This window comes from Maniola jurtina, chromosome 20 (assembly GCF_905333055.1).
Source record: "Maniola jurtina chromosome 20, ilManJurt1.1, whole genome shotgun sequence".
Lineage (NCBI taxonomy): Eukaryota > Metazoa > Arthropoda > Insecta > Lepidoptera > Nymphalidae > Maniola > Maniola jurtina.
In genome coordinates this window covers 12,117,981-12,190,069 of record NC_060048.1, presented here as the reverse complement: position 1 = coordinate 12,190,069, position 72,089 = coordinate 12,117,981, and the positions used below count along the sequence as shown (strand labels likewise).

General features: G+C 38.0%; 3 protein-coding genes and 3 non-coding genes across 6 annotated transcripts in view; all 6 read left to right on the top strand.

Annotated features, from left to right (window-relative positions):
- The window catches only part of LOC123875881, an 18,681-nt gene extending 4,980 nt beyond the window's left edge, over positions 1 to 13,701 (top strand). Inside the window, exon 2 of the mRNA XM_045921946.1 lies at positions 12,954 to 13,701. Coding sequence (XP_045777902.1) covers positions 12,954 to 13,412 — 459 coding nt within the window. The 3' untranslated portion in view covers positions 13,413 to 13,701. The remainder of the gene's footprint in view (positions 1 to 12,953) is intronic.
- Trnae-uuc lies at positions 4,842 to 4,913 on the top strand. The gene has a single exon. It is a non-coding gene; the product is annotated as a tRNA-Glu (tRNA).
- Positions 13,702 to 15,847: 2,146 nt separating the features above from the next.
- LOC123875616 lies at positions 15,848 to 17,345 on the top strand. Its single transcript, XM_045921541.1, has 2 exons — positions 15,848 to 15,867; positions 16,304 to 17,345. Exon 2 carries the CDS (start codon positions 16,308 to 16,310, stop codon positions 17,343 to 17,345), a length of 1,038 nt encoding a protein of 345 aa, XP_045777497.1. The 5' UTR covers positions 15,848 to 15,867; positions 16,304 to 16,307.
- A 10,577-nt stretch (positions 17,346 to 27,922) lies between these two features.
- On the top strand, positions 27,923 to 58,058 carry LOC123875880. The gene is made up of 2 exons (XM_045921945.1): positions 27,923 to 27,959; positions 55,681 to 58,058. The coding sequence occupies exon 2, from the start codon at positions 55,761 to 55,763 to the stop codon at positions 58,056 to 58,058; it is 2,298 nt and encodes a 765-aa protein (XP_045777901.1). The 5' UTR covers positions 27,923 to 27,959; positions 55,681 to 55,760.
- Trnae-uuc lies at positions 32,794 to 32,865 on the top strand. Its single transcript has one exon. It is a non-coding gene; the product is annotated as a tRNA-Glu (tRNA).
- Trnae-uuc lies at positions 34,252 to 34,323 on the top strand. Its single transcript has one exon. It is a non-coding gene; the product is annotated as a tRNA-Glu (tRNA).
- Positions 58,059 to 72,089: the final 14,031 nt, after the last annotated feature.

Here is a 72,089-nt window from a genome sequence, read left to right as displayed (position 1 = left end):
ATTCAAACCCCACCTGTTGCACTATAATTATTGGCGTGCCTAAGAACCTACGTACTCTGCAGCTTTTTGCTTTGTCATAGATGAATATAGGTACCTCACTTCTTCTTCATTTCTGAGTGTCGTTTTCGCACTTACACTTAGCCGTCCGTTGGACGGTCGAACACAGAATTCGAGTAGCAATTCCGCAAAACTATTGCATCAAAAATCTGTCGCACTTATGACCTTTTTCTATAAACACGCCACACACATTTAACGCATGCGCATAACGCGATCATTGTGGTGCTAACTTTCTTTCTTGTCTCTGGGCTGGTTTCCGCACTTAAACATTTCCGTCTGTTGTGCGTGCGTTGCCCCTCCACCAGCCATCCAAGCTTGCTCCAGAAGCCGAGTAGACCGCCCAGATTGCCGAGGGCTTCATGGAGTGAGGTTGGGGATTCCAAATGGCGCTCTCGTTGTTCTGCCTTTTTGGATTGTCCTCACTCTGGTCCAGTCCTAATGCAGCAACTTCAAGGCCTCATTAAAACATGTTCAGTCCAGTTCGTCGACACAAACAAGTCGTGACCTGCGCCGGCGCTCCGAGCTGTCTGCTTGTCGTGCTCCTATTTTTATTATTTCTATACTCCACTCACGGCTCAAGGATAGAGAGGTGTCATATACTAGAGGTACAGATACTGATACGAGCCGCTAAGGTGTGGAATACCCTCCCGGCGACCGTGTTTACGGCCACGTATAACCTAAATATCAATCACACTAATATTATAAAGGCGAAAGTTTGTATGTGTGTGTGTGTGTGTGTGTGTGTGTGTATGTTTGTTACTCCTTCACGCAAAAACTACTGGACGGATTAGGCTGAAATTTAGAATGGGGATAGATTATACCCTGGATTAGCACATAGGCTACTTTTTATCCCGGAAAATCAAAGAGTTCCCACGGGAATTTTAAAAAACCTACATCCACGCGAGCGTAGTCGCGGGTATCAGCTAGTGTTAAATAAATTCAATACAAAAGTGAATATGCACCTTCTTGGCAAGCGCGTTAAAAGCTAGACTTCATTTGCTTTTATACAAACAACATCAAGTGTAAGCGATCATTTATTCGTCCAAGGTGCAAGCCTATCTCGCAATAAGAATAAGTGGCATTGATATAGGTAGGTAAATAGGTATTAAAGAAAGAAAGCTAAATGCACGAAAGAAACAGACATATCAATGAATAAATTATTGTCTAAGAAAAACATGACCGCATTGCCAAAAACGTAACTTTAAAAAAAAAGTTATAACCTGGTCTGGGATGACGTAAGGATTCTAACGATATACATCTAAATTTGTTCAGGCCTTTAGAAGTTATGGTGGAACAAATAAACTCAATAACATGAATTTTTTAACTTACTTTTGTAACTCTTGAGTTGACCTACCTATGATGTAGGTATGCTCTACGGTCTGTATAGCTCAATGCTCAAGGGCTTCTCTCTGACATTTTGAGTGAAGGCCGAGATTATTATGGGGCTATTGAAGAATATTTGCAACAGAACCTAGAATGTAAGGTATATAAATAGAACCACGTCAGTATTCACACATCCATGATTCAGCTTAAAGGTAAGATTTTTGTCCATAGTTAACTAACCCTGATTAATCTGCAACCCATTTTGATTTTGATGATGTGTTGATGATAGTCAAAGTTATACTTTACCTAACTTAATCGTGAGGAAACATGCATGCCTGAGAATCCATACTAATATTCTAAATCCGAAAGTGTGACTGTCAGACACACTTTCGACTGTCTGACTTTCTGTCTGTCTGTCTGTCTGTCTGCTACCTTTTCACGGCCCAACAGTTTAACCGATTCTACGGTGAAATTTGGTACAGCGTTAGCTTATATCCCGGGGACGGACATAGGCTACTTTTTATCCCGGAAAATCAAAGAATTCCCACGGGATTCCTAAAAACCCATCCGCGTATCCGAATTGTATGAAAGGTACCGAGGTAGCTTGCGTCCCTGTAATTGACATTGGCATTTTATCCCGGAAAATCAAACAGTTCCCACGGGATCTTTAAAAAACTAAATCCACGCGGACGAAGGCGCGGGCATCCTCTAATCCTCCATAATGTTCTCAAAGGTGTGTGAAGTCTGCCGATCTGCACATGGTCAGCGTGGTAGCCTATGGCCAAACCTTTCTCATTCTGAGAGGAGTGCTTAGTAGTAGACCGGCGATGGGTTGATCATGATGATGATGATGTGGCTCAAAATACAACAGTAATAAGTAAGTACGGTCTATAGGTAAGTAAAAACGAATTAAATGAGTGCATAAATGCGAAAGTGTGTCTGTCTGTCTGTCTTTCTGTCTGTCTGTCTGTCTGCTACGTTTTCACGGGCCAACCACTGAACCGATTTTAATGAAATTTGGTACAGACTTGGGATACATCCCGGGGAAGGACATAGGCTACTTTTTATCCTGGAAAATTGAAGAGTTCCTACGGGATCAAAAAAAACCGAACTCCACGCGGGTGAAGCCGCGGGCATCCTCTAGTATTTTATATGACAGTCACATTGAATCGTATTTTTATTACGAATACGAATGAATGCACAAAAGCTCTAAGGGCGATTGTGCACTCATTTGTAAAAATACATATCAAAGTGGCCGCCATACAAAACGTACGTACGCGTGTATTCGTATTTGACGGATTTTTGACGTAAGAATACGGATCGTATTTTTATGAAAACGAATACGAATTACTTATTTTTATAAAAATTACTTAAGTAAATTTATTTAATAACAATAAGTTCAGAAGAAAAAGAAAACAATGACGTATCTATGGAACACACTAAAGAATAATTTGAAAAAATATTTAAAACATTGAGTGACAGGATGATCCGTTAAAAAAGTTTTGACAGAATTAAATAATATGAATGAGTGCACAAACGCCCTAACCCTACAAAGTTACAAATCAACACATCACTGCCTCTGAATGTAAATGCTACCATATTTATTTTATTAAATAAATAAAATAAAATTTTATTACATAAAATAATAGCGAATATATTTTACACGTCGTTATTTCAGAAAATACTGATAGCTAGCTTCCCGTCGCTTATCATTTGATCTCAGCCAATAAAATCATTAAACCTAAAGTTCAACACTCGATCCTAAAGCTACGACCACACATGCGCGTCAAGAACGCGAGATGCGGGACACGATGAGTCCACGACGCAAATCTATACTTCGCCGCTGCGCATGAAAACACCGCTGTGTGAAAAATCTTAAGTTTTCAGGTTACTTTTACATCAAAAACACGTCATAGCTTTAAAGATTATCTCTCGAACTAGCAACTTTCTATGTAGGAACCTGTTCTTCAGGTTAGGTGTGTGTACATGTGTAGGTACACACGCCTTTTAAAACCAAACAAACTGACATCAAAAACTAAAATCCTACAAAATATAACTAAATATCCAAAATTTTGCATGCGCAGTGATGACGTACAGAGGTGTAGTGATCGCGTAGGTGTGCATGGCGGGTGTTGGAAGGCTACCGCCGCGCTTCCCGTTCCCGGTTCGTAGTCGCGCAGGTCTGGATGATGCTTTATACGTCGGGGTGAGGTATTGACCCCACGTCTCTGATTTGCATAAAAATGTATAATTGTATCTCTTTTGTTTTATTGCATAATTGCATTTGTTATTTTTTAACGGTTAACCGCAGTGCCGTTTGATTTTATTATGTCCTGATTTATAAAATTGGCTTTTTCTTATACTGGATGGATGGTAATCTCGGTAATCTCCCATTTAAACACAGCGCCGCCAGATCGCCACTTAGGTTGAAATCCATAGAGCGCACTTAAGTTTCAGTAAAACGAGACAGATTTATGCCAGCGTTGTAACGCTGTCTCGTTTTAACAGTGTCTAAAGTCTGAGCAAACTAAAAGTGCACTCTATAGATTTCAGCCTTAATGGACAGACGACAATGCGACAAACGAGTGGCATGGAGCCGGGAGATGCAGTTGACTCCACAGTTTGCATGCAATGCCGTTCTTACCGAAATGAACCAGCAAGAAACTCGGCGGTTGCTCTTTTCAAATATTCAATTTACAATAATGTGCCATACTGTACTATTCAAGCAATTGCAGCCCTATGTATTGCTGGAGCGAGTCAAATCCAAGCTTTTATCTTAAATCTTAAATCCCAAAGTACATTCCACCTAGGTACAAAGAAAAATCTGAGTAAAATCTGACTTAGACTGGTCACCACTGTGCCAGGTCGTCTGAGCTACTGCTATAGGTATCTATTAAATCTTGAAGTAGTAGATATATCATGTGCCTAATCCAGGTCCATATTTCACATTAGTCCGTCCACATTTTAAAGCCGCTGCGCCTTGCACCCAAGGGATATTGATACCATAAATCTTTATGAAGTGTTTTATATACCCTCTAAAAGATTTTACCTTGGCCGCTACACTTTACTGGCTTTACGGTCTGCTTGCATAGAAAATTCCAACTTAATTTTATACAAAGAACTAACCTGCCCCAGCTTCGTTCGAGTGGAATCTAAATATATACAAGTGTAAATCAAAAATTTATAACACCCCCGACAAGTGAAGGTTACAGTAACTAGAAAAGACCTGATAACTTTCAAACGGCTGAACTGATTTTCTTGGATTATAGCTAAGAACACTCTCGATCAAGCCACCTTTCAAACAAAAAAAAATAAAAACTAGATTATAATCAGGTCATTAGTTTAGGAGCTACGATGCCACAGACAGATACACAGATACACACGTCAAACTTATAACACCCTCTTTTTGGGTCGAATATATTATATGTATAAAATCTACCTATTACATAAAAGCTCCTATCTCCCGTATGGTCTAGTGGCTAGGATACCTGGCTTTCACCCAGGAGGCTCGGGTTCGATTCCCGGTACGGGAAACACATTTTGCTTTATAACTTCATTTTTTTAATTCTTCTAAGTTTAGAAAAAATGATTCCCTATTCGCTTTTATTCTTTTTAACCCCCGACCCAAAAAGAGGGGTGTTATAAGTTTGACGTGTGTATCTGTGTATCTGTGTGTCTGTGTATCTGTGTATCTGTGTATCTGTGTATCTGTGTATCTGTCTGTGGCATCGTAGCGCCTAAACGAATGAACCGATTTTAATTTAGTTTTTTTGTTTGAAAGGTGGCTTGATGGAGAGTGTTCTTAGCTATAATCTAAAAAAATTGGTTCAGCCGTTTAAGAGTTATCAGCTCTTTTCTAGTTTTCTTGTGATAAAGAAGGCGAGATAACCGTTAGGTTCATAATATTATGTCAATAGACAAATGTCAAGCTGTCAAGATGGACGTTGCCTAAATACATAATTATTTATTTGAAAATGATGTTTTGGAAAACTCAAATACTTTGGATCGTCGGGGGTGTTATAAATTTTTAATTTACACTTGTTATTTTAAGTTTTTGTTACAGAGTAAATAACACTAATATTATAAAGGCGAAAGTTTGTGTGTGTGTGTGTGTGTGTGTGTGTGTGTGTGTGTGTGTGTGTGTGTGTGTGTGTGTGTGTGTGTGTGTGTGTGTGTGTGTGTGTGTGTGTGTGTGTGTGTGTGTGTGTGTGTGTGTGTGTGTATGTTTGTTACTCCTTCACGCAAAAACTACTGGACGGATTTGGCTGAAATTCGGAATGGAGATAAATTATATCCTGGATTAGCACATAGGCTACTTTTATCCCGGAAAACCAAAGAGTTCCCACGGGATTTCGAAAAACCTAAATCCACGTGGACGAAGTCGCGGGCGTCAGCTAGTATTTGACATAAAAAATCGGTTAAGAGTGAGTTGGACTCGCACACGATTGTTCCGTACCATCGCACAAGAAATAACACTTTTAATATTTTTTTATTGTCATGGCGGTCATTTTGAATTTTTTATTGTTTGTAGATAAAGCGGAAATAGTAATGTAAATTCTGTGAAAATTTCAACGCTCTACCTATTACGGTTCACGAGATACATCTTGCTGAGAGACAGACGGACGGATAAACGGAACCAAATATAGGAGCTTGAATTGTCTAAGACATCCACCGTACTCCTCGGACCTTGCTCCAACAGATTACCATTTTTTTCGAAATTTGGAGAACTTCTTGCAAGGGAAAAAACCCTCAATGGGTCCAAAGCGCCTTCAAAGATTTTATCGATTCCCGTCCGACCGTTTTTTTAGTAAAGGGATCAATGAACTACCCATGAGATAAAAAAAGTGCATAAATAGCCATGGTACATACTTTGATTAAATAAATATGTTGAGTATATTTAAATAATCAACTTTATGTTCCTCCCTTACAAAACGCCAATTTTATAATATGTAAGGAGTATGGAGCTAATATTATTACTATTTTTAACCCCCGACCCAAAAATAGGGGTGTTATAAGTTTGACGTGTGTATCTGTCTGTGGCATCGTAGCTCCTAAACTATTGAACCGATTTTAATTTAGTTTTTTTTGTTCAAAAGGTGGCTTGATCGAGAGTGTTCTTAGCTATAATCCAAGAAAATCGGTTCAGCCGTTTAAAAGTTATCAGCTCTTTTCTAGTTACTGTAACCTTCACTTGTCGGGGGTGTTATAAATTTTTAATTTACACTTGTTATACACTAGATATTTTAAATAGGTAAAGTGTTTATATCCTTTTCAGATCCGCATCTTACTCATTTGCGGTAAACACAAGTAGGTATCAAGTAGACATGTCCATGTCATAATTTATTTTTATTCGTAATTATTTCGTAATGCTTCCGTGAGTAAATACAATATGTAATCTAATAAGGCAACACAGCGCATTATAACGAAGGTTATACGCTTAGGAACTCATTACAGGCATGTTTTATATGACTCCGCGTTCAATAAAAGCGATTTAGTAGCTTTTTATTCTGCAAGTTTATTAGGATTATCATTTGTTTTTATCTAGGTAGTTATTTACTAAATAACAGGTTTTATTGTTATACCTAATATAATATGTATAAAACTGGATTAGAAAATTATTCGCTTACATATAAGTACCAACCTACCTATTTAATTATTCTAATTTATAATTATTTATAATAGAAATGTCAAACAAGTGTGAATTAAAAATTTGTGACACCCCCGACAAGTGAAGGTTACAGTAACTTGAAAAGAGCTGATAACTCTCAAATGGCTGAATCGATTTTCTTCAATTATAGCTAAGAACACTCTCGACCACCTTTCAAACAAAAAAAAAAAACTAAATTAAAATCGGTTCATTAGTTTACGAGTTACGATGCCACAGACAGATACACAGATACACACGTCAAATTTATAACACCCCTCTTTTTGAGTCGGGGGTTAAAAACTTTTCGATAATGATGACAGTACTACTGCATGACACGCCGAACAGATACATGAAGCCCATTCGACTGTAAAAGGCTGCGTTTGTAAGAAAATACTTACACCGGAAATAAAGGGCGGGGAGTATATTATAGTAGTTACACTAGTAATAATTGTGGGGGAGCAGAGTGTAATAGTGAGAAAATACAACCAAAAACAACATTTTTAGGGTTCCGTTCCTCAAAAGGGAAAACGGAACCCTTATAGGATCACTTTTTTGTCTGTCTGTCTGTCTGTCCGTCCGTCCGTCCGTTGTGTCTGTCAAGAAAAGCTATAGGGTACTTCCCGTTAACCTAGAATCATGAAATTTAAATAAGTCTTATAGCACAAGTAAAGAAATAAATCCGAAAACCGTGAATTTGTGTTTACATCATTAAAAAACACCAAATGGTGTATGATATCATGAAAGAGCTTTACATATACATTTTAAAACAGATTTTTATTTATTTTTATGCATAATAGTTTTAGATTTATCGTGCAAAATGTCGAAAAAAAATACCCGAATACAGAACCCTCGGTGCGCAAGTCCAACTCGCACTTTTGACCGGTTTTTTTTTATTTAGAATATTGTCCATTTTGTTTAACGGGGACTGCGGACCCTGTACAGCCACAGGGCTTTGGATGGCAGTCCGTAAAGCCCTTAAATATGGATCCCATGGTCATAAAGCTCATAAATAAACATCAAAGTTGTTGATAATTGCTAAACAGTATCTTTTATAAATTGGGTCGCCTTAAAACCTTGGATCTGCTAAAAATGAGTCAGTCAACGATTGTATACAAAATTATTAAGATAATAAGCGGATACGTACGTTTTGGTCACGATCCAATTGACAATGATCGGTGCCGCGCGATCCCAGTGATGTCGCATCATCGAGCTTTTGGAAATCGATAAAAGATTAAGTTTTTTTTAATAAAGCCAAATATTGGCCTAGTTTATCATGCTGACTTATATTCCCCTTTCCCCTCCAACTAAGCGTAAAGCTTGTGCTAGGAGTAGGTACGATAATAGTGCAACGGATGGGGTTTGAACCGCCGACCTTTCGGTTTTCAGTCCTCTCCTTTAACCATTGAGCTATTGAAGCTATAATAAGCAAAACCCTGAAAGACAGGTAACCTGCATAGAAGTAAAGTAAAAACTAGCTTATTCGTTATTGGAAATCAGGATCCTTTTAGCTGCAATTGATGAAGTCACTGTAATTTTTTTTTGCAAAAATCTATGTCATAATAGCTATCTGCATGCCAAATTTCAGCCCGATCCGGTAGTTTGAGCTGTGCGTTGAAAGATCAGTCAGTCAGCTTTTCCATTTTTAAATTTAGAAAATAGCGATACTTAGCTATTTTCCCATGCATTAAAATTTAAAATTCTTTATTGTCCGTTTTGTTTTTAATTGAGGCTTTCTTAGAGTTTAAAACCACAAAAATCACCCTAATTTTCGGAAAACTATTAAGTGATCTGAAGCATGAAGAAAAATTGATTCAGTCCGATTAATTTAAATTTGGTCTGATGCAGCCTGTTTTTTCATAAATTTATATGACAAGATCTTTATGAGATTGTTTAAAAACAGCGATAAATCCATCTAATCCCTTCACTATTGCCGACTAACCTTTACTCGGCTGTATTTTGCTTTTGCAAGTTTAATCATGCTTCGCGGCCGCTCGTGACGCAACATTTCGCAAGCCTAATCATTACTTTATCGTACAAATTGTATTCGTGTTGGTACTGACGACTGCCGATATCTTTAGTTGTTATCGAGCGTGTCCCTTATCGATAACTGGAGTAATCACTACCCATATCATAAATGCGAAAGTGGTTGATAGCGTGTCGGTTTGTTCTTCAATCACGCTTTTTTGTATTCAGATACAAGTTAGCCCTTGACTGCAATCTCACATGGTGGTAAGTGATGATGCAGCCTAAGATATAAGTGGGCTAACCTGGAAGGGGTATGTCAGTATTATTAAAGCCATACCCCATTGGTTTCTGCGGCATCGTACCGGAACGCTAAATTGTTTGTCGGCACGGCTTTGCCGGTAGAGTGTAACTAGCCACGGCCGAAGCCTCCTACCAGACCAGACCAGAGATTTAGAAATTATAAATTTCGAATCGAACCCGCAATCTCCATCTTATAAGATTACAACGCTTAGCATTGCGCCAAGGAGGTCGTAAAAAACCCTTACTTATTGATAACTGGCTGGAGTAATCACTACCCATGTCATAAATGCGAAAGTGTGTTCATATTGTTGGTTGTTGGTTTGTCCTTCAATCACGCTGCAACGGAGCAACGGATTGACTTGATTCTGTACCATATTGAAGACCTGGAGAGTGACATAGGCTACTTTGTGTCCCGGATTTCTCACGAGATTTTTCGAAATTCCATTGGACCTACTCCATGCACAAGCTTTCGATTTCGCTGTGCTTTCACTGAGTTGGACGGAAAGGGATGTACAGTTTGCGACAGATCAAGATGGCAATCGAGGCATGAGGTGGGGGCACGCGCCGCACACCCGCACGTCATCCGCGCTATCCCGCACCGGGTTAGGACGGGGGCTGTGCGGGTGTGCGGGGCGTCCCCACCCCGATTGCCGTCTCGACCTGTCGCGTACTACACTTATACTTTAAGTACTTTAGGTCTATGCTTAGCTGCATAGAACATAAAAAAGTATGAAGGGTCCTGACAAAAAAACTATATATTAGTATCTACCTATATAATATCCTTTCACAATAAAATATACCTATTGAAATCAATAAAGCGAATTACGCAACCATTACTCAGAGGAGAAACGACGCGTACATATCATGCGATTATTGTTATTTTTATTTGTATGCCTACTGCCAACTAAGATAATTATTGCAACTCCTCAAACTTCAACATCCACTGAAGATTTCGTGTCAACCCACACAGATTTGTCCTTAATAAAACAAGCAATGTATACAAAATAGTAGGAACTGAAATAAAGTGCAGATATGGAAATGATATCATAGTACAAGACGTAGTTAACTTGTCGCGACTTGTTAAAGGTATAAGAGCTGTGGGTTTAGTATGAGATTTTACATCTGACCGACGACGATAGAGTTCGACCGTCGTAACACTTGAGCATTAAATTAAAATGGAGTTTAACGGCTTTGTTTTAAAGCACAAGTTCGTCCATAGTATACATCAACAGCCAACGCTCCAAGCTGAAATGTTTGAAATTAGAATAGATCAGGACTATTCCTGTTGTATCTATGTAGAGATTTTTTTTTAGAATATTATAGATTTAATTTAAACTTTTTAGCTTACTAATTCACTTCTCAATTCTTGCACCATCCCGCACTCTGGAGAATTTAATCCTTTCACTAAATGTTGCCTGTAAATGATTGCTTTAGCAATAAGGCCACACATGCACCTATTTGTATAGTTTCTTTTGTATCTTGTATTGTTTTTCTGTACGTATTTCAAATGTGCATGTAATAAAGATGTCTAAGTAAAACAATAAATTTAATTTTTTATTCAAATAAAGCTTTCAAATCGTCAACATAATTACAACTGGTTTGGAATGCCGTTAATTAAAATTGGTGGTACTGAATTTTCGATTCTAATTCAAAGAACCATTTATAATATTATGATGTTTTTTCTTTGACGTTTCGATTTCGAATTCTGTCATCGTTTGATCATTTGTGAATTCTCATACTAAGCTCGCTGACACGTGTGATGACCAATAGGTGAAGATTTATTCGCATGAAGGGGTTAAAAATAGTTAATTAGGCAATTTAAAAGCTGACTAACACATCGGTTTATTGGCAGACATTGTGAAACAGCTTTGTAAGAATCGTAGATAGTTTCTTAAGGCTCCATATCTCAAAAGGAAAAACGGAGCCTATATCACTTTATTGTCTGTCTGTCTGTTCGTCTATCCGTCTGTCTGACCTAGAATCAGGTTTGGCAGGTAGCTAGATCTTATAGCACAAGAGGTAACAATCCGAAAACTGTGAATTTGTGGTTACCAAAAAAATTAAAATGTTGAACAAAATATGAGTAGTATTTTCAATTTTCAAAGTAAGACAATTTAATACCAAGCGGAGCATTATAACACTAATATTATAAAGGAGAAAGTTTGTATGTGTGTGTGTGTGTGTGTGTGTATGTGTATATGTTTGTTACTCCTTTACGCAAAAACTACTGGACGGATTGGGCTGAAATTTAGAATGGAGATAGATTATACCCTGGATTAGCACATAGGCTACTTTTTATCCCGGAAAATTAAAGAGTTCCCACGGAAATTTTAAAAAACCTACATCCACGCGAACGAAGTCGCGGGTATCAGCTAGTATCTTACATAATTCAACAATTGGTTAACAAAAAGTGTAGGTAAAGTGATGTTTTTTCAATAAATGGCTTTGACTTTGACTTATTTTTTAAAGCAGTCGTTATCCACTAAGTAAAGGAAAGATAAATGTGGTTTTAAATCGCATCCAGCCATGCACGAGACAGCGATTCTTAATTAATGAATCACCATTTGTTTTGATTCGCACTAATGTATTTACTCTGCCTTAATGTATAGAGTTTCTTGCTGAATCTTTTAGATTGAAACAACATTCGCTACCAATAACAAATTCAACACTAACGGACAGAGTTTAAAATAGTTTTATTAGAGTTAAGTAGAGAGTTTTATTAGAGAACGCATTCGCCATATTTGCTCCATGTGTCAACTATCATGTCAAAAGCATGTCAAAAATTATATTTAAGTCCTTAATCTAAGGACAACCCGTACTTTTAACATGACAATTGACACAATAGTATGGAGGATTAAAAAACCTAAGTAAGTAATTAAAAACCACGAACTTTCTAGAATTACCTAGCTACTTATGAAGAACGAAGTAGCACTACGAACGAAAAAGTAAAAAAGTAATCGGTAATTTGGTTAAAGTCAAACAAAACCGCGAAACATTTCCGTAAAACTGATTTCCCCGTATCCAATCAGGGGGCACGGCAGTGCTCCCGCCAAGACGAGCCAAACGGCGGCCGGGGCGCTACGTACCTTTTTCTCGAAGTGTTTCGCCGTATTTTCGACCCGTCATAACTTCGGTCTGGATGACGCTAAAAAGCTGAAATTTTCAGTATAAGGTGTCCTCAGCAAATTTACCAAATATACTAAGTATCAAATATCTAGCTTTTATGGTTACAGATTTATTGATACCTAAAATACGCCGTTTTCGTCCCTCACTGATGATCATCACAATTCATAGTCTGTAATTCTAGGGTACTTCCAGAAGTCCTAGAAGGCTGAAATTTGGTATGTAGACTAGAAATTGCATACAAACTACAGGAAAATTGAGAAATTGGAATTTCCCCCCCTCTACGCCTCTTATGAGAAAAGCAAATCTGTAAATTCTGTCGCTAGAATGCTGATATTTTCAGAATAAGATGTCCTTGGCAGATTTATTAAACGTATTGAGTATCGATTGTCTAGCTTTTATAGTTTCAGATTTATTGACAGTCAAAACTTCTAGTCTGTAATTCTAGGGTACTTCCCAAAGTCCTAGAAGACTGAAATTTGGTATGTAGACTAGAAATTGACTAGCCTTAGTAAATTGGCGTATACGCTTGGAAGAGGATAGGAACGCACGTCAACGCGTTGTCGGAGCTATTTTACCAAACTTCGAAGCCTGGCTGGGGAGAAAACATGGCAGCTTAACTTTCAGGCTGACACAGGTACTTACCGGACATGGTTGTTTCGGCGAGTACCTGTGTCGGATCGGTCGCGAGGTGACACCGCGGTGTCATCACTGTGGGGAGGTCCGGGACTCCGCTCAGCACACGCTCGAAGAGTGCCCTGCCTGGGAACCTGAGCGGCACATCCTGGTCAGCTACGTTGGGAGAGACCTGTCACCACCTGCTGTCATAGCGGCAATGCTGGAGGACAGTGAAGCATGGAGGGCAGTGGTCTCCTTCTGTGAAGTAGTAATGTGCAAGAAGGAGGCCGCTGAGCGGGACCGCGAGCGAGCCGATCCTTCTCGGAGGCGGAGACATCAGGGCGGCGCTGATCAACGCTCTGATCGTTCCATTCAGTAGTCCCAGGCGCTGGGACCGGGCCGCTGTAGTAGCTGGAGCGGAGCTCTGGCTGGCGACCCTGGAAGGACGACCGCTTGCTGTGGCGCAAGCTGTCGTGGCTACATGCAAAGTGCACGAGGCCAGGGGAGTGCATCTTTCAGGATGAGCCCACTGGGCGTCGCGCAGGGGAGGCACCGGCGCACGTTCGTAAGAGTTCCCGGAGCCTCTTAATATGCGCTGAGGATGGCCATCGAGGGGGTTTTAGTGGGTACAAATCCCACATAACCCGATCTCTCCTCAAAGAGGTAGGGTATCTTGTGAAGATTTCCCCCCCGTCAACAAAAAAAAAAAAAAAAGACTAGAAATTGTATACAAACTACAGGAAAATTAAGAAATTGGAATTTCCCCCCTCTACGCCTCTTATGAGAAAAGAAAATCTGTAAATTCTGTCGCTAGAATGCTGATATTTTCAGGATAAGATGTCCTTGGCAGATTGATTAAACGCATTGAGTATCAATTGTCTAGCTTTTATAGTTTCAGATTAATTGACAGTCAAAACTTCTAGTCTGTAATTCTAGGGTACTTCCCGAAGTCCTAGAAGACTGAAATTTGGTTTGTAGACTAGAAATTGCATACAAACTACAGGAAAATTAAGAAATTGGAAATTTCACCCCTCTACGCCTCTGTATGGGGGAAGCAAATCTGTAAATTCTATCGCTAGAATGCTGATATTTTCAGGATAAGATGTCCTTGGCAGATTCATTAAACGCACTGAGTATCAATTATCTAGCTTTTATAGATTCAGATTTATCGACATTCAAAACCTCTAGTCACAAATTCTAGGGTACTTTCTGAAGTCCTAGAAGACTGAAATTTGGCATTAAGTAGTAATTTCAAGAATTATGAACAACAGATACTCGTAAATTAAGAAATCGGGTCCCCCTTCATCCTCTCATATATGAGATGCATATCTGTAAAATCTGTTGCTCGAATTCTAAAGTTTTCAGGATAAGATGTCCGTGGCAGATTTATCAAACGTACCAAGTATCTGTGTTTCCTGAAGTCCTAAAAGACTGAAATTTGGTATATCTGCTTCAAAATTGAGTTGCAAGATTCCACCCGAACAAACATATTTACATACGAGTACATTGCAAGTTGAATAAAAGCTTTTAAAAAAAGAGGTAACGATAGAGAGTGGGCCATGAAAATGATGTACCTACAAAAAATAGATCCAAAAAAATCTAGGGCACCTGCCAAAAAGAAATGAAATCCCACCAAAAACATTTCATGTAAAAAGGTAGCCAAGTTCATAATGTTTTCACTGTTAAAAAGTTATGAGATCTCTAATAGAGCCAAGCCCTTAGCTGAGCTTAGATTTGTGTTGGCCATGGGACCTATCCGAAGTCCAAAGTAATATAGCTCTTAAATGTTCTTGAGTGTATCACATTTATAACAATAAATAACAAATCACTCTACTTACAAGCTCTGATTCTACAAACCCTAAATCTTGGTAAAAAAAGTACGGCTTGGCCGTTTACAGTTCGTGGATTTTTTATCTGAAATGACATTTAAGCCCGGAATAGCTTCTGCGACCATCACGAAGTACAATACAAATTAGTAATTGTCGAACAAACTATTCCTTAAGGCCTTAAAATATGTTATGTCATGTAATAGTTTTACGAACATTAAACGGCCAAGCCGTCTTTTTTTACCAAGATGTAGGGTTTGTAGAATCAGAGCTTGTAAGTAGAGTGATTTGTTATTTATTGTTATAAATGTGATACACTCAAGAACATTTAAGAGCTATATTACTTTGGACTTCGGATAGGTCCCATGGCCAGCACAAATCTAAGCTCAGCTAAGGGCTTGGCTCTATTAGAGATCTCATAACTTTTTAACAGTGAAAACATTATGAACTTGTGAGTCTTGGCTACCTTTTTACATGAAATGTTTTTGGTGGGATAACATTTTACCATTATACCTTAAATAGAATAAAGCCTGGAACACACGAAACGTGCAATCGCAGCGCGACGCGACGGTACTTAACTAGGGTTGAAATCTAGAAAGCGCATTTTGTCTTTGCTTAAACTTAAGTTTTAGTTAAAACGAGACGGATTTACGCCAGCGGTAAAACCATCGATGTATATGGATAGGCCCTTCGAAGATAAAAAACGCGCTCAACAAGTCAATAGAATTTACAAAAGTCTATTGAATTTGTCACTAGTGACTTTGATTTGACTTTGGCTAATATTCTTATTTAGGTGTTCGAGCCTACGCTTGAACCACAAGTGAGATTACCCTTCCAATATCCGTCGTCAACATCTTCTATCTCTTTCGCACACTAGCTAAATTTGTGATGTCTCAACTATACCTGTTCTTGTCTGTCATGAATGAAGGGAGTGTCTAGGCAGGCAGCGCCCGGTGGCCATCTTCTTCAGTACGCTTTCGATATTCGTGAAGTCAACACGTCACTCAAGTAAGTATTATTATTGCGCACTATCCGATCGGCGCTTTCAAGCCCATTGTTGATAATATTTTACCGCTCGGCGCCATAAGGCCCAGCGACGAACGAGTCACATAATACTCGTAAATTAATTATACCTTAAAATGGCGCGACGGCCGACACCTCATTCGGGACGGCGAGTGTCGCCTAGAATGAGACGACTGTCGCATCGGCGGTACGACGGGCGTCCCAATTCGGGTGACGCATCACGCTGATCGCATCAAACGGGACGGCGGCGTCGTCTCGACTGAAACATCGGCCGTAGTATCGACTGAAGCGACGGCTATCGTATTGACTGCGACGTCATTCCTTTTGATGTGACGACCATTGTCTCACAAACATGCAGCACTGATAAACTAGAACTGTTCTATCAAGTGGCGAGATCACTGAATTGCGCATTTAATTCCAGAATCATGGGCGAACTAACATCAATGGGAGCCCTTGCTGCAGTACCTTGCGTAGAAGATAAAGAAGAAAGTTGTTTGTCAGCGGTTGTTGCTTCGTTAGACGAAAACTTCCCAAGCGATTGGAGGGATTGGAAGGTGTACAGTTATACTTTCGAAGATCTGTTTGGGGGCAACCAAGTCCCGCCAGCAATAGAAGCAAAACTTAGGTTCGCCATCCCTACAGTAGATCTGGCACGAGCTTTCAACCCATCTACAACATCTCTGTCTGAGCGATCATATAGAGCAATAAGGATGACCATTCTAAAATGGCCTCTGGCAAGAGCCCTTCTCTACGCACCACACAACTTAATGGAGAAAATACATTCCCCTTCCTATGATTCCTTTATGAACACTGTCAGGGAGCTAAAACCGAAACTCACAAAAAGGCGGGAAGCTTCCTTGGAGTTGGAGCATCTCAGTCCGCAAACGGAAGTGAGGGGCCCTTCTACGGCCATGAAAAGATCAATGGAGATTCCTGTCGAAGTGCATCATAGCGAAGCAAAGCGTAAAGCTTATGCAAACGTCTTAAACTCACCTGATCGTTCACAGTCCCATGTCGCACCAACGCAAGGTAGTAGCGAACACCTACTCGCTTCTGTGCTGAGTCAACAAATGTCACTGTTTAACAAAATGCTCAGCTTGCAGACGGAGCAAAATAAAAATATCAAAACTATCATACAAAACCAGCAGCAGAGAGTTGCGTCGGACAAACCCCAGTCCTCTGAAGACGAACTTGATAAGTCATATGACTCTCTGCCGGATAGTACACAATCTGTAGAGGAGAAAGACGACCAGCTCCACGGAAGTGAAACCTCTCCCCATTGGTCCGACACAAGCAAAACTAAAGAAGATAATCTAAGAAGAAAGATTGCCGAAGCGCAGAGAGAACTAGCGAGTTTAACGGGAGACAAGAACATTGGTCCTACCGCTTTTGATTTTACGCCATCCACTATGGAGCAAGAACCTAAAGTTGCGCGAGCAGATCCTATGGATATTTCGGATTAGCGAGTGCCCCTTCAGCGTTTGCAAAAATTACGAACTGGGTGGCACAGCAGCTTCGTCAAAAAGGCCTCCGGTTGGTAGTGTATCTCGACGATTTTCTGTTTATGCACGAAGATCCGATAATCCTGGAACAAAAAGTAACAATGGCTACGGAATATTTAAAGAGTCTGGGATGGCAGATCAACCAAATGAAATTTTCAACCAAGGCTTCGACCAGCACAGAATACCTGGGTATTACCTGGAACACTCGTCAAAACACGAAGGGTTTGTCGGCAGTAAAAATTCAACAGTTGCAGAAGTGTATTCAGGATCTCCAGAGGAAAGCTCGATGGAGTTGGCACGATCCCAAAGTAACTCTGGGCAAACTAAATTTCGCATCATTCACAGTCCCTCTAGGTCGGCTTCATTGCCGCCCAATTCAAAAATTATCTCGCTCGCTAGAACAAACTCGACCGTATCAGAAGCATCCGATCCCAGATGCTGTGCAAGAGCATCTGGAGTGGTGGCTAAAACATCTGCACAAAATATCACCGATCCATTATGCAGACCCATCAATCTTCATCACTACAGATGCAGCAGAGAAAGGCTGGGGTGCCATAGCAAACAGTCGTCACCTATGGGGAAAGTGGTCACCCTCTCAAAGAGAATGGCACAGCAACCTAAAGGAACTATGGACCGTATACGAAGTTCTTCAAACACTAGGACCCGAAATTTCCCACAAAACTATAATGGTGCAGTCGGACAATCGAACGAGCGTGGCTTATATAAACAAACAGGGTGGCACCAAATCGACAAAGTTATTGAATGCTGCGATACAAATTCTAGAATTATGCGATATGATGAATTGTCACCTCATAGCTCGTTATATACCGGGCTTGTACAACGGAATAGCGGACGGGCTGTCCCGAGAGAAGGCTTTACCAGAATGGCATCTCAAGAAAAGAGTTCTTGCGTGGATATTCCAGGAATATGGAACGCCAGAGATAGACCTCTTTGCCTCGAGAAGGTCAGCAGTTGTTCCGAAGTACGTCAGCGAAGATTTGACCGACACAGAGAGCCAATTCTGCGATGCATTCAGCAGGAAGTGGAAGTACAACTTGGGGTGGATATTTCCTCCGCCAGCGTTAATTCCACGAATACTACACCACTTAAGAAGGTCGGAGGGACAGTATATACTAGTAGCATCCAGCTGGAACAGAGTCTTCTGGAAACCAGAACTAGACCAAATGAAGGAGAAACCACCCCTGTTGATTCCGAATCTGCGCGAGAACCTAATAGATCTCCGCACAAATTGTCCCCCTCAGGGAGTGGAACACTTGGAGTTGGCGGCTTGGTTGGTACAGGCTGGTCCAAACAGATAGCAAACTGGTCAGCGGAGGAAGTAAAGCTATTGGAATCATCTTGGAGGTCATCGTTTCTGAAAACCTATAAGCCAATCTGGTTAAGATGGTGCAGATGGGCTCAAGCGAGGGGCATCCACGCAGATGACCCTAGTCCGCAAGATCTGGCTAGGTACCTGTGCTACCTTTATGAAGTTATAAAGCTGGCCCCCAGGACCATAGCAGTTCACAAGTCGGTTGTGGCAAATTTCGGAAACCCTGTAAAATCCTCCGAGCTCGGCTCTCACCCCCTAGTTAAGCAAATACTAAAAGGTATCTTTGCCAAAAATCCTCCAGCTAAAAAATCTGCGTCATGGTCAGTAGAGGACTTATTGATATTTTTACAGTCATACCAATTCGATCACAACAGCCTTTTTGCAGTATCAAGACACACTTCCGTACTCCTTCTGTTAGCTACGGGTAGAAGAGTCCACGATTTAACTCTTCTATCAATAGGAAAGGACGACTTTGAAGACAAGGGGAATGAAATAATATTCTGGCCCAAATTCGGTTCTAAAACTGATTCGGCATCCTATAGACAGTCAGGCTGACTGCTGAAAAAGGACGAAACTAGTTCGGATAATCGATTAGATCCAGTCTTTTGGATCAGGAAAACCATTTCTATTTCAAAGATACGACGTAATACAAAATGTATGAATAGCCTGTTCATCACTACAAGGGGTAGAGTCAAGAATGCCTCCCGAACTGTGATCGCAGGATGGATCAGAACATTATTTAAAGAAGCTGGCATATCTGCAACTGCAGGCAGCTTTAGGGCAGTAGTTGCGACTAACAACTGGGTTGGTAATCATTGTAATATTGACGAAATTCTGAAAAGGGGCAATTGGCGATCCAAAAACACTTTCTTTCGCCATTATTTCAAAGAGATATTACCAACCCGTAGTGTCAATCCAAATATTGTGAGTAGAAACTTTTCGCCGATTGCGTAGCTAGTAATGGTACCTATGTTAAGGCTATTGAATGCGTCAATTACGTATATATATTTAAGGTAATTGCTATTTGACAAATCGCAAAAATGCTGTACTTTGAACTAAATTGTTTATTTTCCTAAAGCATTAACAGCTATTAAATACATGCAATTAAAAACTTCAGTTTGTGAAGATTATAAGGGCCTTTTTTAATTTAGTATACATTATCCCAATAATAAAAAAAAACCAAGTTGAAAACATTGCTGTTCGCAACTTGTTCTGTAAAAGTTTTCTTTAACATCTTGATACTTTGAAGCCAACCTCCAGAAAATGATATGTTTAGGTTTAGCAATCAATTTTAACTGTTAGTTTTATACTAAATGTTTTTCGTTTCTTAAATAATCTAAAACTAACCAAAAAACTTCCTGTGCTATTTATTTTCTTGCAGGCGCTCTATGGAATTCAGTGTCCACTGGACTGTCATGGCGGAAGGACTGTGCGCGTCATTTCGTCGCAAAATATTATTTAAAATGAATATAAGCTTATTATTTTTGAATGAAAGTTGTGTTTATAATCGTTGAAAAATAAAATAGGGATTTTTTCATTTCTAAATGAAGCCTGCTTATATACTAAATTTTATTCTAAAGTTACGGTTTTACCAGGTAAATACTCGGAGGTTGTCATAGATTATGATGACAGATAGTAAGTGTTCTAAATAGGTATTATACCTATGTTAGGAGATAGCGCGCCTCGTTCCGGGTGCCGTGTTCCGAAATGGATTTCGTAGTAGTGCAAGTTTGGTGCAAGCCCCACATGACGGAGGGGTATGCGTCAGGCATTTCCTGTGTACAAAAAAAAGACCTATATTTCGGATCCATATTTCATCACTGACAATATGCACTATTCAAAGACTGTTCTTCAAGCATTGAGGAATTTTGGACAGAGACATCTCGAAGGTTCCCGAAGGCTGCCTGAGTTAGATTTGTCGGCTAGCTAGCTTTTTTCGAAATTGGACTTACTTAGCTGGATTGTGTGTTAGAGATTTCTTATGAGATATTATATGTACATAATATAACCATCATAAGGAAGCTCAGATTCATGCTGCGGGCAATGGGGAGAGCCTAAAGGTTGGAACGCCATTTCGGCGGCCGTGTTTCCTGCCATATATACCATAGATACCTGCAAGCCAAGAGTGAATAGGCATCTTCCAGGTAAGCGTGCTCCAACTTGGACCTCATCATTGCTTTCTTTAAAGCATGATTGTCGTCAAGCGCAAGCGCAAAGATTCAGGCGGCGCAAACCCGTAGCATGTGGAAGACCCTATTAAAGACCTATGTTCACTGTGGACGTCTGTCGGTTGATGTTGATGATTATGTCTTTAGTGCAAGTAGTTCAGTAGTTTCAGAGTTTATCGATAACAAACAAACAAACCTTTCCTCTTCATAATATATGTACTTAGTAGCGCAAACTTGGAAAAAATCTCGTGGAAACTCTTTGATTTTCCGAGATAAATGTCATTTTACCTGGCAGCCCTAATCAATTTTATCACTGATAATAATAACTAATTCATAACCGTTAAAACTAAGAGTCAAAATCTCGTTTTTCTAGTCGAGTTCCGTAGGCTCTTTGAACCCACCGCATTATTATCCCAAGAAAACCTACCATTAGATGTAGGAATAATGGAAAGAGGTCACAACCCTCAGCAATAAAGAATACGATGCGGAGAGAGATGTCACTCTCAAGGTCTTGTATCATCTTCGAGCTATGGGTCCCATCATTTTACTTCAGCTTTGGGACTCGTTGTGCTATGTAGGTTACTCTAGTTCTCCTAAGTCCTATGGATGTTCTCATTTCTAATTTGATCACGGAAAGATACTCCGAGCAGGACTCTCTAAAGCGCACTGAGGGACCCTGAGACTTCTAATCAGGCCTATACGTTGTTGGAAGTATTCATCAACCGTAAACTCTAAATAATACTCAATTTTTTTACACCTTACACAAGTATGTTTTCTTCCTTCTGTACTCACGCAGACCTTCAAATATGAGCGAGTCAAGGTATCCATGCAAAAAACCACGTCGACTGGTTGCTCCGTTGCAGCGTGATTGAATATTAAACCAACAAACACACTTTCGCATTTGAAATATGGCCAGTGATTATAAGAAACAGTTTAAATCTCTCTCTGCTCTCCGAGAGACGTTAGGCAAAGTGAACACGAATTATGACACTTCTGTGTTCTTATACAAGCTTAGGTCTCTCAATTTTGTCAATTAATGTCAAATTTCTTTCTCAGATCAAAACCTAGTAAGTGGTTTAAATTCAAGAGAAGTTTAGGCCGTAGTCTTCAACAAGAAACTCGGCGGTTGCTCTTTTCAAAGATTTGATATACAATATTAAATTGCTTAAAACGCACATAACTGAAAAGTTAGTAGTGCGTGATTCCAGGATCGAACCCCCGACCTTCGATTAGGAGGCGGACGTTCTAACCACTAGGCTATGACAGTTTTTAAATTAAAGGGGTTTAAATATTTTAGTGTGAAGACTGGCCTACACATTTATTCATTAGATGTGCATCACTTTCTTTTTTAGGGTTCCGTACCTCAAAATGAAAAACGGAGCTCTTAAAGGATCACTTCGTTGTCTGTCCATTTGTCCGTCCGTCCGTCAAGAAAACCTATACAGTACTTCCCGTTGATCTAGAATCACGAAATTTGTTCTCGGATTTATTCCTTTACTTGGGCTATGAGAGTTGAGACCTATCTACCTGCCCATAATTCTAGGTTAACGGGAAATACCCTATCGGTTTTCTTGACAGACACGACAGACGGACAGACGGACAGAAAGACAGACAACAAAGTGATCCTATAAGGGTCCCGTGTTTCCTTTTGAGATATGGAACCTTAAAAACATTATGTAAGTATGCAAAGTATTTCCCTTGCAAGCCATATTTAACAGTTGACATGTAGAGGTCATTGACTTTTCCTATCTTACTTTTAAGTTTTAATGCATCATTAAGTATTTACTGTTTTGACATGGTATTTAGATAATGGGTGATATTTATTTTATTTTATCTAATTCCTTTGAAAAACTTAGTAAGGCGCATTAATCTATAAAAAACCTAGCCAGTTCATAGACTTACTATGTTTTAAAATGGTCAAAGCGACTTACTAGCTTTTAATTTTACTTTAATGTGGGTGTCCTTACAATACAACGGGACATACTATGAAAGTTAGGCTTATGACATAAAACGATTTTCGGAAAAATGACATTTACTTTGTTTTGATATGGGGCGGTCGATATAATTAGGTACTAGGGTAAAGGCTCAAGTAAATGAACAGATTGGACGTTTTTACATGTATTAAGAGCTGGAATAAAAAACCGGCTGATATACCTTTTTTAAATATTTTCTTACAAATTCTTACACTTTTTTCAATTTCAATTTCAAAACCGTGTTCCGTTCAAACCGTTCAAAAGTGCGTGTGCGTGCGTCCATGTGTGTGTGTGAGTGTGTGTGAGTATATACTTGTCTGTATGTTTGTACGAGTGTTTGTTAGTGTGGTATTGCGTTGTATAACCACATGTGTAGCGAACAGAGTCAAAGCTTCATACAAGCGCGCTACGATAGGTACACTACTACAAGCTTGAGGCGCGTGTGTGCGTGAGCACAGGCGCTACGTCGCGTACGGAGAGAAATCGGTTTATATCGGCTCGGCCTGTGCTCAAGCTCAGGGGCTGCAGTACACGTCGCGCGTCGTGTTTTCATTTAATTTAATGTTAATGATAATAATTTAAATAGTGTTTAAAATCTATAAGAATAAGAATAAGAATAAGAAGTGTTTATTTGCTAGAATATGGTATAATATACAAGTACATTGGTCTTAAACATTATGTGGAACCGCATATTCTGCCAAGCATGGCGTGCAAAATTTATTGAATTTATTTATTGTAACAAACATGTCAAATTATTACTAATTATTGCATTCACTATTTAAAATTTGTCATTCAAAAATTCATTAACATCATAATAACCTTTGTTTAATAAAAATTTAAATAAATAACATCTAAAAGAAGTAAGGCTCATTGCATAACTGTGTGACGGTAGATGGTTATGGATACGTATTTTCTTGAACTGTCATAGATTTTGTTCAAAATCAATATCTGAGGATCCCTAGGATCACAAAACAGGATATTGTTACCAAATTTAAAAAAATCGACGCCATTTTGAAATTCTTTGTTAATTGACCGATTTCGTTCAAAATCGATATTTAGAGCTCCCTGGGATCACAAAATAAGAAACTGTTACCAAAATTTAAAAAAGTCGACGCCATTTTGAAATTCTTTGTAAATTGACCGATTTCGTTCAAAATCGATATTTAGAGCTCCCTGGGATCACGAAATAAGAAACTGTTACCAAAATTTAAAAAAGTCGACGCCATTTTGAAATTCTTTGTTAATTGACCGATTTCGTTCAAAATCGATATTTAGAGCTCCCTGGGATCACGAAATAAGAAACTGTTACCAAAATTTAAAAAAGTCGACGCCATTTTGAAATTCTTTGTAAATTGACCGATTTCGTTCAAAATCGATATTTAGAGCTCCCTGGGATCACGAAATAAGAAACTGTTACCAAAATTTAAAAAAGTCGACGCCATTTTGAAATTCTTTGTTAATTGACCGATTTCGTTCAAAATCGATATTTAGAGCTCCCTGGGATCACGAAATAAGAAACTGTTACCAAAATTTAAAAAAGTCGACGCCATTTTGAAATTCTTTGTTAATTGACCGATTTCGTTCAAAATCGATATTTAGAGCTCCCTGGGATCACGAAATAAGAAACTGTTACCAAAATTTAAAAAAGTCGACGCCATTTTGAAATTCTTTGTTAATTGACCGATTTCGTTCAAAATCGATATTTAGAGCTCCCTGCGATCACAAAATAAGAAACTGTTACCAAAATTTAAAAAAGTCGACGCCATTTTGAAATTCTTTGTTAATTGACCGATTTCGTTCAAAATCGATATTTAGAGCTCCCTGGGATCACAAAATAAGAAACTGTTATCAAAATTTAAAAAAGTCGACGCCATTTTGAAATTCTTTGTTAATTGACCGATTTCGTTCAAAATCGATATTTAGAGCTCCCTGCGATCACAAAATAAGAAACTGTTACCAAAATTTAAAAAAGTCGACGCCATTTTGAAATTCTTTGTTAATTGACCGATTTCGTTCAAAATCGATATTTAGAGCTCCCTGGGATCACAAAATAAGAAACTGTTACCAAAATTTAAAAAAGTCGACGCCATTTTGAAATTCTTTGTTAATTGACCGATTTTGTTCAAAATCGATATTTAGAGCTCCCTGGGATCACAAAATAGGAACCTGTAACCAAAATTTAAAAAAGTTGGCACCATTTATAATTCTTTCTAAATTGACTGATTTCGTTCAAAATCGATATTTAGATCTATCGATCGATATTTAAAGATCGATATTTAAACTAGGCAATCACAACAAAAACAAACTTTACCATCTTGTTGAACAAATAACTATTGTTAATTAAATTGTATCCTCCAGTGCCAGCCCTACCAAAATAGTTATAAATTTTGCTCGCTTCTTAGAAGCTTTGCCTCTGTTTGCTACTCTATGGTATAACACCATGTTAGTAAATCTTAGTATATTTTTAACCGACTTTAAAAAAAGGAAGAGGTTCTGAATTCGTTGGTATCTTTTTTTTTATGTATGTTCCCCGATTACTCAAAGACGCCTGGACCGATTTGGATTTTTTTTTTGTTTGACAGGGTATACTTTGCAAGTGGTCCCATATAAATTTGGTAAAGATCTGATGAATATCTTTGAAGATGGAGAACAGAACTCCTCAATGGATAAGAGCAAATTCAATTTTTTTTTTAATGTATGTTCACCGATTGCTCAAAGACGCCTGGACCGATCTGGATTTTTTTTTTTTGAAAAGCTAGGTATACTTTGCAGGTGGTCCCATATAAATTTGATGAAGTTCTGATGAATATCTTCTGAGATGGAGAACAGAACTCCTCAATGGATAAGAGCAAATTGCTCGCGATCAGTGTAATTGCTTAGTAAACAGTAGGGTTTTAGCTGGGCATGGCATATTATTATAGTACAGTGGGGCCACAAAAAATTTGGAAAAAAAAAATTTTCAAAATAAAAATAAAACCGACTTCAAAAACCACAATAACTTAAATTATTTTTTACTTTTTAGTGTTTCTGATTTTGAAGTCGGTTTTATTTTTCTTTTGAATTTTTTTTATATTTATTCTGGTATTCTGCTTTCTTGGATATGGATCCCTCTTGGGTATCCCCATTTCTCTCTGTCTTTGGTACTATCAAGCTAATTTTCTCTCGCGATTTGCACAATAGCATTAGACCAACGCGTCTTCGGTCTACCTACCTGTCTTTCTTTCATCTGTAAAAATCGATACAATATGACCATTTGCATTTCAGTTTTAGGGCATGTCTCAAGGTGTCTGTAGGCTTTGTCTTTTTTCTTATGTCTTCAATTCTCACTTTGAATATTTTTTGCTTAATTTATGCACCTTGCCATCGCCCTTTAGCAAGTCACTATTTCTTTTTATATTCTTTGTCTGGACCCATGTTTGGCTGGCATAGGTAAGGCATGGCAGGATGCATGTATCTATAACGGATCTTTTAAGATGTACTGGGTAAGCTCCTTTCATTCTTTCCTTTTGTGCCCAGTAAAACAAGCATACTCGGGCTACTTTGAGAACCCATTAGCAGCTAACAGCAAGGCCTGGACTCAAATTTTTATATGTGGAAGCTGTATTTCCTCGTTGCGTTTATGAGCAAATAAGAATAGTTAACTACTTTTACTAAAAAAAAAATTTTATAATTTGGCGCAAACCATCTAAACACCATGATGATTATTATTTCTGCATTGTGAATATTACCAGAAGAAACAGCAAAAAAAATTGTTCCAAGCGGCTCTATTGTAACTTGCAGTCTTCTAAAACAGGTTTTATTTATTATTATTATGTAAAATAGTTTTTGATTTATCGCGCAAAATGTAGAAAAAAATATACAATAAGTCAAAAACTGAAAATCTGACATTTTTTTTAAAATTCCAAGGCGAAAATATACTTAAGATTTTATTAATAGGAATCGAGAGTTTATGCACTAGATAGAGTTCGTTCATTCACTGAAATTCCCAGTTCATTTACTGGCAATTTATCCTTTTGTTAAATAAAATAATTTATAATAATTAATACCACGCATTTTTTTGCGTTTTTGATATTTAAATAATTTAAGAGTGTATACCTACTGTGTATAGACACAGATAAAAAAAAATATAAAAATTATATATAGAACGATTCTCATACAATCTTAATTTTAGGTCAAAGTCAGGGTAGTCCTTATTCGTTCATGTACTGGATCTTTTACCCTCCTACGTCAAAATACTAAAAGTCCGCGTAAATTTCGCAGATTGAAATGTCTGCTTGATTAATTGTCAATAGAGGGTCATGACATGTCAAAATTGCTAGTTTGAAGGGGAAATCGTCAATGTCATTCGCATAGGTTTTCCTCTTAATCAAATCAATTACGTTAACTTCGAAAAAGTCTGTTTTGTTGATTATATTTTATTTAAACACTTATTATTCGTTATGATTTAAACTGATTTGTATTTTGCAAAACAGTTCCGTTATTTTGTATAAAAGTTCGTAGTTACTGTAAATAATAATAAATTACTGTATCAGATATTGTATTATTTTTTCTATACAAATTCTCTATATAAAATTAAGAGTCACAGTACGCTTAGCCTAGTCATTATATATCGAGTGTCATGCACTACGACTAGTCAGGCAGCGCCGGCAGATAATAAACACGTCTCACTTGTGGTTCAAGCGTAGGCTCGAACACCTAAATAGAACCGTTTTTCCCCCGAAGGGTAAAAAACGGATATTTAGGTTTCAGCCGTAGCTTGAACCACACCTAAGGGCCTTGCCGGCTCCTTGCTCAAGGTACTGAAGAAGATGGCCACCGGGCGCTGCCTGCCTAGACACTCCCTTCATTCATGACAGACAAGGACAGGTATAGTTGAGACATCACAAATTTAGCTAGTGTGCGAAAGAGATAGAAGATGTTGACGACGGATATTGGAAGGGTAATCTCACTTGTGGTTCAAGCTACGGCTGAAACCTAAATATCCGTTTTTTACCCTTCGGGGGAAAAACGGTTCTATTAAAAAATAAAAAATGACGTAAGATTCACGCGCATTTTTGCACTCGGATTTATATGGGAAAGGCTAATTCATATACATCGATGGGTAAAACGCTGTTTCGCTTTAACAGTGTCTTAAGTCTAAGCAAAGTCAAACTGTAGATTTCAACCTTATATTCAATGAAATTAATTATCAGCACCATATTACCATACAAATCTAATAATTCTGACCATCAAAGGGGTACAATAGTACCTACTTTGAATAAATGATTTTGACTTTCGAGTTTGAGTTTGAACCAATAATACGAAATAAGCATAAAAGTATCTAAGTTTGTTGAAGCCTTAAACGCGAGCCTTAGCCCGAATTTGCAGGATCACGCTATTTTTTATTCGAAAACCACCTGACCACAAGCTCACCTAAAAAGACCATTCCTCACATACAATACCACAACGCATCCTGTGTCAATGACCAAAACTGACTCACCGATGCCCGTTACCAATGAGTAAGAATTAATTAAACTCCGAGAAAACGATAAAATTAACACTAAATGACCGGTACTTGGTCAATACGACCTAATGTCGTAATTTATATAGATAATAAAATTAAAAGTATGGATGTGACACTATATTGACTAATCATAAAGGCAAAAGTGCACTAGATTATGGGAAAGAACACTCATGCTATGGACAGAGCCGATAGACTGAACCAAATCTACTATAGACTCAAGTTGGTCTTTAGCATAAGTTCCAGGCTGTTAAGCAACAAAGAAAAAACTGTACATTGTAATTTTTTTACTATATAATCTGCCTCATATTAAACATAAATTCAAAATTTGAAAACCCCCGACACAAAACTCTCTAAAAAGTAAATAACTTTCAAACGGCTGAACCGATTTTCTTGGATTATAGCTAAGAACACTCTCGATCAAGCCAACTTTCAAACAAAAAAAAAAAAACTAAATTAAAATCGGTTCATTCGTTTAGGAGCTACGATGCTACAGACAGATACACACGTCAAACTTATAACACCCCTCTTATTGGGTCGGGGGTTAAAAAACGTCAATAACCATGACCGCTCTATTAAGAGTGATAGTATATATTTTATCTCAATCAATAAATCATGAAACAATCTAAGGATCAATGTACCCAGTAGCGAGGATTACCGTTGCACGAAGGGACGTGAGTGTCTAAGTGTTAATCGATGAAATTGCAATGGTTCGTCCGACTTGAAGAACAGAGTTGAAAATGACTTCCAAGATTAGGTTACCGTTAAGGTTCAGTACGCTTCGACGAAAATCGACGATTTAGGATTTCTTTTAGTCAACGAGCAATACGCCTGCGAGAAGATTATGTGTTGTTTGTTGTATTATTGTCGATTAGCTTTTAAAAAAGTCTGTTTGGATAAACTATAGTATTTTTGTCTTTGAATTTGATTTTAAGATACATTACTGAAGCACAGTAATGTTTCCTAAATCACACTAATATTATAAAGGCGAAAGTTTGTGTGTATGTATGTGTGTATGTTTGTTACTCTTTCACTTAAAAACTACTGAACGGATTTGGCTGTTTGAAATGAAGATAGATAATATCCTGGATTAGCACACAGGCTACTTTTTATCCCGGAAAAACAAAGAGATCCCACGGGATTTTAAAAACCTAAATCCACGCGGATGAAGCTAGTTGAGAATGAAAGTTTCATTCTCAATTTAACTCTAGAGACTACCTATTTATATCTTATTGTAATTATTTACACTGACAGAATATAGAGTTACTACTTACTACTACACAAAAGATAAAAAAGAGAACAAAATACTAACAATTAAAGCATACTTCGATGACATTTCTATGATTTAAGTATATTTTCGGTTCAGTGGCGAAGCACTTTGGGTTGAATTTGATAACACCTCTAAATATTTTGAACCCTATGGTCAAGTCATTTGACAGAGAGTAACCTTACATTAGCATTTAATTACTCGAGGTCAAGGGCCGCGTTACTTTTGGTTTTTTTAGTTGATAACTGTAATTTGGAATTATGGCAAGGACGGGTCCGTAAACATGTTCATGACAAGGCGCCGAGATAAAAGATTTGATACGTTATTTATGGAGGTGTGCGATTGGGAATAATTGGGTATGGATGTAGTACTTAGAAGTGTTTATTTTTAACTTTATCTGATGTCTAAAAAACCTGCATGCCTGAGAGTTCGCCATGAGCTTCTCAAAGGTATAATATGTAAAAGTATGCAAGTGTAAATTAAAAATTTATAACACCCCCGCCAAGTGAAGGTTACAGTAACTAGAAAAGAGCTGATAATTTTCAAAAGGCTGAACTGATTTTCTTAGATTTTAACTAAGAATTTCTTTACATTGAAGAAAAACGTAAGAATTTTTTTATTGAAGACATTTTTGAGGTACTTAATGCGTAACCAGGGCTGATTACCTAAAGGTTCAAAATGCATTCAAGCATATGCGGGCCAGGGTGATATAGAGTTAGGTAGACTTACCTTCAAGTCTCAATAAAGGTTGTGTAGGAAATAACAGATAAGCAAGTATAAATTATTATAAAATGTATCGGGTGAGGAATAAAGTACCTCTATAATGTTACAAACTCACGTTCAACCATTATATGCCAAGGGCGAGCGATGCGATCTGTCTTATGTCAGCTAATAACATGGTACAACATAAACCCTTTCAAAAGCTGAGATTAGCGATCTTGTATAACACTAGACATAGCTACTTTGTAAATAGAACTAAGGGTTTAGACCAGAGGTTCCCAGTTTTTTATTCTCATATGGACCACTTTCATAAACCTGGATCCGGTGGACCCCTATATTAAGCGTTAGGCGCGAGTAAATAATTAGGCGTAATGACAATTTTTGTACTGCAAACCTGCCAAAATATCAAATTCAATCTTGGATAAGACTAATTTTACGTTGGTGAAATCGGTCCTTAGTAGTATAGGTACGACATTTTTGGAATAGACACTTATTTAAATATTTTTGCATGTAGGATGGTTTTGTCTCTAAGAAAGGCTTTTCAGAAAATATACACGAGCAAAGCTAGGTGGATCAGTAATATAATTGCCATAATTGCACAACATTGAGATCTCATTACAATTAATGTTATAACGCAATAGATGGATTGTTTTTCCATTATCAGTCGTTTGCACCACTTCCGCGATGCAGCTGAAGGGTTAGTACAATTTTTAACTACTTCGTATGTCTAGAGCAGAGAAAAAGACTGTACTTTATCCACGAAAAGAAGTTCTTATAGCACTTTTTCTGTTACGTGATCACATACAAATAGTTTTCAAAAACATTCGAAGTTCAATTTAAAAATGTTAACATACATTAACCCTGAAAATACTCCTTTTTCTGGACAGTCGTTTTATAAGGATCTTTGGGTACATTTTTGGGTCCATTAAAGCCTCACTAGCTCAACGGTTGAAGAGCGGACTGAATTCCGAAAGGTCGGCGGTTCAAATCCCACCCGTTGCACTATTCTCGTACCTACACCACAAGCCTTACGCTTAATTGGCCAAAAGGGGAATATTGGTCATGAATAGGATGTAGTCTTTTTAAACAAAACAACTTACTTTTACATTATAGTTTCGATACTCGATATCTATGAACGGTTATAGATTTCGAGTATCGAACGGACGTTATCGAATTGTGCAACTTGTACTAAGAGTAGTCTTATCAACAAGGTCGCCCGCATTGCCTATGTGCTGCGTTTAATCGCTTGCATTTCTTTCCTATGACTTTGTTCTGTTGTGGAGTTAACGTGCTTGCTTGTAATGACGTAGTTTCTTTACTTGACTACAAAATTAGTCCTTGATTGCGATCTGGTAAATAACTGTCTATTCGTCTATCGTCGTCAATCTAAAGCCATAACTGCTGGGGTTTGAAAGTTTAACCCCAGGTGTCGCAGGTGTCTACTGAGCAAAGATTTTTGGGAATTCCAACCAAAAGTTTGTATGAAAGTCTGTCATTTTTCAAGTTATACCTACACGTATCTATGAAAATTGGTATTTGGCCTTTTGGTTAAAAATGAGTATCTATATGTATACGTATTTCAGGGTTTTTAAAAATTTCACTCTAATGCGGATAATAGGGGATGAAAGTTTGTATGAAAATCCGTTATTTTCAAGTTATATCTATGAGAGTGGTATTTTGGATCCCGGATAAAAATGAAGAATTATGTGTTTCAGGATTTTTGAAAATACCACCCTTCATTGATTTTCAAAATTTTTTCTCAAACGAAGCTGGGGCGGGTCAGCTAGTCATATCACACTTCACACTAGAATTATGAAGGTGAAAGTTTGCGTGTCTTAACACAAGCTACTTTTTATCCCAGAAAATCAAAGAGTTCCCACGGGATTTTAAGTCTATATCCACGCGAACGAAGTCGCGGGTATCAGCTAGTTATTCTATAAAACCAATTCACTCTTTTACCGTTGATTTAATAATAATATGGTACAGTAATTGTAGGCCATACTTATTTTTATGCAATCAATAAATAAATCAATACGGTAAGGTTAATAATGGTTATGCTTCTTAGTTCTTTACCTCTTTCAAATTACTAGTCATTGAATCTTAAACTGTGTCATAACCAAGTAAACACATATAGCAAGAGATGGTGGTAAAATAACCACCCAATCTGTTATATCCTGACATAGACTTTTTATCCCTTCCCTGATCCCTGATCTTCAAAAACCTATATCCACGCGGACGAAGTCGCGGGCATGCTCTAGTTAAATATAAAACGATGATTTTCGGTGTTAAAACATCGTCCATCTCTCTCTTGTATATGTCTCATCATTAGATTGCAACAGCAGGCTCCTACGCAAATAAATTTTATTGTATACGACGCGATAGAGACTTTTCCATACTGACTCATATTTTCGACGACTTTATTATATCAATTTGACAAATTATTTCGTATCCCGTATGGTCTAGTGGCTAGGATACCTGGCTTTCACCCAGGAGGCTCGGGTTCGATTCCCGGTACGGGAAATTAACTTTTTCTTGTTTTTTTTTTGCCATTTACTTTAACTTTTTAACTTGTCACTATTACTATTATTAATCGATTATAAATAACGATTTAAAACTGTAGTGGTATACCTAAAACAGTTCAAATTATTTTGTGGAGATGACTCACTGTCTACGTAGATCCTAAAATAATAAACAGACATACTTATCTGAAATATAATATAATATATGTATACGAAATACATATTTGTTTGTACATAATTTTTTTGTTGTTCAGATCAATGGAAATCATATAATTAAGTTACAAAACAAAACAAGTATTTAATGTAGGGCTACATTATTTTAGTCAACAGTTTAAATGAAATCTCCCGGTCATCTCCTAGACTATATTGAATATCCAAGTCTAAATTTTAATGGTGTGTATAATTCGCCAAAGATCGTATCGATCCTAATGTAACGGGTGAGCAATAAACGTAATGGTTTGTATATTATCTGTGCATTATTCTCTGACGTTTAGACAATTACAAGCCAATTATACAGCCATTGTGTTCCGTAGATTATGGCCCGGGCGATTCAGGGTAATAACATAAACATACTGACCACGCCTCGTTGCTTTTATTATCATTATACTAGTTACGATTATTTGTTATTAGTATGGATAAGACATTATTTATTGTTCGGTCGATGTTTGAACAGTTGTTGTTATATTACAGGTGGGGTCTTGGACTACGATTTTGATACTTGGAATTGAAAATGAAAATTATGATGACCATCATGATCGCCGCGCCGGTTTACTATTAGGGTTGGACCTCCTATCATTTGAAGGGCTTTGGCTAGCTTAGTGACAGCTTCATACATTTTTGAGAACATCATGGAGAACTCTATACTTAGCGAAAAACTGAAATATTAGAGTAAAATTGTTTTTCTGTCGCTTGGTATACTTTAATGTTGTTGTACAATCATATTCATGGGCTCAGAATTTTCTCCTCTTTCATTTGACACTCCACTCGATACAATAGCAAAAAAAATTTTTTGAGACCTTCATTTTTTATGTAAAATCCGTTAGGTCAATTTTTTTCGTATGTCACCCGGACCTTTACAACGAATCGATTGACACCTATTCATCAAAATCGGCCCAGTAGTTTAGGCGCTACGGTGGAACACACAGAATTTGGATACAAACTACACACAAAAACTGCTAAAATCATAATTTCCTTTTGGGTTTGCCGCAGTCGGGTAAAATGACCCCGGACGAGTTTGAAACTAGTTAGGCATAAAATAAGTATGTAGGCAATATCTTTTATTATTTTACAAGGTCGTTTAAATAATTTTAATCTTCAATGTGAATAATATTATTCTTTGCTAAAGATGGTATGCTTACGCTCTTATGTTTGACATTGTCATTTCATATCCCGTATGGTCTAGTGGCTAGGATACCTGGCTTTCACCCAGGAGGCTCGGGTTCGATTCCCGGTACGGGAAGCTTTTTTAATTTTGTGTTAATATTTGTTTCGATTATTGTAAATACTTACACAATTTTTAATCATATTATGGAATCGGTGCCAATGTCTGACGTCATGACGTGACGTCACAGCCGGTAGTAGGTAATAATATTATCGTGATTCACTTCTCGATCGCTAGGCACTGATAAGAAGATAAGAGCAAAAGATAATATCAAAAATAGGTAGGTAGATACCTACGTCATAACTCATGAGTATTTCTTACTCTTTCTATTTTTTGCTCTCGCTCCTTGGGTCTTTGAAACGACTGACCTTGCGACAGTAAACTCAGTAGATTGCGTTGGTTAATAAGCAATGTTGACCCAAGTCGGGAATTCGATGGGTGACCGACTTGAAGGTCCGTTTTTTCGATTTCGTCGTGCCTAGGAGAGCCTTTAGACACGGTTATTATCACATCTTTTAATCATCGTCATCATCATCATCCCATCGATAGCTTAAGAAAAGTATCTACCGTGATCAGTAGGTTACGGGTCTCCTCTCAAAATGAGAAGAGCTTGGCAATAGTTTGTCAAGTGGGAGGGCAGGCGGTGCATGCCCCCCACGGCTAAACATGCAGGAAAAGCCAGCCACCAAGCAAGGAATACGCACCTCCACCACGCAGCACCACACAAATCGCAAAACCACTCGCAACCCCGACACCGGAGCATCCTCAGGAGATGTAGACCTTACAATGCACAATTGCACGCAATTGCATGCTGCATGTTGCACCATACAGATTTGTCTGGTACAGCGGATTATAATGAACTAGAGGATGCCCGCGGCCTCACCTGCTTGGTTATCGGTTTTTTAAATCCCGTAGGAACTCTTTGGTTTTCCGGGATAAAAAGTAGCCTATGTCCTTTCGCGGGATGTACTCCAAGTCTGTACCAAATTTCATTAAAATCGATTCAGCTGTTGGGCCGTGAAAACGTAGCAGACAGACACACTTTCACATTTATAATATAAGTATGGATTAAGCTTGTGTTTCCTTATAATGTCCTGAAGAGCTTCCTGGCTCACCAGCCCTGAGATGTTACTCTATCGTCAATACATCTGCAGGAAATAAAATTGCACACAATTTTAAAAATAATATGAGTGCATTGTAATTGCACTTTTCGTCACATCCAGTGTAAACAACCTCAACGTAGCACGGTCTATTTATTTAGGATCACCGAGTGGTTCGTCGGCCGGTCGTCGTCGCCTGGCTCTAACATTTTTTTTTTGTTTTTTAGGGTTCCGTACCTCAAAAGGAAAAACGGTACCCTTATAGGATCACTTTCTTGTCCGTCCGTCTGTCTGTCAGTCTGTCCGTCCGTCCGTCCGTCGTGTCCATAGACTTACGATTTTTTCGCTACGTGTCTGTCAAGAAAACCTATAGAGCACTTCCCGTTAACCTAGAATCATAACATTTGGCATGTAGGTAGGTCTTACAGCACAAATAAAGGAAAAAATCCAAAAACCGTAAAGTGGTTCTTACTTCTTACATCATTAAAAAAAATTAAAATGTTTCAATTTTCAAAATAAGGTTTAACTATACCAAGTGGGATATCATATGAAAGGACTTAACCTGTTATTCTATCTTTATTGTACAAAATGTCGATAAAATACTCGAGTACGGAATCCTCGGTGCGCGAGTCTGACTCGCACTTGGCCGGGTTTTTTTTAATATTCACAGACTTTGCTGCAGTCAGACCTGGGAGCAAGTGATGACGCCTATTCACTCTTGACTTGAAGGTACCCATTTTACAATTGGAGGGGAACACTGATGCTGAAAGGGCGTTCCATATCCTAGAGGTTCGAATTAGAAATGAGGAGGCAAATCGACTACAAATATATACCTACAGATACTGATTGAATTTACCTATTTCGGGATTTTCGGAAAAATCCCCTGACCGATTTTCAAAAATTTTTACGTCAGCAAAGCCTTGGCAGCTTTAATAATATAATAAGCCAAGAAAAATCAATGTACTTACTAAGAACAAAGTCGTGGTTAAAGCTCAATATAAAACAAAACTAAGTTCAAAAAGCACAAGTTAAATCATAACTTCTGTTCCGAACAATATGAAAATCTGTCCGTATTCTAGTATTTTCAATTCAAGTATTTTTAAAACTTCTTCTTGTACGGAGACTAAGGGCGGTTACAGATAAGGGTTTTTTCTGTGCGTTTTACGCTCGTTTTTCGCGCTCCAATAAATTAAATGCGTGCACGCGCTCATTTCAGCATGTTCACTCGCACCAGTGGATTATCATCATCATCATCATCATTATCCCATGTGCTTATTACTGAAAACGGGTCCCGTCTCAGAATGAGAAGGATTCGACCACAGTCTACCACGCTGGGCAAGTCGATTGGCAGACTTTGCACACTTTTGGGAACATATTTACAGGGAACTATCAGCCCTCTGGTTTCCTTACGATGTTTTCTCTCACCTTTATAGCAAACTAGAGGATGCGCGCAAACTAAATCCACGCAGGATTTAGGTTTTTAAAGATCCCGTGGGAACTGTTTGATTTTGTGGGATAAAAAGTTGCCTATGTTAATTACAGGGACGCAAGCTACCTCGCTACCAGATTTCATACAAATCGGTTAAGCGGATGGGTCTTTAGGAATCCCGTGGGAGCTCTGTTTGATTTTCCGAGATAAAAAGTAGCCTATGTCCGGGACATAAGCTAACCTTGTACCAAATTTCGTCACAATCGGTAAAATTGTTGGGCCGTGAAAAGGTAGCAGACAGACAGACAGACAGATAGACAGACTGACAGACAGATAAACAGACACACTTTCGCATTTATAATACTAGTATGGAAGTATGGATGATATTTTAATTGCTTTAAACACACAACTTCTAATACTTAGTTAGAGGTGCTTGCACTGCTTGAAGAAACGGCTCGCGTGTACACGAGCTTATAAACGCGTGTACGCTTGTACAAAAGAGTAAATGCGTGTATGACTTAAAAGACGCAAGTTACGTGTACATAAACGAGTTAATGCGTTTAAAAAACGCTAATCTGAAACCGTCCTAATGCGGACGCTCCATAGTAACTAGTAGTTAGTGTAAAATAATACTTTGTACACACTTCAGAAAGTCGCTTATCGGAAATCGGGGCAAAATTACATTTCTCAGTTTTTTTCCTTATTTTTTATTTCTATTTGGCAAAGTATGTAACTACTGTTTTAAAAGGGTTCCGTAGTATGAGCAAGCAACCTTTTTTCATGTCGGTCTCTTTACATACATTCTTTTATTACTGTTGTATTTCTATTGAAGTTGTAAAATACAAAAACTAGCACGTAAAACTAGTACTTACTGTTATAAGCATATTCATACTTATTCAAAATTTAGACTCCAGATGGGTTCTAAACTAAACGGGCTTACCTAGACTAAATACTAGAATCTATACTTATAATGGAAATCACTCACAATAGATTAAACGCTAGAAAAAAAATTAACGGTAGGTTTTCCAGAACATAATTAACTGACTTTTTAATCTCTTTGATTGCAGGACCTCTTGAATAGGTTTTTTAAAATCATAAGTGTCAGTTTTGCAAGAGTAAGTAATTTTCACCACTATTATACACTAGAAGATGCCCGCGGCTTCGCCCGCGTGGATTTCGGTTTTTGAAATCCCGTAGGAACTCTTTGATTTTCCGGAATAAAAAGTAGCCTATGTGCTAATCCAGGATATTACCCATCTCCATTCTAAATTTCAGCCAAATCCATTCAGTAGTTATTGCGTGAAAGAGTAACAAACATACACACACACACACACACACACACACACAAACTTTCGCCTTTATAATATTAGTGTGAAGTGTGATACATTACGGGTTGCACAAGACAACGTGTAGTTGCTTACATATAGAAAGAAAATATTACTAGAGGAATGTTGAAATATATGCATGTGGAGGGAAAAAAGAGGAGAGACCAAAGAAAAAGTGCATGGATTGCGTGAAAGCGGATATGCGTATAAAAAGGTGGATGATACGTTGATGGATGACAGAAGCGATTGCAAGAAGAAGGTGAGAAAGAAAATTTCACCGAAAAAACAACTTTGTTTAGAATATCTTGTTATGTTTGGTTCACGGTCAGCCGTATTTTTAACCCCCGACCCAAAAAGAGGGGTGTTATAAGTTTGACGTGTGTATCTGTGTATCTGTGTATCTGTGTGTCTGTGTATCTGTGTATCTGTCTGTGGCATCGTAGCGCCTAAACGAATGAACCGATTTTAATTTAGTTTTTTTTTGTTTGAAAGGTGGCTTGATCGAGAGTGTTCTTAGCTATAATCCAAAAAAATTGGTTCAGCCGTTTAAAAGTTATCAGCTCTTTTCTAGTTTTCTTGTAGAAAAGAAGGTTAACTAACCGTTAGGTTCATAATATTATGTCAATTGACAAATGTCAAGCTGTCAAGATGGACGTTGCCTACATACATAATTATTTATTTGAAAATGATGTTTTGGAAAACTCAGATACTTTGGATAGCTATAATCCTAGAAAATCAGTTCAGCCGTTTGAAAGTTATCAGCTCTTTTCTAGTTACGGTAACTTTCACTTGTCGGGGGTGTTATAAATTTTTAATTTACACTTGTATTATCTACGGAACACTGATTGTAAAAGAAAACTTGCACTTGTCGTGTTATTTCTATTTGGCAAACTACGTAAGTATGATTTTTTGTGAAGAGTAGGTATTATTACGTTACTCTTGAGTGTTGAGGCGACCTTGGCAGTAGAACGGTCAGTGACGTTGGCAGAATACCTATTTTAATTGATTTTAGATGCGAACTTCTCTCGTTGCATCGTATTCTGTGTGTTATATCTGTTAGATATACCTATCGTATCTATTTTACCCCCTAGAAATCCGCTAGAGAAATCCTTTTCTAGCGGATGTCTGCGGCATAATGTGCTGAGAACTATCTGGATGCCTTTAAACTCGATCTGTCCAGTATAGTTTGTTTGAGCTGTGCGTTAGATCAGTCAGTCAGTCAGTCACTTTTTCCTTTTATATTATTTAAAGACTTCCCGCCCCGGTTTCGCATGGGTTAATTTGCGATAATCTACATTGCAATGTAGATTATCACAATGGCACAATAACGCAGTAGTTAGCGCTGTGGTTTTATAGTTATAGGTGCAAGATTCGTTCCCCGGCAGCAATTTGAGCATTTATTGATCTTTTTTTCTATTTTAGATTAAACTTTTCATGGTGGAGATAAAATTCATACATTTATTTTAATGTACACTGTATATTTAAACTGTCAAAATAATAATTATTCATTAGTGTTGTTTGAAAGTTAAATTTAAGATTTAAGATTAATGTCTGTAATTACTAAGAATCGAGAAAATAAAAATATGTATTATAGTTGAAAAATGCTTTGTAGTTTTTTTTGATTTGGCAGAGCGACCACTACTTTTCCTTTACCCTTTGTATTCTAGGTAATGTTACATCAGCTATTACTGTTGGGTGTGTTTCAAATAGAGATAGTCATTTTTAACCCCCGACCCAAAAAGAGGGGTGTTATAAGTTTGACGTGTGTATCTGTGTATATGTATTCTGTGTATCTGTCTGTGGCATCGTAGCTCCTAAACTAATGAACCGATTTTAATTTAGTTTTTTTTGTTTGAAAGGGGGCTTGATCGAGAGTGTTCTTAGTTATAATCCAAGAAAATCGGTTCAACCGTTTGAAAGTTATCAGCTGTTTTCTAGTTACTGTAACCTTCACTTGTCTTCTTTCCTTCTTTTTAATTTACACTTGTTTAAAATAGCGAGCATATTCAGGGGAAAATAGCCGGTAGAAGAAAGCCTGGCCGAAGATGAACATCGTGGCTCAAGAATTTATGCCAATGGTACAGGAAGAGTACCCGACCTTCTTTCCACGCAGCATCCAAGGTGCTGCAGATAGCCCTAATGGTTGCCAACCTCTGATAGGAGACGGCACTTCGAGAAGAAGATGAAGAAGTGAGCAAACGAGCACTCGGGTCACCTGATAATATGTGGAGACCGCGTATCAGCAAGCCCAGTGTGGGATGACCTCCGACCTGCTGGAATGACTGACGACCCGGGAAGTGGGTGGATGCGGAAGGCGGAGGATCGTGTATGGTTTTTTTTTTTTTAATATCATAAAGTGCTGAGGACAGTACTTTACTAACATTACAATCTAGCCTACGAATAGCGCTAATAAGCAATATTATATTAACCTAAACTTATAAAAGTACTTATATCTAAGAATCGGTCCATTAACTTATCTTAGTTTACAGTTAGTTTTCATTGAAAGACACTTTGTTCTTGTGTTATTTGAAATGCACTAGCACTAAATTTTCACTTTGTTTTTTTCTAGGGTGTTTATTTCGTGTATGGTGGCGCGCTCTTGGGAAGGCCTATGTCCAGCAGTGGACGCAAAAAATCTGATTGATTGATTGATATAAAACTCTACGGAACCCTCTCATCACACGAGTCCTACGCCTCTTGACCGTATTGTTAATCTAGTCTGCAAATTTCATAATTTTGGCAACCCATTAACTTTTTGTTATCTTAGGTCAGGCTATTAGCATGTTATATGACTAATGTTGGCTTAGACTAAAGTTAGGCTTGATAGCATTAGTCACCTTCACCTTGCTTCAAAAGGTCAATGCCTTTTTGGGGGGTAACGTACGCTAATTGAGGTTATGTAAGGGGTGACTCGGGGTCGTTTGATATGAAAATCAATGATGTTACGTCAAATCTTGGTATTTAAACTATAGTGTACACTGCCAACCCACACTTTGCTAGCGTGGTGGACTATGGTAAGACCCTTAATCCGCCTTAGACTGCATCATCACTTACCACCAGGTGTGATTGCAGTCAAGGGCTAACTTATATTAAATTAAAAAAAAAAAACCGGTCAAGTGCAAGTCAGACTCGCGCACCGAGGGTTCCGTACTCGGGAATTTTTTCCACATTTTGCATAATAAATCAAATATGCATAAAAATAAATAAAAATCTGTTTTAGTATGTAGGTACAGGTAAAGCCCTTTCATATTACCCCACTTGGTATAGTTTTTTTTACTTTGAAAACTAAAACACATTTTAATTTTTTTGTGTAATGTAAAAGAAAAAAAACCGAAAACCGTCAATTTGTGGTTACTTCCCAAAAAAAGGTTTCAATTTTCAAAGTAAGATAACTATGCCAAGTGGGGTATCATATGAAAGGGCTTTACCTGTACATTCTAAATCAGGTTTTATTTATTTTTATGCATAATAGTTTTTGATATATCGTGCAAAATATCGGAGAAATACCCGAGTACGGAACCCTCGGTGCGCGAGTCTGACTCGCACTTGGCCGGTTTTTTAGCGCAAATCTAGTTCCTAGTTGTTACTATGCGAGTTACCGGCGGTGGGTGCGTTACCCTCGACGTCACCGACCTCGCGGCAAGGTGAAGGTGACTCGGCATTTGGGAGCCAAGGCTGTGTCATAGTGCCAACATGTCGGCTAGAACTTCTGACGTAATCTAGATTTAGACCTGACCCCAAATAAATCCCAAATTATTAAAAACTGAACAATTCATCTTTTTTAAATTCCACGGGAACTCTTTGATTTCATATATTTTTTTTAATTTAGATACAAGTTAGCCCTTGACTGAAATAGGTATCACCTGGTGGTAAGTGAAGATGCAATCTAAGATGTTAGTGGGCTAACCTGGAAGGGGTATGGCAGTTTTCATTAAATCCATTCCCCTTTCCACACGACATCGTGCCGGAACGCTAAAACGCATGGCGGTACGGCTTTGCTGGTAACTAACCACGGCCGAAGCCTCCCAGCAGACCAGGCCGGTTTAGAAATTATTAAATTCCAAATCTCCGCCGGAAATCGAACCCGGGACCTTCCACTAATAAGACCACAGCTTACCACTGCGCCAGGGAGGCTGCCAATATCTCTGTCTGTACCAAATATCTCTAGTGTTATATTTTGAGTGTAAAATATGATACACTAGCTGATACCCGCGACTTCGTTCGCGTGGATGTAGGTTTTTTGAAATTCCCGTGAGAACTCTTTGATTTTCCGGAATAAAAAGTAGCCTATGTGCTAATCCAGGGTATAATCTATCTCCATTCTAAATTTCAGCCCAATCCATCCAGTAGTTTTTGCGTGAAGGAGTAACAAACATACACACACACACACACACATACAAACTTTCTCCTTTATAATACTACTAGCCGATGCCCGCGACTTCGCCCGCGTGGATTTAGGTTTTTTGAAATCACGTGGGAACTCTTTGATTTTCCGGGATAAAAAGTAGCCTATGTGCTAATCCAGGATATTATCTACTAGCTGATACCCGCGACTTCGTTCGCGTGGATGTAGGTTTTTTAAAATTCCCGTGGGAATTTTTTGATTTTCCGGGATAAAAAGTAGCCTATGTGCTAATCCATGGTATAATCTATCTCCATTCTAAATTTCAGCCCAATCTGTCCAGTAGTTTTTGCGTGAAGGAGTAACAAACATACACACACACACACACACACACATACAAACTTTCTCCTTTATAATATTAGTGTGATCTCCATTCCAAATTTCAGCCAAATCCGTCTAGTAGTTTTTGCGTGAAGGAGTAACAAACATACACACACACACACACAAACACACACACACACACACACATACAAACTTTCGCCTTTATAATATTAGTGTGATAGTGTGATATTACCCTATCAAACACCCTTGCGAAGCCAGACGGATCAGTTAGTAGGAAATATTCAGTAGAATTACCAGTAAATACCTTGTGGTAATTTCAATGTCGCAATACTTACTGATAATGACTTATTATTGGTTTCTCAGAAAATGTATCAAACACAGGTGCATGTTGGAGTAAAAATGAACTAAAAATGGAGTAAAACCACAAAGTGGAATGACAAATTACTGTTGACGGCCTTTGTAACGCGTCCCTTTGATGTTACAATGTGTTCTAAAGAAACCTCCTCAGCGTGTATTAGGGTTACGCTTGCGATGCGATCTGAAGACGACATTTCTGTCGCATTAAGACTTTTTAATACAAGATGAAGTTGAACAGCACTAAAACCCGGCTACTACCCGCGAACTTCCGATACTTAGATATCGTAAAATTGTTTTTGTGTCGCTCGGTGTATCTTAACATTGTACTTGGTACTATCCAACACTAGCTTCTCCTTTCAGCAAAGGTTGCCTGGTAGAGATTGCTCTGAGCAATAAGGCCGCCTTTGCACACAATTGTTTTTTTTTCTGTTTTCTTCCGTCTGTTGTTCGTTTATACAATTTCATTCGATACAATAACATCCGTCAGAGCAATTTTTTTCGTATAAAATTTAGCCTAGGTCACCCGGGTCATTATAACGAATCGGTTGACACCTCATTCATCAAAATCGGCTCAGTAGTTTAGGCGCTATGGTAGAACACACATAAATACAAACAAGTGCGAGTCGGATTCGCATACGAAGGGTTCCGTACAATCGAGTTCACGGTTTTAGAATTTTTCCTTTGCTTGTGCTATAAGACCTACCTACGTGCCAAATTTCATGATTCTAGGTCAACGGGAAGTAGGTACTCTATTGGTTTTCTTGACAGATACGACGGACGGACAGACGAACAGACAGACAGACAACAAACTGATCCTGTAAGGGTTCCGTTTTTCCTTTTGAGGTACGGAACCCTCAAAAGACTACAAGCATTGCCTTTCTAACAATCTCATAGCCTTATGTAATTCAGTTGCGACTTGAAGACGATATTTTTGTCGCACTTAATGCTATAGTTGAGATATTTTTGTCGCACTTGATACTTTCTAACTATAGTTTCCCAATGAACTTTTTCACTTGTGTGGTCAAGCCTTTATATAGTCCACTATTATATGCTTAGGAAAGTTAGTAGTGCGTTTTGAGCTTTATGTTTTCAGTTTTAAGACTCAAAATCTACTGCATAGTTTTCAAGTGCTCGCAAGTTTTCCGGGAATTTTCTGAATGATTTTTCTTATTTCACCTGCCAACGATACGGTTCATGCCCATTGATATATGAAACCCAAGATATGCAGCTTTGCATTAAGAGGTTTCCGTAGATAATAAGTCTACTATAAAGACTTTGGTTATGGGCATGGCATTTACCTAAGCATCTCAATATTTTTTATTGATTTCAGCTTGCCTAAACTTGTCGGCGATCTCATGCAACAGGATCTACAGTAAGTATATAATGATGTCTAAGATGGCAACGCACTCATCAGCTGGGACCGTTTTATTAATTGATAGATATCTCTTATCAATACACAGACTACAGAGTGATATAAACGAGTGGCCTTACTCATTCCATCTTCGTAATATATTGTGAATTGCGATGCCCTGGCAGGGCGTCATGTACCTATATTAAGCTTTAAGTTGACTAAAAAATGTACATGACAGCAATGAAATAAATGAAAAATCTTACTCCCGCTTATACGTATGGGTACTTATATTATAAATCTGAAACTGTGTTTGTTTGTTGGTTTGTCCTTCAATCACGTCGTAACAGAACGACAGATATCGGACGGTGATTTTTGAATATAATCAAAGACCTGGAAAGTGACATAGACTACTTTTATCTCGGAGAATCAAAGAGTTTTCAATTCATTTCTTTATTGGCGCGAGTATTTGATCAGTTTTTTCGCCTCTTTGTACACCTAAACCGTGTGTTCAGAAAATTCCACTAAACCTCAGAAACCTCCACTAAACTATACTTTCTCTTCTCTACCGCAAATTGTTATCGATTTCTAAGGAACTGTGTATCTTTGACTGTCTATACCAATGGTCTTTCTTGATCTTTTGAAGTGGCGAGCAGTCTTGCACGATCAGGTTAACAATGATTGATTTAAGGTTAGAAAAACAAACGGTTAGGTTCAATTTCAATTAACCGGGCCTTTTGTACTAATATTGATAAGGGCTTTTAGATGATTGGGGTTTTCTCTACTAACACACAAACACTAACAGGCAAAAGTGTATATATCAGATAGGTTGTTCCTCCTTCACCACGGAATGCCGTCGGTTCGATGCCTGATCTCTCTCCAGTTGTGTCGGAATTCCGTCCCATCGGAAGTATAAAGAAAGTATGCTCATTATCAAAAGTACTTAGGCACTACTCAGGATATGAACCTGAGATTCTTAGGTAAGAGTCATGACCTTTTTTCCACTAAGCCATCAAGATTCAAAGCTTAGGTACCTATAGCATCAAATGCAGCCATTAAATTATTCCCTATAATGATGTGAATTTAATATTGTAATAGGTTGCCAAAGCAGCTTATTATTATTTTATTCGTGGGTTTCAAGACAAAAGCGGAAAGCTGTAATAAACTATTTCCGTCACCATCTCCAAGTTTCTTGCTGGTTCTTCTCGGTAGAAAAAGCATTCCGAAATAACTATAATAGATTTTTTTGACGAGTCAAAGTTTTCAAAAAACGTTAACTTTGTTGAAAAATCTTTGTTGTTAAAATTGTTTAAATGATAAGAAAGCTTGGGAATGAGCTGCTCTAACAGCTTTGATGGATCTAATCAGTTTAAGTGATATTGTGAAATAAAAACAATAGCCGGTTGAGTTTGTTGTAGGCTCCTTTTCAGATCATGTCGCATTCCAAACCCTTGTAGTACATAGTTTACGCAATTAACAATCGCCATTAACTTATCTTACTTATGATCTAAATCTAAATAATATATCAAAGGAAAACGTGACAGACTGATGGGGCTCAAACTACTGGACGGATCAGGCTGAAATTTGGCAAGCAGATAGCTATTATGACGTAGACATCCGTTAAAAAAGGATTTTTGAAAATTCAACCCCAAAGGGGGTACAATAAGGGTTTGAAATTTGTGTAGTCCACACGGACGAAGTCGTGGGCACAAGCTAGCTAGCTATTTCTAACAAATCTAACAATTTACAATCAGAATGTGTTTTGGTTAAAAAGAACAACCGCCGAGTTTCTTGCTAGTTCTTCTCGGTAGGAAATGCATGAACAATGGTACCTACCTATTTTTAACCGACTGCAAAAAAAGGAGGAAACCTCCTCCTCAATTCGACCATATGTTTTTTTTTTGAATAAATGATTTTGATTGGACTAAAATATTGAAAACGCTCCAGTTTATAAACTGTACCACAGCACTATCGCCCAATAGGCTTACTCTATGTCGGATCGATGTAACTAGGTTTGCGAGTCGCCATTAATGATCTCCATATAATATGCGATACGATCGATTTTGCGATACCTATTCAATTTGCGCTATGTTAACTATTCATCATCATCATCATCATCAAGCCATCGCCGGCTCACTACAGAGCACGGGTCTCCTCTCAGAGTGAGAAAGGCTTTGGCCATAGTCTACCACGCTGGCCAATTGACAGTCTTTTCACGCCTTTGAGAACGTTATGGAGAATTCTCAGGCATGTAGGTTTCCTCACGATGTTTTCCTTCACCGTTAAAGCAAGTGTATTTTTGACAGTTCTGTGTTAAAAAAAACTTAACTGACAAACTTTCACATTTTACAATATTAATATCGATTAGATTATATTATGCTGATTTTTAACCCCCGACCTAATAAGAGGGGTGTTATAAAATTGTCGTGTGCATCTGTGTATCTGTCTGTGGCATCGTAGCTGCTAAACTAATGAACCGATTTTAGTTTAGTTTTTTTTTGTTTGAAAGGGGGCTTGATCGAGAGTGTTCTTAGCTATAATCCAAGAAAATCGGTTCAGCCGTTTGAAAGTTATGAGCTCTTTTCTAGTTACTGTAACCTTCACTTGTCGGGGGTGTTATAAATTTTTAATTTACACTTGTCGTCACTATAGCCTAATATTTGACATATCGTCCAATCAGAACCAAACCGAAAATTCCCTCACTCTTGTTCACTCTGCTATTGGTGATATGAAATCAATTTTGTACGGACTATACCTACCAAATATTTCAGAATATTAATGTCAATTAGATTGTTTGCTGATTTTGACATCTTTTATGTACACACAAAATTAATCTCCCATGTTCAAAAGGATTAAATCTATTTGGGGAATTTACTATTCAAAGACGTACTTACTCATTACGTTTTCAAATACCTACTTGTGAGCAGACATCTTCAGCAAATACGATGGAAAACACAATACACGTACAAATAGGCATATACAATAAGTAAATAATTAAGGCTGAACGATATAATTCGAGTGAAGCACACTCCACCCGTCTACGTTACAGGCGCGTGACGTTGCAGAATTTGGCCAATTAACAAACAAACACACGCGTCAATCACACGTACACAACCCCCTTAACAGGGCTCTCTCCGTCACTCGCTCCATACAAACGTAGTTCGTCTCTCATTGGAATACTAACCAATCATACTCTATGGAATTTTGTAGAGAAGTTCCAGGAACTAATATCTATGCCTGTGGTTTTCCGGATTTCCGTTAAAATATTCGGTTTCAAAGTTACGCGGTCTTAAAAATTCACATACAAATCTTTGAGCCCCTGTAATTTTAAAACTACATATTTTTAGAAAAATCTAAAACACCACAGGCACAGATATTAGATTCTAGAATATGTCTGCAAAATTTCATCGACTTTGGTTGCTTAATATTCAAATGAAATTGGGACTACGATTGTATGGAGAATGTGACGGAGAGAGCCCTGTTAAGCGAGTTTCGAGCTGAGTTTGATTTTAAAAACCCGTATTATACTTACCTCTTAAGCTGTATGATTTCCTGGTAGCATAATATCTGAAATTTTCCCCTTGTAAACAGGAGCGGAGGCTTCGGCCGTGGCTAGTTACGATTCTACCGACAACACGTGTTGCTGAGCTTCACTATGTATGGTTCACTTTCACAAGTTTGCGACGAAGTCGCTGGCATTTTCTAGTATTATAATAAGGTGAAAGTGTGGATGTTTGGATGTTTGTTACTCAATCACGCAAAAACGGCTGAACGGCTGAATTTGGAAGGAATTTGGAATAAAGATAGATTATGCCCTGGATTAACAAATAGGCTATTTTTTATCCCGGAAAATCTAAGAGTTCCTGCGGGGTTTTGAAAAACGTAAATCCACGCGGATGAAGTCACGGGCATCAGCTAGTAGAATATCAAAGTAAATAAGGTAATTTATTTTTGTTTGTAGTGACGAGGAAAAAAAAGAGGTTGATTCCCTCGACTCTCGCGTACTTGTAGTTCAAGATGAAACCTTGAGCCGAGTATCGGTTTGTTCACTTGCTGTACCGTTGCCGCCTACGGATAGATCGTTGAACTTCAACCTTCGCTGCAGACTCGCCAAACAGCGATGCGCGCACCATTCAATACCTAGCGCATTTTTAAACAGAATATCCCACTTGATACAATAGCAAAAAAAATTGGACACCGTTACTTTTTTCGCTGTAACATCCGTCAGGTCGATTTTTTTCGTATAAAATGTGAAGCTTATCTCACCCGGACCATAAAAACGAATCGATTGACATCTCATTCATCAAAATCGACTCAGTAATTGAGACACTTCGAGGGTTCCAAACGCGCCCAGGTCAGGTAAGATGCCAGAAACATCTTCCAGAATGAAATTCGTCTTCTCCCAGTTTGTGAAGGGGTTAGGTTATGGAACCAGGAATGGTCGCTAGTACATTATAACACGCACAAATAGTAGGTATAGTAGTAAGTATATTTGGCCGCCGTGAACAGGCGGTGTTTATTTTATTCTGCAATGTTTATATTACGCCTGCATGCGATTTCAAAATCACCTTGCATCGGGCGTAACCCGAGTTCATGTGTAAACTACATAGCTGATGATATTTTGGGTTTGAAGACCTTCCTGGCGCAGTGGTGAGTGCTGTGGTCTTATTAACGGAAGATCCCGGGTTCGATTACCGGCAGGAGTTTAGAATTTCTAAATTTCTGGTTTGGTCTGGTGGCTAGTTTCCTCCCTACCGGCAAAACGGTGCCGCCAAGCGATTTAGCGTACGATGCCGTGTAGAAGCCAAAGGGGTATGGGTTTAATGATACTGCCTAACCCTTCCAGGTTAGCTTCCATCTTAGATTGCTTCATCACTTACCACTAGGTGAGATAGCAGTCGACGGCTAACTTATATCTGAAAAAAAGGGTCCCGGGTTCGATTCCCGGCAAGGGTTGAGAATTTTATATTGTCTGAATTTCTGGTCTGGTAGGAGGCTTAGGTCGTGGCTAGTTACTACCCTACCGGCAAAACTGTGCCGCCAAGCGATTTAGCGTTCCAGTACGATGCCGTGTAGAAGCCAAAGGGGTATGGGTTTAATGATACTGCCATATCCCTTCCAGGTTAACCCGCTTCCATCATAGACTCCATCATCACTTTCCATCAGGTGTGTTCGCAATCAAGGGCTAATTTAATATCAGAATAAAGAATATTAAAAAAATACTTATTGAAATCAACAATTCATAAAGTGGGCACCTACTTAGTTGTAAGCTGTGACCAGAACATAATTATTTACGGAACCCTAAAACAGGGAGAACCGACTCGCACTTAACCGGATTTTATACCAAGACGAATCACTATACCTACTATGTAATACATACTTAGATGCATGTTACTGTGGAGCTTGAAAAGTTTTTGAAAACACCATCAACGAAAGCTTCCTGCTTTCTATTTTACTGATATCAAGGTTGAACAATTCAAGCGCAAAAATCTGTTCTTCGAAATATTTCCTCGAGGAACCTTTTCAAAAACAATGTCAATTTGTCAAAGAAACTTGCCATCTAAATCCCTGCAAACTACTGCGCTATATTTCAGTCTAGCTTTAACAAAATCAAACACATCTTCAAAATTCAGACGTTCCGTCTCTAATCCTTTACTGGTTGGCGCGAATCGCGTCCGACGCAAATATTTACAGGGACGCCACATCTGAGGTCAATTTTCCTCTACCGCATTCCAAAACGACCCAAATCCACTCATAAATCTAAACAAAATTAACCTTTATGTGTCAAAATATTAAGTACATTTTCAAAAGTTGCACGAATGCTATAAAATTGAGAAGGATATCGTGATATCGTCGAAAAATGTGATTTATTTAGACGCATTAAGGTACATTCCAGAATATGATCACCGATACTTTGTTCAATATCCAAATGCCATTAAAACACGATTATCTACAATCAATTCTAAGCCTTCTGCAAACGGATTAAGGTTAAAATTGGATTGGAGGCTTGAGATTTAAGTGCAGTGCACTTTGCCCGTGGTTCAGCGATGCACCTCGGAGTATGTAGACCGATTTATGGTTATAATAAATATATGGGTGTTTAATGTTCTAGATTATCTATACGTGTGTGCTCTGATGACTGTTTCATGTCGGATGGTTCGTTTAAACCGTGCCTGGATGAAAGAGACCTTTTTGCTAGCTCTACTAATTTAAATATGGCGGACGTGTGGCCTAGTTTTAGTCATTAGATGGATTTCCCACGCATGGTTTTGCTTTAAGGACTTTTTGTATACTTTGATATATTAGAACTAGGATCCTGTTTCAAAATATTTTTTTCTAATGAGTTTCTTTAATTTTCTGATTTCAAGTTTTCAATTGTTATCATCACTTACCACCACGTAAAATTGCAATCAAGGGCTAACTTGTATCCGATTTTTTTTAATTTAATTAGTGTATTATTGAGCTATAATAATTATGTTCGTTCTAATTAAACATTAAATCACATCACACTTCACACTAATATTATAAAGGCGAAAGTTTGTGTGTATGTGTGTGTGTATGTTTGTTACTCCTTCACGCAAAAACTACTAGACGGATTTGACTGATTTGATGGAATGGAGATACATAATATCCTGGATTAGCACATAGACTACTTTTTATCCCGGAAAATCAAAGAGTTCCCACGGGACCTCGAAAAACCTAAGTCGCGGGTACGGCTAGTTAATAATGAAATGAATCTGATTGATCGACTGAACACATCTCTCCTCACCAAGTAGGTGGATTACAGGCTTAATACAGTATTATGTAAGAAACCTCATAGGTTTTCCAATACTTACTAAGTAAAATTTTTCGTCACAGCTAAATCATTGAAACAAGCGAGAGGATTGTAAAGCATATTTTGTTAGATCGTGCAGTTTGTTGGTAGCTATAAATAGTATTTTTAATCTGATCATTTCTTCGTAATTACAAGTGTAAATTAAAAATTTATAACACCCCCGACAAGTGAAGGTTACAGTAACTAGAAAAGAGCTGATAACTTTCAAACGGCTGAACCGATTTTCTGGGATTATAGCTAAGAACACTCTCGATCAAGCCACCTTTCAAGCAAAAAAAACTAAATTAAAATCGGTTAATTAGTTTAGGCGCTACGGTGCCACAGACAGATACACAGATACACAGATACACAGACACACAGATACACAGATACACAGACACACAGATACACAGATACACACGTCAAACTTATAACACCCCTCTTTTTGGGTCGGGGGTTAAAAATCACCTCGTTATTTCGTGAAAGGTATCGGACGCTGGATAAACGGAAGCCTTTGAAATCTCGTCCCGATTGTCACGCTCTTTTGAGTTTTTAGGGCTCCCGCAGTCCAATGACTTTTTATTTTGTGAATTTGAAATATTTATATTTAAGTACAAAGCTCTGACAGACGGACAGGCAAATCCACATTAAGGACACTCAAAATTAATCAAATAATATGGTCAACTCACGGCGCTTAACGGTTTAGCTAACCTAACTAGTTCCTTATCAAGTTATCAGCATATACCCGAGGCTGGTCGAAAAAATGGAAGACACAAAACGAGACCATGGATGGTTCATTAATACTGATTACACGAAACAGCACCCATCAGCACTACTAACTCTTCATAAAATAATTGTATTAGAATCGGGTGTCATATGAAACTTTCAAGGCCGATTCACACCAATTGCGTACACGTGACACGTGCGTAGTGACGCGCGTAAACATATTTAATACCGGTAACACACAAGTAACGCATACGTCATTACCGTGTCCACGCTTTACGCAAGCGATGTGTTGTATGTTTCATACAGTTCTACATTACAACGCAATGGTACGCGCTACGTCTACACTTACGCAACGCTTACGCAGCCTGTGTGAAGTCGGCTAACTTTACGCAAGCGACTAAACTATCGGCTGATAAAAAGTCTACGTTCAGGAGGAGCCCTTAGTATTTTCACTCAAAGTGTTTAGAAATGTCAACGTTTGTTAAAAATTTCTAACAAAATTTATATTTTCGTTTCGTTTAAGTCGTTTGAAGTGTTAGAAAATAATTATGGACGTCCTAACGACCTTTTGAATTTCGTAATCGTATTTTATTTACTAGTTCTTTGAATTTATTTTGTGAAGTCTAAATTATGTATCTACTTAGCTACCGAAAATTCAATCACAGCATTAGTATGTTCCGGTTTTTAACCCCCGACCCAAAAAGAGAGGCGTTATAAGTTTGACGTGTGTGTATCTGTCTGTGGCATCGTAGCTCCTAAACTAATGAACCGATTTTTATTTAGTTTTTTTTTTGTTTGAAAGGTGGCTTGATCGAGAGTGTGAGCTATAATCCAAGAAAATCGGTTCAGCCGTTTGAAAGTTATCAGCTCTTTTCTAGTTACTGTAACCTTCACTTGTCGGGGTTGTTATAAATTTTATTTTACATTTTTATAGAAATAACTATGACAGCACATAATTGATCAAATCAGAAATCAGGAGATCCGTAGCAGAACCAGTATAATCGATACCTATAGCTCAACGGGTTTCGATACTGAAGTAGCAATAAGGCAGGGCATATAGCTTGAAAAAAAACCGACCGAGTGTGAGTCATATTTACGCGCCGAGGGTTCCGTACTCGGGAATTTTTTTCGACACTGCACGATAAATCAAAAACTTATGCATAAAATAAATACGAATCAGTTTTCAAATGTACAAATAAAGCCCTTTCATATGATACCCCAATTGGTATAGATATCTTACTTTGAAAATTGAAAATATGAAAATACTAATTTATTTGTTCATGAACGCATTTTAATTTTTTTTGTGATGTAACCACAAATTCACGGTTTTCGGATTTTTTCTTTACTTATGCTATAAGATCTACCTACCTTCCAAATTTCATGGTTCTAGGTCAACGTGAAGTAGATAGATAGTGATAGATTTCTTGACAGACACGAGACGGACAGACAAACAACAAAGTGATCCTATAAGGGTTCCGTTTCCCCTTTTGAGGACTCTCGATAATCGTATTCCTCACTACCGAGGGTCATGATCCTTTTCCATTAATCATATAATGGTAGGAGTTCTCTTGGGATAATAATGCGCTGGATTTTGAGGTAACCTTAAAAAAATATGGCAATGTTTCGTAGAGAACTATAGTTTTTCAAGATATGTAAAGTTAACTTATGTGAGATTATATTAGACTAGCCGATGCCCGCGACTTCGCCCGCGTGATTTAGGTTTTTTGAAATCCTGTGGGAACTCTTTGATTTTCCGGGATAAAAAGTAGCCTATGTGCTAATCCAGGGTATTATCTATCTCCATTCCGAATTTCAGCCAAATCCGTCCAGTAGTTTTTGCGTGAAGGAGTAACAAACATACACACACACACACACACACACACACACACATACAAACTTTCGCCTTTATAATATTAGTGTGATTTAGCTCTTTTACCATTGATGTGGTAAATGCCGTCTGAGGCTAGGCTAGGTTTCCACGTGATCAATTTGCGGTGAAGCCAATCGTTCGGAAGATAGCTGCTTAGGCGTGCGGTGAAATAGTCTACTGGTTTTATATAGGATCGGGTTGCATTTTACTTGTTAGATTTAATTATATTTTAATTGATTGACGTAAATTTTGATTAGTTATGATACAAACGGATTCGTTAGATTTTGAGAAACCACCAAATATCTATTAAGCTTCTCAACACAGCTCCTCTTATACCAATGACTTCTGTGAATTGTACTAGAAGTAATTGTCTGATACCTACACTTCTCATTCTGAGAGACCCGTATCAACTCATCGTTAGTAGTGTGAGTAGGGTTGCCACCTGCCACTTCCGGATTTACGGGTTACCAGCATCAAGAATACGGGTTTTAGATTTTCTTATGGGAGACAGTGTTTCACATTTTTTTAATACTTATCGTTTGAGGAAACAGCTTTTAAAAGGTCTTATTGTAAACAAATGTAATAATATCCTTGCATGTAAACTTAAAATTGCATTTACCTTTTGTTTCGGCTACGCAGGTATTGGTCCACGCATTGCCGCACAAAAAATCTATCTACTGGTCAAATAACGTTAGGGTTTAGTTTCCCCAGCAAGCTTCAGCTTTTGTAAAAAATAAGGGAGCTTTATTCCCCCCGTATTTTATTTTCGCAATTACGGGTTTCTGTACTATCATAACTTGAAATACGGGTGTTAAAAATAGTTAAGCATCTCAGAGAAAATGTAGTTTACCTACCGTAAGATAGATGTCGTTGATTTAAGTTTACTTCGCGCGATTCATTAAATTAACAAAGCGGGTACCGCCTACCGAGACTAAAAAATGTTAGATATTGCTGTCACAGTACAATTCCTTTGTTCTTTCTACCAAGATCACTAAGTAACATGTTTTCCAAATTAATATTACAGTTTGTTAGTGTTTAAAGCGATATGTGTACATAAAATAGTTACAAATACAATAATAGTAAAACGAGATGTAAAACGAAATACTTGTACAACTAATACGAGAATTAAAACCAGTGTTTTTACGAGAAAATAAACGTGTGTGATTACGAGTCAATGTATCATTTTCAACATGGTGCCGAAACCCGGGAAATTATTGTATCTCATGAAGAATATTAATGTGTTACGGAGAATATTATTCAAATGTTAGGTTAGACAGAAATACCTACAGTGTTAAGGAAACTAGAAGACAAACAATTTCACAAGGTTTGATGAACTTTAAAAACAGCGCTGTATGGAATTCAGTGTCCACTGGACTGTCATGGCGGAAGGACTCCTGCTTATATACTAAAATTTATTCTAAAGTTACGGTTTTACCAGTTTGAAGGTGAAATCGTCTATGTCATTCGCAATATCTTTCCTCTTATGCACTTTACGTGAATATTTTGTGAAGATTATTACATATAGTCCGGGCAAAGTAGACGTTCAAATGTGAAGATTAATAAAAATAGTCCGGTCAAATTAGGCATTCAAAATTGACTTTTACATTTTTTGTGAACTTTCAAAAAACAACTTTGGAACCTTTTTAGATATTCATTTTGAACTTTAAAGATTATCTTTTTGCACTTTTTTGTGAACTTGTTAAACAAGTTTGGAAGTTTATTGGATGTTTTTTTCGGACTTTGAAGCTAAACTTTTTGCTATTACGTGAACATTTTGGGAAGATTTGACAAACATTTAGTGAACTTTTTTGGAAGATACCTTTACTTTTTAACGCATACAATTATACTTTTTGAAATTAACCATGGAGTTAACAAGCCTAATAAAAGGTCAACAAGAGTTGTTTGAGCAGTTAAGAAAAGCTGAGCGTAATCTTAGGAAAGCCAACCAAGAGATGCGGTCAAAATATAGTTATTTGACTGCTAGAATGGAAGCGTTGGATAAATTAGGAGATGCTTTTAGTCAAAATCACTTGGAGATTGTTGCAAATGCCTCAACAGAGCAGACACTACAGTTACCATATTTTAAAGATGATATGCAGGACAACTTTCAGGAATTTTACATACAATATAAAGCTCTTCTAAAGGAATATATAACACTTACAAATCCAACCACCATGGCTACAAAGACGGCTACGAGCAGCACGAGTACAGTGACAAATGTGAACAGCTTAGAGGTTAAATTACCTAGGATTGAGCTTCCTAAATTTTCTGGGAAATATACCGAGTGGCAATCCTTTTTTGACATGTTTGTCTCACTCATACACGAGAATACCACACTTGCGCCAGTACAAAAATTACACTACTTAAAATCTAACTTATCAGGAGAACCAGAAATGTTATTGAGAAACTTTCCTACAACAGCTGCTAATTACACGGAAGCCTGGGAACAACTGACTAAACGCTACAACAACAAGAGGTATAACTGTAATTCAATTATGAAGACTTTATTTGGACAAAAACCTATTCAGAATGAATCTGCCAGTGCCATCAGACTTTTGCTAGACACTACAACTTCTTGTTTGAAAGCACTCAATAATCTTAGCATCAAGACTGATCAGTGGGACGCTATAATCATTCACTTAGTAGTTTCAAAGTTGGATCATGAGTCTCATCGACAGTGGGAACAAGAAGTAAGTAAGACTTCAGACGAGCTACCTACTTGGTCACAATTGGAAACATTTTTAGAAACAAGATTTAGAAGTTTGGAAATGATTGATAGTAAACAGACGAGTAGCACTAAACCAACACAAAAGAAGAACATACATCAAGAAGTACGAGTAAAAACTAAGGCATTTCATTCTGCAATAGAAGAGAAAGTGAGCACTACTGAACCGATCTGCGCGATGTGTGATGGGTCACACTTCATTTATTACTGTGCTGAATTTAAGAAGTTACCTGTAATTGAGAGACAGAAGATAGCAGAAACGAAGAAGCTATGTTTCAACTGCATGGCGCCTACGCATCCTGTAGTTAGGTGTCACCAGAGAACTTCTTGTCGCCGGTGCCGTCGAAAGCACCACACGGTGCTCCATTTCGAGAAAGAGGATAAGCAAGAGCACAGTACATCGAAACTAAACGAGAAACAGGCAGAACAACCTACCAACGATGAGACAACTGTGGTTGCTAATTTTTCTAGAGGCGATTTGAGAACTTACAATGTGTTGTTACCTACTGCTATTGTAAAAACTATACCCACAACCGGATCGCATGCTCTTAGAGCGTTGATAGATCAAGGCTCTCAAGCCTCTTTTGTTAGTGAAGATACTGTACAATTACTAGGTCTTAAGCGTACTAATGTTAATGAAAAGGTGTCAAGTTTGGGAGACGGTCAGCTAAGTATTAAACATGCGGTTAGTATTAAAGTCGAGTCACGTTACGAACCTGGAAAGAATATGACTGTTAATGCTTACGTTATTAAATCACTTACCTCTTTATTACCGTCGCACGAAGTACATATCCCCGATTGGCAGGAGCTGAAAAACTTACCTCTCGCTGATCCTGGATTCGCATCGCCTGGAAAAGTTGATCTACTACTCGGTGCAGACGTGTATGGAGAAATGTTACAGAAAGGATTTAAGAAGAGCCCGTATGGAAATCTTATAGCCCAGAACACTATATTTGGATGGATTGTGTCTGGAAAAATGTCAAAAGATTTACATAGTGAAACCATTACTAGTTTACATATACAAATAAAGGAAGACAAGTTACGAAGAAATTGGGAAATAGATAACGAGATTAACACTACTAAGAGAAAAACAACTAGAGAAGAGAAACTTAGAGAAGAGAAACACAAGAAAAATAGAATACGAGAAGATGGAAACCCAATAATGAATTTACCGTTTAAAACTACTGAGCTGCAATGTCAAGATGGTAAATCATGTGACATTGATACGAGAAAAGTATATTCGTTAGAGAGAAACCTGAGAAATAATACTACACACGCTGACGAACATACCACGTTGGAGAATTATGAACTTTGGAAGAGTGGACCTGATTTTCAATATAAACGAGAGATTAGTTTAAAGAAGATTATACACAAAGAAGAAAGAGTGAAAATCCCCACCAGACGAGTTGAATCAACCCTTACAGCCTTACACTAATCAAGATCAAAAACACAATTACAACGAGGACATACTATTATTAGAGACCAGAGGTTGTGTCAAACAGAGCCCTATACCCATTCCTCGTCCCTATTTCAAAGAAAATGGAAATTCAAAGTTGGTAAATGTCTGAGTGAAGCTGAAGAAAGCTAAAGAAGAAGTAAAGTATACAAATATTTCTTCAGCTAAGTGTCCTCTTAGTCAGCTAATCATTAGCACTCACACAAACATGTTAAATTATGGTCCTCGAAAAGTAACGAGTTCTACGAGATACAAATACAAGATATTGAGAGTACGTAAGAAAGAAGCAGGTGTTCGAAGAGGTAACGTTCAGGTGAGAAGAGTCGTCGGGGATTGTACACGAATTAGGGCATGCATTTATTTACGCGATACTTTTAGTAGTTCAAACACAACCCAGATGACCCTCTCCCATTAACACCTGGTCATTTTAGTATAAATGAATTGTTATTAGATATTACTGATACAAACTACTTGGATCAAAACGTAAGTTTAGATAGAGAGAAACTGATCAATTATTTAATTGTTTTTGCTTTTAATTGTTTACAGAGTTTTGAACAACTTAATTCACATAACTAAATGGTGTCTTAGAATTTGTATACGAAATGCGGTATTATGTAATAGAAACCGATATTTTACTTGTAAAATGTATTTTATAGAAAATTGTAAACAATCGTTTGCATTTGCTTGATGATGTGAGGCGAGAATTTACATGTAAATGAAGTTTTTTTTAACAAACATTCAGTTACTAAACTTTGTCTTTATTAACTGAGTCTTAGTAGCTCGATACACACCATCACGATGGGCGGTTGTGCCAAACGATTTTTGAGTTAATTAAGTATACAGTTTCTTTGATGTGGTTTACGAGAATGTAATTATCTTACTTTTACATTACTACGGAATACTAGAAAAAAAAAAACGTTTCATTTATAGTTACTTCTAAACTTTTGCTTTGAGTTACCATTTACGTGAACTTTGATTTAGCTTAGCAGTGTGTAACTTACTAGAATTTTTTGGATTTACTTTTACAATAACTTTGTGTTTTAACTTACTTTTTACGTGGATTGTAACTGTCGTTATATCACGGTGGGCGGCTCAATGTTTTCCATTGTACATTGGATGTTATAATAATTACTTGTATTGTTTATTACTTTTTAGTACCTTGAACTATTTTTTGTGATTACGTTGAAGAACGAAGTTCTTGATGGGCGGAATGTTAAAAATAGTTAAGCATCTCAGAGAAAATGTAGTTTACCTACCGTAAGATAGATGTCGTTGATTTAAGTTTACTTCGCGCGATTCATTAAATTAACAAAGCGGGTACCGCCTACCGAGACTAAAAAATGTTAGATATTGCTGTCACAGTACAATTCCTTTGTTCTTTCTACCAAGATCACTAAGTAACATGTTTTCCAAATTAATATTACAGTTTGTTAGTGTTTAAAGCGATATGTGTACATAAAATAGTTACAAATACAATAATAGTAAAACGAGATGTAAAACGAAATACTTGTACAACTAATACGAGAATTAAAACCAGTGTTTTTACGAGAAAATAAACGTGTGTGATTACGAGTCAATGTATCATTTTCAACAACGGGGTAATCCGTAAAATACGGGGCATTTGGTAATCCTAAGTGTAAGTGAGTGATAGTTGATGATGATGATATACCTATAGATAGTATGGAAGAGTTTTTCATTTATTCCCAAAATTGTAGTTTATTTCAGAGTTGAAATTGCTACAAACGAATGAACGTATAAAACAGCATCGGATGGAGTCGATTCTATCCATGAATCACTGACAAGCGCGCGCTGAGCGTAGCTGGAAGAGATAAATGCGTTGACAGTTTTTTCTGGGAATTATTTTTCGTTGAAATGATGCCGGCCTACGCCGATAGTGTTGCAGGAAAACTGAGTTTTATTTGTTGATGAATCCATTCGCCTATTAATTACAAAGTACGTCATTAAGAAGTTCATCCAAAACGTATTAAAAGTTCGATTAAAAGCTAGTGGTGCGTGCCTGGGAGCGAACCCTGGACCTCTGAAAAAGTAGACAGGTACTAGGACTCAGAACTTTCTTATGATACCCATAGTTATAAAATAACGAAGGTCTAGCCCGCGCTGGCTCTTAGTCCATTAGCGACCAGTCTCTAGCTATATGAGCAAAATTTCGGCTACCATCAAATAAAAATACCTACCAACCAGTACCTACTCTAAGACAAGAAGGAAGTTTTAACTACCAAGAAGACCTCGAAAGTTCGGTCACCCATTCATTTTACGACTTGCATTAACATTGGAACCACAATCAATTGATTTTATTAACCTGTTGCAAGGTTAAATCTTCCTCGACTACTACTCTCATGTATAGTGCTTGAGCCGCTATAGGCTAGTGGTTAAAAGGTCCACCTCCTATTCAAGTGGTCGGGGGTTCAATGTCGGGCAAACACCTGTAACTTTTCAGAGTTAAGTGGGTATGTGCTTTTTAAGCAATTAAATATCACTTGCTTTAAGAGGTGTCTCTCCGTCACGCGCTCCATACAAACGTAGTTCGTCTCTCATTTGAACACTAACTAACCATACTCAATGGAATTTTGTGAAAACGTTCCGGGAACTAATATCTATGCCTGTGGTTTTCTAAATTTTCGTTAAAATATTCGGTTTCAAAGTTACGCGGTCTTAAAAATTCACATACAAATCTTTGAGCCCCTGTTATTTTAAAACTACGTATTTTTGGAAAAATCTAAAACACCACAGGCACAGATATTAGTTTCTAGAATATGTCTGCAAAATTTCATGGACTTTGGTTGCTTAATATTCAAATGAAATTGGGACTACGATTGTATGGAGTAAGTGACGGAGAGAGCCCTGTTAAGGTCAAGGAAAACATCGTGTAGAAACCTGCATGTCATGCAGCAAGTCTGTCACGTGGCCAACGTGGTAGAGACAGGCCAAATCCTTGTCATTCTGAGAGGAGACCGAGGAGACCCTTAATCAGTAGGTAGTGAGACCCCGAGGGTTGATCGTGATGAACAGATGGAATGTCAGGGACTGTACGCGGATCTCGTCTCACATATTATCTGTAAGACCAAAAATCTTATTTGGCATCTTATCAAAAATATTATTATGATAAAACAAGGTACAAATAACAGAAGCATAACTAGTTCGTAGCTAAATGTTAGCCTTTACGTAAACTAATATTTTACCATACAAATTCACCATAAGTTTATTATCAAGATGTAATAATAATAACATAAATTTGAAATTGCAATCGCAATTGATGAACAATTTGGCTCGGAAGGGGACCTTGAAGTCTGGTAGCCATGCCAAGTCCTCACAGGGTTGTCACTTGTCACCTTTCATTTGTTGAAGGATTCTTATAATATTATATACTAGAGGATGCCCCCGACTTCGTCCGCGTGGATTTAGGTTTTTAAAGATCCCGTGCGAACTGTTTGATTTTCTGGGATAAAAAGTTAATTACAGGGACGCAAGCTACCTCGGTACCTTTCATACGAATCGGTTAAACGGATGGGTCTTTAGGATTCCCGTCATTGATCGCATTTCGTGCAATGCTACGTCACTAATTAATAGTATTAAAAATAAATAAAAGTCACGTTTTTTGTTTAATTATTCTCTTTAATAATGAATTCTAGCCCCATAAATTACCGATATACAAAACATCACATCATTTTTAACCCCCGACCCAAAAAAGGGAGTGTTATAAGTTTCACGTGTGTATCTGTGTATCTGTCTGTGGCATCGTAGCTCCTAAGTGAATGAACCGATTTTAATTTAGTTTTTTTTTGTTTGAAAGGTGGCTCGATCGAGAGTGTTCTTAGCTATAATCGAAGAAAATCGGTTCAGCCGTTTAAAAGTTATCAGCTCTTTTCTAGTTTTCTTATAGATGTTTTTATGTCGGGAGTTTTTTTAAATTTTGAGTTATTACTACAGTCCAAGGCGCAATTGGAAGAAAGATCTAATAGGTAGCCCTGATACAGAGCAAAGCGGTTCCAGATTCAACTACTTCCTTAGCTAAATTCCAAACGCGTTTATTATTTTCTATCATCTCGAGCTAGCCGTGAACTTGGCTTGCGACCAGCGGCCGAGAATCCGTCCTAATGACCAGTTTCCGCTTGGTGACAAACGATTACATGGTTGAGACTTGGTCATTATACTGGAGTAATAAATTGGTTTTGTCCGTCTATGCATTAAAGTTTTCGGGGAAAATGTTATTTTTAGAAAAAAACCGGCCAAGTGCGAGTCAGACTCGCGCACCGAGGGTTCCATACTCGGGTACCTATTATTTTCGACATAAATTGAAAACTATCATACATAAAAATAAATAAAAATCTGTTTTAGAATACAAAAGTAAAGCCCTTTCATAATATGATACAGTTTGATTTTACTTTGAAAATTGAAAATACGAATTATTTGTTCATGAACACATTTTAATTTTGTTTTTCGTAATGTACGAGTAACAACAAATTCACGGTGGTCAAATTTTTTCCTTTACTTGTGCTATAAGACCTACCTATCTGCCTTTCATGATTCTAGGTTAACGGGAAGTACCCTATAGGTTTTCTTGACATACAACAGACGGACAGACAGACAGGTTATCAGTCAAATGGACCGTGAAAAGCTAGCAAAGAGACAGATTTTCGCATTTATAATTTGACTCAAAGAGAGACTTCAAGCATGGACGAATGATCTCTATGCCTCGAAGTATTTTGTTATGATTGGCGTCCAGTGTTGTAAGAGCAACATAAACTCGGCGCAAATCAAACAACACTATGCAGGAGTGTTTGCTCTGGCGTAAACAGAACTAATTCGGCTCAGCACCGCGCGATGCAACGCGGTATATCACACGAGACTTTTACTACGTATGTTATTAAATGCTGCACTCTGGGAAAGGTTGATTTTATTTCCTACTAGAGGATGCCCGTGACTTCGTCCGCGTGGATTTAGGTTTTTAAAGATCCCGTGGGAACTGTTTGATTTTCTGGGATAAAAAGTTGCCTATGTCAATTATAGGGACGCAAGCTACCTCGGTGCCACATACAAATCGGTTAAGCGGATGGGTTTTTGGGAATCCCGTGGGAACTCTTTGATTTTTCGGGATAAAATAGCCTATGTCCGTCCCCGGGATATAAGCTAACCCTGTACTGTTGCAATGTTGGGCCATGAAAAGGTAGCAGACACACAAACAGACAGACAGACAGACAGCGAGACAGGCACTTTCGCATTTACAATATTATTATGGATATGGATTTGGAGCGACGGCTTGGCGTGCGCTCCAAGGCACGGAAACGAAAAGGCCAAATTCAGACCCCTGAAGTCGGTCACCCATCCAGTTACCGACTTGGTTCAGTGTTGCTTAAGAATCACAATCGATTGATATGCGCTGTCACAACTAGGCTACACACCCCTCTCTCAAAATAAGAAGGGTTAGAGAGAAGACCCGTGCTCTGTAGTGGGCCAGTGGCAGGTTGAATATGATAACATAGTAAGATAGTAGTCAGCGATAAAGAATTGGACGCAAAGGGAGACCTCGAAATATCGATATTGTGACGTAACGGACGGACGGACGGACGGACGGACGGACAGACAGACGGACAGACAGACAGTCAATTTCATGATTCTAGGTCAACGGGAAGTACTCTGTCGGTTTTATTGACAGACACGACGGACGGACGGACGGACAGACAGACAACAAAGTGATCCTATTAGGGTTCCGTTTTTCCTTTTGAAGTACAGAACCCTGAAAAGGTAAGTAAGTAACGAGAAATGGCTAGATGAGGAAGGTTGAGGATTGGGTGTGGTAGCACTCTTTGGAAAAGGCCCATGTTCATAGCCTATGGTCTGACATCAGTCTGAATTATTCTCATGGGAAGTTTCGTTCGTAACTAATTACAAGAGCACGTCTAATCTTAGAAAAATATATCTCGATCGAGCTCGCGGATTGAGAGCAGAGCGATGCGCACGATTTCATAACAGAGGCCGATGCCCCCACCACTCGGTCAAGGATTTATCACGCTTCCGAATGATAAGACGAGTAGCTAGCCGTGGATTATGTTTTGGTTTTAAAAATACTTATAAATAGATCATCTGATCCCCGAGAGCAGTGATAGTGATAGTGCCTACCTACTTTTTAGGGTTCAAAAAGTAAAAACGGAGTCCTATAATTAATGTCACTCTGCTGTCTGTCCGTCCGTCCGTCCAAAACATGTCACAGGTCTCTAGCTCGTAGAAGAAATGAGTTACAAACCTGAAAATTTGGTATTTGTTGTAAAACGTGGACCCGAACCCATATATTGAATTAGAAATTCATTTTTTTTATTCAGATACAAGTTAGCCCTTGACTGCAATCTCACCTGGTGCCCCTACGAGATCTATCTGATTTGAGCTATCATTGCTACATCACATACCTTATTAGGATTTTAAATAAAAATACATACTATTATCGTAAAGATGCAAGAGGGTTTTAATTATTTATAAAGACACAAGTTTTCGTCCTTCCGACAAAAAGGCTTCCATTTTGGGATTGACAGCCATAGACGAAAGATTAGAGTATAGACAACAGTACCTATTCCATTGAGTATAATAAAGTAGGCACTGTCTATTAAGACAACTGGTAAGAGGGCTCTCTCCGTCACTCGTTTCATACAATCGTAGCTCCAATTTCATTTGAATATTAAGTAACCAAAGTCCATGGAATTTTGCAGACATATTCTATAAACTAATATCTGTGCCTGTGGTGTTTTAGATTTTTCCAAAAATATGTAGTTTTAAAATAACAGGTGCTCAAAGATTTGCATGTGAATTTTTAAGACCGCGTAACTTTGAAGCCGACTATTTTAACGGAAATTTAGAAAACCACAGGCATAGATATTAGTTCCCGGAACGTTTCTACAAAATTCCATTGAGTAGGTATGATTAGTTAGTATTTAAATGAGAGACGAACTACGTTTGTATGGAGCGAGTGATGGAGAGACCCTCTTAAAGCAAGTGATATTTTATTGCTTAAAAAGCACATACCCACTTAACTCTGAAAAGTCACAGGTGTTTGCCCGACATTGAACCCCCGACCACTTGAATAGGAGGTGGACCTTTTAACCACTGGCCTATAGCGGCTCAAGCACTATACATGAGAGCAGTAGTCGAAGAAGATTTTCCAGATTTCTGTTAAAATATTCGGTTTCAAAGTTACGCGGTCTTAAAAATTTTAATACAAATCTTGGAGCCCCTATAATTTTAAAACTACATATTTTTAGAAAAATCTAAAAATTTAAAAATTTTCTCTGCCCTTTTCCCTCTTAAACATAGGTGCATATTCTAACATACCTACTAATTCATTCAATAATAAAATTTAACCCACTAGTGTATCAAACCTGAGACCTCAAAATGATTCAAGCCACACCATTAAAGCTAGGAAATCACGTATGAACAAAGCGTATTTTATAAACATTATCACTCAAAGGTGCAATAAACATAATCGTACAGCAATCCGAATAATGTTTACAATACAATACTTAACGCTTATAATACTTTATAAATCCAGGCCGAGGTCAGTGACCGGACTATCGACGCCTACGCATCCATTTGATTTTATCTATCATCATCATCATTAGCGACCGATAGAGGTCCACACCGTGTGATGGGCAGAGGTTGTTCGAACTATGTGCCCTGCCCATTCATCTTCGTTGTCTGTCTGCCTGCCCGTCTGTACGTCTGTTTGTCTGTTACGTCGAGATACCTGTATTTACCGTTGACCAAAAATCATGGAATTTGGCAGGTCTTATAGCACTCGTAAGGGGAAAAATTCTAAAACCGTGAATTTGCAGTTACCAGCGATATAAATTAAATACAAGTAGTGGTTACATCACAAAAAATGTGTTCATAAACAAATAACTAGTATTTTCCACTTTCAAAGTAAGATTAATATACCAAGTGGCGTACCATATAAAAGAGCTTTTACATTTTAAAACAGATTTGTGTTTATTTTCAATGCATAATAGTTTTTGATATAGCGTGCAAAATGTCGAAAAAATACGACTGAGTTCGGAACCCTCGGTGCGACTGACTCGCACTTGACCGGGTTCTTTTTATCCTACGAAGTCTTTTGACAAGACAGTAAATTGGTAAAGTAAGTTCAACGATTACAAAGTCAAAGTCCAAACTTTTGACCTTTGCTAAGAGTTTTCGACCACCCGTGCGAAGCCTTGCCGAGTCATCTGGTAAATTACAAAAATCCTCCTTACTTATGCATAATACGGGCTCAATTGGCTGTAAGTGTAATATTTTGTGATTTGTCTCGTATTAGTGCACAATATCAACTTAAATTTCTGTACTGGACTGCCGTAATTACATGATTATTCTTGCGCAAGAGACGGACAGACGAGTCCATAACGCTTTTATTATCAACTAGCGACCCGCCCCGGCTTCGCACGGGTGGACATTTATTTTTTAATTTTTTTTCTATTTTCCGGGATAAAATAAAGCCTATACGGATTCGGAAGAATCCCTCTAAGTAATGGTAAAAGAAATTTTGAAATCGGTCCAGTAGTGTTTGAGCCTATACATATACTATTAGGCCCACGACTTCGCCCGCGTGGATTTACGGTTTTATAAATCACCTAGAAACTCTTTGATTTTCCGGGATAAAAAGTAGTCTGTCAATTTCCGGGATGCAAGCTACCTCTGTCCCTTTCATATAAATCAGTTACACGGATGAGCGTTTGAGAATCCTTTGAATTTCCGGGATAAAATGTAGCCAGTGCCCTTCGCCGGGACGTAAGCTAACTCTGTACCAAATTTCATCAAATCAGTTAAACTGTTGGGTCAATAAAAGCTAGCAGACAGATAGATAGACAGACACACTTTCGCATTTATGATATTATTAGCTGTGCCCGCGACTTCGTTCGCGTGGAATAGTGACTTTTCGCGCTTTATATAGCCACGTTTACACGTATACAAGCCGTCTTTATGGCTTGTATACGTGTAAACTTAGAGGTTGAATTTTCAAAAATCCCTCTTTAGCGGATGTCTACGTCATAATAGCTATCTGCATGCCTTTCAGCCCGACCCGTCCAGTAGGACTGGTCGTTGATAGTTTTGTCAGTCAGTCACCTTTTCCTTTTATGTATTTAGAAAAAGTAGCTTTAATGCCCGGGATGCGTTGCAATGGGACTCATGGACCATTGTGTATTGGATGCACTATGTCAGCAAGTGCTGGCACTTGCTGACATAGTGCATCCATTTTTCTCATTCCTTTTTTCAAATTCATTTCCTGTTTCTCTTATATCGTATTTTTTACCCAAATTTTGTGTTTTACCGACGATAATGATGAGGAGGGTTCTCCAAGTTCCAAAAAATGTATTTTACATGATCGCGGCATCGTTAGAATAGAATAGAATAGATTTTTATTCAAATAAACTTTTACAAGTGCTTTTAAATCGTCAAATAATTAATTAACCACTGGTTTGGAATGCCGTTCCTACCGAGAAGAACCAGCAAGAAACTCGGCGGTTGCTCTTTGTCATCAACAAGACCCACGGGTGGACATAGGTCTCTATAATGGACTTCCACGCGCCACTATCTTGCGCTGCCTGAATCTAGGGGTTTATGCGACTGTCAACTGTCCCCTTAGAAATTGGTCTGCCAATGTTGCGCTTTCCGGTGCAAGGTCCCCATTCCAGCACTTGGGACCCTAAAGTCGCGCTGCTAATTGAATTTGTGAAAAGAACAACCGCTGAGTTTCTTATCGGTTCTTCTCAATAGGAAGGACTTTTTGTGTCATTGGTAAATTCACCTGACGTTTCGAAAGTACTTGTAAAAGTTGTAAAATTCAAAAAAAAAATTTTTTAACTTTGTACCGTTGTTACTGGTAACAACGGTACAAAGTTTCAAATCCTTCAATCATTATCTCAATCCATCGTTGCCTGCTAAGCATGGGTTTCCTCTCCGAATGAGCCATAGTCCAACCATGCTGACCGAGTGTACATTGGGACTTGATTAGCATGGTGGACGCACACTTTTCAGAATATTATGGAGAACTCTCAGGCATACCGGTTTCCTCACGATGTTTTTAACCCCCAACTCAAAAAGAGGGGTGTTATAAGTTTGACGTGTGTATCTGTGTATCTGTCTGTGGCATCGTATCGCCGAAACGAATGAACCGATTTTAATTTAGTTATTTTTTTCCTTTAAGTTAGTGAGGCGTGCCCGGGCATAGAACCTGGACCCTCATAATAGGAGGCTGACATCTAACCACTAAGCTGTCAAAGCTTCATTAAAGCTGTGTATTACTTAAGAAGGTAGCACGAGCGCCAAGTCCAACTTATTCTTCAGATATACTACTTTTTCAATGGAACATAACATTAATAAAAAAACATAATTGTTAAACTCAATCTTCATATTGATCAAATGGATGCCGTCTCAGCATTTTTGCAGGGAGAGATTGATGCTGAGATCTACATGACACAGCCACAGCTGTATGAAGAGGGCTCACAGGTATGCCTCTTACATAAGTCGCTATATGGGCTCAAACAGGCCAGCAGGCTGTGGAACATTAAATTGGATAAATCTCTAAAGGATATAGGATTGCAACGTTCACAGACTGATCCCTGCATTTACTATGATTGTGTTAAAAGGATATACATTGCTGTTTATGTGGACGATTTGATTTTGTTCACATCTCAAAAAGAAGACAAAGACATGATAAAGGAAAAATTAAAATTACATTTCAAAATGAAAGATCTCGGTGAAGTGAGTCAATGTATTGGGCTTAACGTTACTAGAGCTGATGGCAAAATAATGTTAGACCAACAAAAATATATAAAAGAAACATTAAATAAGTTTGGGATGTTAGAGTGTAAACCTGTCCGAACACCTATAGAAGTGTCTGCAAAATTTGAAACAATTTCTGAAGGTGAAACCGAAGCAGATTTTCCCTATCAGCAAGCTATTGGCTGTCTTCTTTACATTGCTCAAGGAACTCGTCCAGATATATCATATGCAGTGAATACACTGAGTAGATTTAATAAAAATCCCAAATTAGAGCACTGGGTGGCAGTAAAAAGGGTGCTAAGATACTTACAAGGTACCAAGGATTTAAAGCTGACATATTCTAGAGATTGCGAAAACAGAATCTCCGGCTACTGTGATGCTGACTGGGCCAGCGACATCCATGACAGGAAGTCGTGCACTGGCTATGTTTTTATGTTACAGGGAGGTGCTATTTCATGGTGCTCACGGAAACAGCAAACTGTAGCCTTGTCCACCGCCGAGGCTGAATATATGGCCATGGCTTCGGCTGCACAGGAGGCCCTATGGCTGAGGCAGCTACAGAAAGAACTGGGCCAGGCGCAAGAAGGTGCTCTACCAATCTACAGTGATAACCAGAGTGCTATAAGACTAACTACCAGTGATTGTTATTTGCCTCGGACAAAACATATAGATATAAGATTTCATTTTTTGAAGAACCATGTTAATGATAATGCTATAACGTTTTGCTATGTTAAAGGAACCCTAATGATTGCTGATATACTAACAAAAGGGACTTTATGTAATAAACATTTGTTTTGTACTGAAGGTATGGGCTTGCATTCAGGGCGGGTGTTGTAAAAGAATGCAACCCTATGTCTGTATTTTATTATCTGTGTATGAAATGTCAAAGTCAATGTCTATTATAGCATCTATGTTTCCGCCCTCTTGGTTAAAAAATTTCGTGTCCAATTAATTTGTCTCCGTAACAATCTTTGTACTAAATTAGTAAAATTAGTCTCAATAATATAGTTCAGTTTGTTAAGTTAATGTGTTTTATTACTACAACCACGACCACGTTAAAATCTTTCAATAATAACTAAAAGCACATTTATAATTAATATTGCTATCGCTTTAAAGCAATCTTCAATGTCTTAGGTTCAGCTCAGACGATCGACTATAATGGCTCCAACAAATCGGCGCGAATACACGAATTAGTTTTAATGAAAAGATTTAAGAAATTAGCTGAGTTTTTAAATCCCAGGGGAATTCTGATTTTTCGAGATAAAAGTACCCTTTGTCACTCTCCAGTTTTTTAACTATATCCAAACAAAAAGGCACGTTGAACCATTGCTCCGTTGCGGCGTAATCGTAGGACAAACTTACACATTGACCAATGCATTTATAACATGGGTTGGGTAGTGATCCATACTTAATATTATAAATGCGAAAGTGTGTCTGCCTGTCTGTCTGCTACCTTTTCACGGCCCAACAGTGTAACCGATTCTGACGAAAGGTACAGGGTTAGCTTATATCCCAGAGACGAACATAGGCTACTTTTTATCCCGGAAAATCAAACAGTTCCCACGGGATCTATAAAATCTAAATCCACGCGAAGTCGCGGGCATCCTCTAGTTGTGACGTAAACGTTCAACCAACAAAATTGGTAGATATTGAGAGAAATTAGGACTGACTCTCGTCCATAATAATATTATGATCCGATTCTGTACGGAGTATCCTTAACGAACGTGCATGAAACTGTTTTTATTACTCAGTGAACTTACATTCAGCTGGAAAAATTTCAACCAATATGTGTTACTAACAAAATTCAACCATTGTTTGACATGAATCGGTGTCTACCAAAACCGGTAGTCCGCGTATGACTTTATACAGTTTTTCAGCTAGCTCGACTAGTTCCTAGTACCCTTTTATGGTAACATCTTATATGGAAGATGCTATAAAAAGCAACAACTTGTCTATTATGTATTGTCAATTATAAGGATAAGATTTACTAGTAACTCTGCGCTATAAACTTGACAACACTCCTTGAAATTCATTTCCTGTTTCTCTTATATCGTATTTTTTACCCAAATTTTGTGTTTTACCGACGATAATGATGAGGAGGGTTCTCCAAGTTCCAAAAAATGTATTTTACATGATCGCGGCATCGTTAGAATAGAATAGAATAGATTTTTATTCAAATAAACTTTTACAAGTGCTTTTAAATCGTCAAATAATTTACCACTGGTTCGGAATCCCGTTCCTACCGAGAAGAACCAGCAAGAAACTCGGCGGTTGCTCTTTGTCGTCAACAAGACCCACGGGTGGACATAGGTCTCTATAATGGACTTCCACGCGCCACTATCTTGCGCTGCCTGAATCTAGGGGCTAATGCGACTGTCAACTGTCCCCTTAGAAAGGGGTCTGTCAATGTTGCGCTTTCCAATGCAAGGTTGCCATTCCAGCCCTTTTTGACCCTAAAGTCGCGCTGTTAATAGAATTTTTGAAAAGAACGACCGTTGAGTTTCTTATCGGTTCTTCTCAATAGGAAAGACTTTTTGTGTCATTGGTAAATTCACCTGACGTTTCGAAAGTACTTTTAAAAGTTAACTTGTAAAATTCAAAAAAAAAAAAACAATTTTTTTTATTCGATTAAACTTTTACAAGTTCTTTTGAATCGTCAAAAGCATCTACCACTGGTTCGGAATGCCTTTCCTACCGAAAAGAACCACCAAGAAACTCGGCGGTTGCTCTTTTCAAAGAAAAAAATTGTAAACAAATTATTCTACTGTATTTGGTCATAACTCTACCTCCACATTAGAAAGTAGATTTCACTGCTAAGAATGCCAAAAAACTGAGCAATTAATCTTTAAAACAAAATCTCTTACAATAATTGATTTTTTATCTGTGTTGCGAATTGTCTCAGTAACATTCTTTTCACCTGGATTTTTGATATCATTCCACTTCCTGTTATTGTAAATGATCTAATGCATTTACATATAAACCATGAAACCTGCTTTATCTTCTTATGGGGCGATATTTTAATATTATACTTTTCAATTTGAGCTCGACTGTACGCGGCACAAATCGGTCGAGTACAGAAGGTTTACTTAGAATAGTCATACACAAGCATTTTCTTGCGTTTTTTATTTTTCTCAGTAACATTTTCCGTAAGTACTTAGTAATTTTTAATCAAACTCTACTAGACAACGAAAAAGTTTTGATTTTAACAATCTATGTGCGTTTATATGG

What these genes read in the sequence shown, in the direction of transcription:
- LOC123875616 (XM_045921541.1), top strand. Translation starts at nt 16,308, where the DNA reads ATGGGCGAACTAACATCAATGGGAGCCCTTGCTGCAGTACCTTGCGTA.
- LOC123875880 (XM_045921945.1), top strand. Translation starts at nt 55,761, where the DNA reads ATGGAGTTAACAAGCCTAATAAAAGGTCAACAAGAGTTGTTTGAGCAG.